Source organism: Anopheles marshallii, chromosome 3 (assembly GCF_943734725.1).
Source record: "Anopheles marshallii chromosome 3, idAnoMarsDA_429_01, whole genome shotgun sequence".
Lineage (NCBI taxonomy): Eukaryota > Metazoa > Arthropoda > Insecta > Diptera > Culicidae > Anopheles > Anopheles marshallii.
In genome coordinates, this window is record NC_071327.1 from 67,151,021 (window position 1) to 67,211,947 (window position 60,927).

The 60,927-nt window shown below is 44.0% G+C and overlaps 5 protein-coding genes across 6 annotated transcripts; 1 reads left to right on the plus strand and 4 right to left on the minus strand.

The window, feature by feature from the left end:
• Nucleotides 1-2,384: 2,384 nt before the first annotated feature.
• Nucleotides 2,385-9,448, plus strand: LOC128710803 (uncharacterized). The gene is made up of 9 exons (XM_053805656.1): nucleotides 2,385-2,673; nucleotides 2,788-3,090; nucleotides 5,271-5,363; nucleotides 6,107-6,154; nucleotides 6,243-6,352; nucleotides 6,428-6,562; nucleotides 6,663-7,398; nucleotides 7,472-7,676; nucleotides 7,762-9,448. Exons 1-9 carry the CDS (start codon nucleotides 2,385-2,387, stop codon nucleotides 9,446-9,448), a joined length of 3,606 nt encoding a protein of 1,201 aa, XP_053661631.1.
• A 9,375-nt stretch (nucleotides 9,449-18,823) lies between these two features.
• On the minus strand, nucleotides 18,824-21,285 carry LOC128714220 (vacuolar protein sorting-associated protein 51 homolog). Its single transcript, XM_053809096.1, has 3 exons — nucleotides 21,205-21,285; nucleotides 19,013-21,126; nucleotides 18,824-18,932 (listed from the first exon to the last, which is right to left on the minus strand). The coding sequence occupies exons 1-3, from the start codon at nucleotides 21,283-21,285 to the stop codon at nucleotides 18,824-18,826; spliced, it is 2,304 nt and encodes a 767-aa protein (XP_053665071.1).
• Nucleotides 21,286-21,842: 557 nt separating this feature from the next.
• Nucleotides 21,843-23,995, minus strand: LOC128713055 (vitamin K-dependent gamma-carboxylase). Its single transcript, XM_053807917.1, has 2 exons — nucleotides 23,421-23,995; nucleotides 21,843-23,352 (listed from the first exon to the last, which is right to left on the minus strand). The coding sequence occupies exons 1-2, from the start codon at nucleotides 23,993-23,995 to the stop codon at nucleotides 21,843-21,845; spliced, it is 2,085 nt and encodes a 694-aa protein (XP_053663892.1).
• Nucleotides 23,996-26,263: 2,268 nt separating this feature from the next.
• LOC128713056 (uncharacterized) lies at nucleotides 26,264-30,880 on the minus strand. Its single transcript, XM_053807919.1, has 4 exons — nucleotides 30,356-30,880; nucleotides 27,740-27,927; nucleotides 26,577-27,671; nucleotides 26,264-26,489 (listed from the first exon to the last, which is right to left on the minus strand). The coding sequence occupies exons 1-4, from the start codon at nucleotides 30,878-30,880 to the stop codon at nucleotides 26,264-26,266; spliced, it is 2,034 nt and encodes a 677-aa protein (XP_053663894.1).
• Nucleotides 30,881-35,154: 4,274 nt separating this feature from the next.
• LOC128715510 (uncharacterized) lies at nucleotides 35,155-52,049 on the minus strand. Of its 2 annotated transcripts, XM_053810417.1 has the most exons (12): nucleotides 51,834-52,049; nucleotides 51,639-51,766; nucleotides 44,302-44,554; nucleotides 43,788-44,225; nucleotides 43,455-43,721; nucleotides 41,878-42,000; nucleotides 41,009-41,011; nucleotides 40,175-40,482; nucleotides 38,435-40,102; nucleotides 35,790-38,153; nucleotides 35,456-35,715; nucleotides 35,155-35,396 (listed from the first exon to the last, which is right to left on the minus strand). In XM_053810417.1, exons 1-12 carry the CDS (start codon nucleotides 52,047-52,049, stop codon nucleotides 35,155-35,157), a joined length of 6,270 nt encoding a protein of 2,089 aa, XP_053666392.1. The 2 variants fall into 2 exon arrangements, with proteins under 2 accessions (XP_053666392.1, XP_053666391.1); XM_053810416.1 differs by lacking the exon at nucleotides 41,009-41,011.
• Between the last annotated feature and the right edge of the window lie 8,878 nt (nucleotides 52,050-60,927).

The window sequence follows — 60,927 nt, forward strand, 5'->3', positions numbered from 1 at the left end:
GAGGTGTTCTTTTTTGATTTTGATTTTGTACGGATCGGTCTGATGAATGTTTACCGATCGTCTCGCTGTCCATCATTTGCCTGTTCGGCTGCTGGTGTATTTGTGTTTGACTCTACGCGTATAATTTATCGGTTCCAGTTCGGTGCGACTCGTGTGTGGAATAAATAACGTCGTTCCAGCTTCTTTGCTGACGGGAATTACGCTATTATACCATCGCACATTTGCCATTGAGGAGGCCTCCCTCCCGCCGGGAATGATATGTGCTTGTGGTTTTTTTTTCCTTTGCTGGTTATGATTTTAATAACAATTGTTTGTTTGCTGTCGTTAGCTAACTAAATAATGACTGGAACAAGCTATGATTTTGTAGCAAAATAAAAAAGAAAAAAAAAAACACTTATATTTACAGTTACACTCAACAATGAATCATTTTTTTCGTTTGCCAAACAATGAAATGGTAATGAGTGTACCTTAACTAAACATTATAATATGTACCAAGAAAGGTTAAGTTAAATATTTAATAAATATAATTGTTTTTTTTTAAGGCCAACAACACCGCACTGCATTTGTTATTTTTGGCAGTGTGCATTTAGTCATAAATAATTGCCAATATATTTTTTTTAATTTTATATTTTTAGAATGATTAATTTACCATTGATGGCTTCAAGAGTAATAAATTATAAGTAAAATATTGTGTTGCTTGAAACTTACACTAAAATCGTCTTGTTATACTTTTCTCTTCTTTCAGAACATGCATCGTTTGGGTTGTGTGCAAACACCACTACACTACGGCAACACTGTCACGAACGTAAGTGAACGGTTTCCAAAGTGCAGCGGCAGTAACGCCGGTAGTGCCATCATCCTCAACAGCAGTTACTACGAGGCGGCCACTACCAATCCCACGGCAACGGCCCACAGTGACGATGATGCATCGCTAGAAGCGAAAGTGTAAGCTTTCCTCGTGAACAACTATGTGTGCCTTATCTCATTGCGAAACGCAACGCTAACTACAAAGCCGACGAGTCTCGTCAGTAGCGGGATCCGGAACCCAGCACAAGCGCGCGCACCAGCTTCTGTACGATATACAGGGCCACCAACACCAGCATCATCAACCCTCTATTCCCTTCCCTGAAACATACAACACAATTCCCCCGAAGCTACTCGTGCATTTTGGAGCGGCAACTACAAAACCAATAGAGAAAAGAAATAGAGCGCATGATAGAACTGCGAAGCTGAACATACTGAATATAGTAAAGTATAGAAATACGACCACACGTACAAATTGGAGAAGGGAGCAAGGTTTGGGCAAGGGAAGACGCCAAAAGCAAAGTGGAAGGCAGAAACAATCAACCCACAGTCAATCAATCGGATACGCAAAGGAGGAGGATCAGGATCACTTGAAAACAAGCTTCCTGGAAGGATACGACAAAACAAGCCGCTTCTTTACCTATGCTATACTCTCTTTGCATCACCGACGTCCTTATCGGGTTTCCCCACTAAGCGAACTGGATTTATATACAGATTTACATTTGTAGTTTTATACTTTAATCAAACTCCTTGCTGTCGACGCTCTCGAGTCCCAGTATATCCCTTCATGCGCTAAAACATGGAGGTCTGAAAGCAGCGAATCAATCAATTAAACACTCACCCCCCCCGTCAATGGTTGGCAAACCTTCCGTGACTCTGTGGTCGTTGCAAATACAACGAATTTCCGGTTGCTGTAAGCAAAAAAAAAAGCCCTCAAGTTTGAGACATCAAGCAACCGCACGGTACAACGGCTCCATCAGTCAGCATCATAACGAGTGTTGTGGCCTACGGCAGTGAAAGGATCAGAATTTAACCATACAAAAAGATACGTCCGGTTGAAGAGGGTGTTGCAGTAAACGACAAACAAAAACAGTAATATAAAACATAACATTAACCCGTAGTACAACAAGCACTTGTCGTAGACAGGTGTGATTAGTTTGTAAAGTAAACACACATGCAGATATCCACAACGCCATACGTTAAAGGGGATCGAATCCTCGCAGGAAACTACCGAGTTGAAGAAGAGCAAGAAAAAAACAAACCCATTCCTGTGTTCGGTACGAACGGGGGTTTGGCTTCCGGTTGTAGGGAGCAGTCAGAAAGGAAGGAAGGAAGAAGGTATCAGTAAGTCCTGCGCTTTGTGTGTAGCCCACCAGCTCAGACGTTTCGTGTTTCGCTTACCCAGCGAGGTTAGACATCGCGCATGAAAAGTGTGAACGGTGCTGGTGCTGCACGCATCACCATCGTCGTAGTCGCCGGTCATAGTAACGGCAGCGCCGGTAGCGGCAGAAGGAAAACCGTGTGAACAACACTGTTTGAGGGTGCATTAAAGCCACTCGCTACTATAAACGTCGTTAGTAATGGAGGAAGCGCAAACACAGGCCCAATCGCAGGGGGAACAGCAGCAGAAGGAAGCACCGCCATCGCAGCAGCAGCAAGGCTTCGGTGCATACATCGCACTGGAGGATAATAACGCTCCGCTGACGCTCGTAGACGAACTAGCCTTTGACAAGGATGACATCGTGCACGTGTGGATTCCGACGGTGACCAAACCGCCCACCAGTACCGTCGCCGAAGGTGAGGGCGGCCCTCGAGTCGCCTGGTACAAGGCCACCAATGCTCGCACCAAGCAGACGGGTTACGTGCAGTGTAAGTAGATGATCATTCTTTACAGCAAAAAAAAAAGAATGTTTGAAAGTACGAAACAAAAAAAAAAACACTATTCAAGCTCAAAATTGATAATGTTTTGATGTTTCTTTTTAGTGAGCAAACTTTCGCCGCTGGAAAACATCGACCCTGTTCTGTATAGCGCCGGTGCCGGACGGCAGTACCTGAGTAGCGTTTCCACCGGCGCCTGCGTATCGATTGGTTGCGCCTGCGTTGCTGGTGGTTTGCCGCAACAACAACAGCAGCAGCAGCAACAGTCACAACAGACCGCGATCTCTGACGCCTTTGGCGGAATGCGGCTGGGCAGTGGCCCCACTCAGGGTACCGATGCAACAACGGCCAATGCGGAAGAGCTCTATGTCAAGTGCGTTACACCGGGTACGGTGCTGAAAGATCCGGGTAAGCTATCGATAATTAGACAGATGAAATTGTCGTATGTCCTGAAGTTCTGCTTCATTTTGAAAACGCGTCCTTGCAATTTTGGAGTGGGTTTTGTGTCAAAGAATTTATCCATAGCAAATGTTTATGATATCGAATTAAGCTCTATTGTAGGATTTTTTTATTGGTTCAATTCACGTTAAAATATTTACTATATATCTAACATAGAAACAGTATTTGCTCAAAATTGATGCTGTGTTTTAAGTTTATTGTTTAAACCCCAAACAATATACGCACAATTCACACGTTTCATAGTGCATTTGAATATCATCCCTCTCATCATCATTATTATCAATTCATCTAATACCTTTCTGCACACACATCACCATCTTTTACGTTAATTGTTGAGAGTTACACCAAAGACACTACGTATGATTCGTCGTGCTAGTAGCTAAATTACTGTTTGACTTAAAGTGTTGTTTCCATGTAGTGCAGAGCGAGGAGTCTTTCGACTCAAAAATAGGCTGTGTCCTGTATTTCATCAATTTTTCGCCCAACATTGTGTTCGTCTAACTTGTTTTTTGTATGTGTTAAGCTAATATTTTGGCAGTTACATATGCTTTCTTTGGTGGGTTTTCTCGGTTTCTTAAATTTTGTTACACTTGCGTTCAAAGCAGCAGCATGTGTATATTAGTTGTTTTATATTGTTTTCTTTTCAATGAAGGAATTCTCGTTGAATTCCTTTCAACTATTACAAAAGGTCGTATATAAGGGGAAGTTTTCATACGGCAACACAAACGGAAGTATGTTGCGCATATTCCTCAGTTTATAAGAGCATGTTAGCCACAGATCAGTTGAGCACGATGTGTCAGTGCTCGCGAACTTTCGATTCTATTTACATACTTTTTTGTTTGTTGTTTTGGTTGTTAAGCTATTAGTCAATCCTATAAGAAAATTGCAAAAGTTTTTCAGTTGGTAGCCGTTTGATAATTTCTTCAAAGCTACCTGCTGCTCTGTCCGCAAATGCTACGTTCAAGACCAACAGAAATGTCTATTAAGATGAGATTATTTATGATATTTTGTTTAAATTTATATACCAAGTATGCAAGATGTGTTGAATCATGTGCAATGCTACTACTACTACTCCAAACAGAATCGCACCACCTATATTTAACGTTTAATCCCTCTTAATTTAACGTAATAATCCCTCCTCACTGCAGAAGAAAGAGAGAGAGAGAGATAGAGAGAAAAAGCCTTTTATTGTAGCGACCATTTAAAAAGTGATGACGCGGATGTAATTGCGTGTGAAAATGTGTACTAAATGGAGCTATTAGCTTGTTACATTTTTAGTAAGCAGCATCACCTTTCAATTCAGTATATAAAAAAGTAAATGTTATTCATATTCACTATAGTCCCACCTAGCGCATTGTTCGTAAAATTTATAATTCAGCCTTGTAGTAACATTTTGTGCTGTTGTAATGAAATGAATATTTTAGATGCCGAAATACTTTTTAGATCAATAAATGTAAGATTTACCCTCGTAATTTGCCGATTAAGCGGGCGTGCTTTATAAAAGACACGAGGCCTTAAAATGATATCGATTGTTGAAAGCACACATGGTTAATTAAAGCTTAATTTTACAATAGAACCTTTCTAACAATGCTATTCTTGTAAACTTTTAAATCAAAAAAAGCATCCTCATATTTTGATGCTGGTGGGAAAAAATTGTGACATAAAACACAACATAAAAGGGGGAACGAAAACATTCGCCACAGTTGTTGCTTTTCTTCGTGAACCTACCAATATAATTGTCAATTGCTTTTGTGAAGAAACTTTGTTTCTTGACCATAGTATTAGCGTGTGAATAAGAATATGTAAGAATTAAATTTATCCCAAAAACTCGTGCCGTCTTCTCGATACAAAGCTGATTTATACTTTTTCTCTTTTTATCTCTCATTCTCTTCTCTCTTTTCTATCTCTCTTTCTCTTTCTTTTTCTCTTTTCTCTAAACAAAACACCCACCATATTACCTTATTGCCGCTTTCCTGTAATTCATTTTGTTTTTTCTTTGTTTTTGTTGTATGTTTTATGTTTTTTATTGTTGTTGTTAATTACCACTCCTTCCGACATACGTGTACGAATTATTTCCATTCAAAAACTCCATAAAACATTACTTACACTAACTTGTGAACGTTTCGTAGCACTAAAAGATGAAATGGCTAGTAGAACCAGTAATAACAGGGCTCACGCGACCGAGTTTGTTTATTTCGTAACACCCATTATATGTTTGTTTTGTAAGTATAACGAAAATAAGAGATAACACCAAAATTCTATCAAACTAAACCAACCAACGAATCAACAAACATTCCGTAGCTAAGAGTTGTCAGACGAATGAATGAAAGAATGAATGAGAGAAATGTAGAGCGCATGAATTACTGACTGCACCCGACTCTCCTACTCGTATGTTTGCGTATGTAATTCCTTGGGATGAATGTGGATGATAGTGATGAACACCGAGATAGTGCAGATATTAAATTGCAAATTAATTATTTACCTGTTTTGCATTGTTTTTGCTAGCATTTACTTCGGAAACAAGTTAATGTTTGCTCATGTTTGGTTGATTACTTTTGTTTATACTTTTTTGAACAAAATTTTTCTGTACGTAAATCAAACGCGTACTCGTAGCTGGTGGTTTGGCTGGTGATTAGTGCGTTTTAGTGCAAGATGGAGGCGATAAAAGAGAAGAAAACGAGATTGAACTAACTCTATTGTTTGTTTGTTTGTTTGTTTGTTTTCCTTTTCTTTATTCTCTTCCTTTTTCTCGTTCTCTTTATCTCCTACTGATTCCCCTGTCTTATCTGTATTCCCCAAAACCAATCCTTGCTCTCTTGCTTCATTATCATTCCGTTTCCCCAATACTTTCGCGGCATCCTTCTGTATGAACATCCATTTCCTTTTCCCTCCTATCCCCCTTGTCTATGGCTTCCACTGTTTCACGCGGCTCTCCTGGTGGCATCTGACGTCATCGAATGCTCAGGCCAGGACTACATCTGGGGACTTGGAAGGCAAGGTGGACAGTGTAGAAGTAAGTATACCAATAGAATTGGTTTTTGTTTGTCCAATGTTTACTTACGCGGTTTCAATCTCACCTTATCTTCTGTCGTTCGCAATAGACTGTTCAGCGTGTTTCCACGTCAATTGTCTACCGATGGCCTTGTATAGGCCGTGCCAAAGAAATTCGGAAATGTACCAGAACATACCGAGTACTTTCAGAACGGAAAAGGTAAGCGATTGCAGCAGCACGTACAATCGGCTGGGAATCGAATCCATTAACACGACTGTGATGTCCTATTTTCAGTCAATTAACGAATGGACAACGGAAAATGTGCTGGAATGGATGACCGCTGTTAATATGTATGACCATGTGGAGGTATTCAAAACGAAAGCTATAAAAGGCTGTGATTTACCGAATTTGGATCGTGATAAGCTTGAAGTAAGTTGATGCACGAGTCATTTGTCAGCTGATTTTGGTAAAATATCTGCGGAAATGTACAATCATGATTATTGTTAATGTTGTACGCCTTATTTTTCAGCAAATGGGTATTAAGAATGATTTCCATCAGAATAGTATCCTGACGACGATCAGACAACTTCTGACGAGTGCAGACATGTCTGCAACGGCAGAACTGCCGACATTGCCAGCTTCGGCACACAGTACAGTAAACCTTTCGGCCGGTTCCGATCAACAGCATAACGGACATAAGCTGATGAACGGTTCATTTTCGAAACAGCAAAAATGTGATATGTGCAAGAACTACCTGTTAGGACTGGTCCATCAGGGGCTGTTCTGCACTCAGTGCCGTTTGGTTGTACACCGGCAGTGCTCGGTGATGGGCCTGAAGCCATGCACTGCTCCAGATCGTGGCGCACAGCAGCAACAGGCACAACAGCTTCCTTCCACGTACGGCGGGTACATGCTTGGCGGGGCATTCCGGCAGGAGCACCAGCACATATTTGGCAAGAGTCTCTGTTTGCTGTTCGACGTCCAGCAGCAACCTACACCTCAAATCGTGGGAGATCTGTGTACCAGCCTGGAAAAGAAGGCCATGATGGACAAAGGACTTGACCTGTACGTTGTATACCGTACTACACCGGTCCGGTACGACGAGGTGAACAAGCTGCGCGACGCACTCAACGAGAATCTGCTCAATATTGATCTGAACGGTTACACACCGGAATGCGTTGCGACGGTGCTGAAGAAATTTTTCCACGAGCTACCCGATCCGCTCATACCGGTTACATTGTATCAGTCGTTTATTGATGCTTCAAGTATGTGGTAAAATGTCGTTCATAGAAAGCATCACCCTGTACTGATCGTACTTTTACTCCCATTTCCGCACAGTGCTCGATGACCAGCAAGCTGTGGAGCGTATGAAAGCGATTATACAAGACATGGCACCACATCACAACAAGACGTTGCACTACTTCATGCGGCATCTGATCCGAATCTGTCGGTTGCAGTTTATGCGCGGAAACAAGCAGCAGCCAACGATGCTGCTGCAAAATTGGTGCCATATTTTGATGCGTCCAGCGTGGGAGAGGATTGTGTAAGTAAAGCGTGTTTTACTAGCAGCATTAAACAAGAGGTTTGTTTGCTCCTTTGGCTAATAACGAAAATTCCCTTTCAAACAGGCACTTTGTGAGTAACATAAAGAACCATTTGCGGGTATTGGAAATTCTTATGTACAAACTGGACTGGAACGAGGCGTTGCCCGAGTTTCTTTCCATACCGGCCGTTCCACCGAGAAAGACTTCCCGAACGGGTGGTAGCGGTGGAACTGGATCAACGAAAAAATCCATCTTGGCATCACCAGAAGGTGGATCGGTTGGGGCGCCGTTAATTGAAAGCGATTACAGCACCACCGCAACGTTGGGACGGACCGTGCCTCAGCAACCGGGAGTAGGAGGTGCTGGTGGAGGTGGCGGAATGCTGCTCACCGGTGGTGCTCCGCTGGTAACCGATGCGGATATACCCCAGGAGCTGCGTGATGCAGAATGGTACTGGGGTAAGATTTCGCGCGATGTTGCCAAGGAAAAGATGATGGATGCACAGGATGGATCGTTCCTGGTGCGTGACGCGATCAATGATGCGGGCGAATATACGCTCGTGCTGAAGAAGGACGGTACGGATCGTCCGATAAAGATTTACCACAAAAACGGCAAGTATGGTTTCACGCAGGAGTGCACGTTCGAAAGTCTGGTCGGCATGATCAACGAGTTTCGCACGACCACGCTGAAGGAGTATAACACCATCCTCGACATTAGCCTGCTGTATCCGATATCGCGGTTTGAGGACGAAAGTCTCTACCCGACCGCTGGAGATATTCATCAGCTCGCGCAAAACTTCTACGAAACGGTACAAAGATTAACCGATTTGCAGAACATGCGTGAATCGACGCTGGAAGCTTTCAATCAGGCGCAGTCACACCTCGAACTTCGCCGCCAAGCTCAGGAAGCGTTCATCGAGGCGGATAAACTGTTCAACGATCAGTTGCTGACACAGGCACGCTACGAAACGGAGGCACAACCGCACGAAAAGCGCAGCCTGGCACAGAACCGAACGTTGATCGAAAATCGGTTGGAGGAGCTGCGCAAGTGCAAAAAGAATCTGGATGAAGATATGGAGCGGGAACGGGAGCGTATGCGTGAGTTGCAGCGCGAGGCCATGAAGCTAAAGCCGGAAATTTTGAACCTAAGCAAACAGAAGGATCAATATCTGGAGGCGCTCAAGCGTCAGTCCATCACGGACGCGCAAATCAAGCAGATCCTCAAGGACGGCTACCTTTCGTCGACGAATCCGGACTCCACCCAGGACCTGCCGCACCTGGACGAAACAACCTGGTTACGGGAACGCTACACTCGGCAGGATGCGGAGAAAAAATTGGCCAACAAACCGACCGGAACGTTCCTAATTCGGGCACGCAATGCCGGTCACTATGCGCTGTCAATTGCGTGTGACGGTCGGGTGAATCATTGCATCATTCACCAAACGGAGCGAGGGTATGGTTTCGCGGAACCCTACTTCATTTACGATTCGCTCAAATCGCTCGTGGTGCACTACGCGACCAACTCACTGGAGGAGCACAACGATCTGTTGCAGACAACGCTGAAGTATCCGGCGTTTGCACCGAACCTACCGAGTGGCAGTGGAAGCGGAAGCGGTGGAAGTGGTGGCAGCGGCAGCGGTGGAAGCGGTCAAACAGGTGGAGGTTCCTCATCATCCTCTTCCCGGCAACAAGCACCTGTTGGTAGTGGAGCTGGTGGTGGAGCTAGTAGTGGAGGATCGACTTGGCCGGGGATGACTTCTTTTGCTGCGTAAAGCACAGTCAAGACACATCATAAATAAGCACACTATTGGCGTTCTATGTGTGGCGAGATCTACATCGAAACACCAACTCTTCTGCCATCTGTCGAAGGTGTGGGGCGAACTCTTCGCAATGCATCGGGAGTTTTTTTTTTTAACTCGTACGTATTGTTTTGTGTTTATTCTCGGGTACCGTTTGGCGAAACGCAACTCTGTTTTAATGCGTTTTGGCTTGAAATTTCATCCATTATTTGAGTACAACTATCCTTATGTGCATTTGCACCGCATGAGGTTGTCCCGATCACTGAACTCCAACTTTGCTATAATTTTCAGTTCAGTGTACGCTCCCATCGGTCAACTACCAATAAGGTGAACAGTGTTTTCTTTTCTCGCTGTTCAGTAATTAAAAACAAAGCAAATGCGCTTGCTAACGAGGAAACTCAGCTAGGTTTGTTCTTGCCATGCACGTGCACCGAGGAATGCAAGGCAGCGTGTTTCTTCTCGTTGTCAGTTCGGGTATCTTTTATGTTACATTTTTTAACTCGTTTTTTCGATAAGGTATGTGATCCAAAAAACAGGCTACCAACTATTGAATAATGCTTTCGGTAGCTTTTTTATGTTTTTTTTTTTTTAAATCTTTCACAAATACGTATACACACGCGCGCTGTTCGTTTTGTTCACTATACGGTAGCGCGTAGGTAGTGAGTTGAGATTAGAGAGCGAACAATCCAATTTTTATGTCATATTACAACACTATTATTAGCACCCCATCACTCGCAAATTCTGCACTTTGTTCGAAATAACAAATTTAGTTTTTTTTTCTTCTAAACCTACACTGTGCATAAGTGATGTAGGTAAAGTTGAACTGGTTCGTCATTGTCAAACCAATCGAGAATATGCGGGGAAACTTGCATCGTGATGTAAGTATTCTTTACTGCATAATAACTGCATAATCTGGGAAGTTGGGTGAAATACTCCTTTATCTTTCACTTATTGTTGATCTCTTCCAGATTTATTCACCACATTTTCAGAATCGGTGTGCAATAGAATCTAGAAAAATGATGTTCTTTTGCTGAGTTTTTAACACATTTTCGAAGTAATTACTATACGGAAATCGTTGTTAAAATGAGAATTATAGTTCACTTAACTTAGTTTATCAATTACAAAATTGGTATCGATTGATCATAAAGTAAATCAATGTTCTTTTCCTTTCGCAGAAGGAACATTTCCTTCTTTTCTGAGAAGGGATGTTTCCGCGCTCATCCTTTGAAGATGTTCGTAGGTAGTTTCAAACGATAGGAAATCTGTCATGATTCCTCATTAAAATTTCTGTCGAAAATGGTCGGCAGACCATACGTAACTCATATGAGATTGAAAATTGTACTCAGCTTCAGCAGCAAGTTCGCATTCTTATCAAGTCAATACTATCCATATTATTGACATGTGCAATTGTTTTCGAGCGACTTAAAAAGAGACTAATTTTAAACGGATCGCATTTGTGTGTGAAGAAACGTACCACATACGGCTCATTTCTTCACACACATTCGATATTCGTTTGTGTTCGTTTCACCATGTTGTGGCCGATGAACGTACGTTCATGGAGTTTTATTTTCATGGGGTTGCGTTAATAGGTTGTTAGTGAAGCAGAAAAGAAGTATAACTATTGCTCTTACTTGATTAGAATCGAATCAGGATCGCCAATGTCCTTAAGAAGGATACGAATTGGCGCGTAAGCGTTTGTAAGCTTTTTATCGCTTGAAGGGTATTAATTTTATGTTTACTTGTATCATTTGTACGTGCGCGATACGTACCGCGAGTAGTCTTGCACCGACAATGGATTATTGTTAGCTGGGGTGGGATAAAACGATATTTTAGCATATTCCTCTGTCATATGAAGCAAAGCGAATGGGGAAGGAAATAAAGTTTCGCAAGTGAGTGTGTTGGCCTTTTACGTGCATCGTATAATATAAACTCCATGAGTTAGTTGATCGGTTGAGTTTGGAAAGATTGCAAAATGAAATGAGCGCGAATGGACAACAGGAAACACGCAGAAGACCAGTAACCAGTTAAACTATGGTCCGATAGAAACACGGGTGATAAAAAAAAATCGCGGACGCGAAGAGGGAATAAAAACGGTAGATGCTAAGATAGGACGCAAGCTCAGTGTTGTAGTGAAGAAAAGCGTTGGGGTGATAAAACGAGCCAGCCGTATATAGTGTAACAGTATAAAGGCAGCAAAGCAGAGCAGATTTGCAATCGGTTCTATGTGCGTGTGGTGTAAGTTTTGCGCATACAAGAACCAACCGTGCATAACCTCTACACGGCAATATTCGTGAAATAACGGCTTCTAAAACATCGACGTAATGGTTGCAGATTACGTGCTCGTTCGTTTGTATATGGTAATTTGTAAGATCACTACATTATCCTAATTTTACTATGATCATCTCGCTCTCGGATGGTAAACCATATGCGCTAGGCAGGGATGTGATGGTACTAGTTTTATGTTTTCTTTTTGTGCATTTTGATCGTTGTTGTGCAGACGTTGGAGAGATGCAAGCAGCACATGAGAAGAAATGTGATGATGATGGCGGTTGTGTTTAGTTTGTTTCGTTCCTGCAAACACGAAAATGTGCGCGCAGGTGCCCTTCAAACCTTGGAAGACAGATCTGCATTAGCGCGAACAGGGTCGAGCGTTCGATGGGCCAGGAAACAAAAGCAGCATGTACGGTTTAAAGAACGCGGCCAAATAATTTACACTGGCTCTGCATGTGCACACTCTCGACGAGGAAAACCGAGTCTCTGGCAGATCATAAAAAATCTGTGGAATATTTGTATAGTGTTTGAATGTGCGGGGCAAAATCAGCGGGTGAAGTAGTACACGAGTGTGTTGTACGATGGGATAAGATATAGTGGGAGTGAATGTCTGAGACAAAGAATGAACGGATGTTTTAAAGTTTGTCTGAATGTTTAGGAATCAAACAAATATTGCGTAACTGTGTTAAACTATAATGTAAGCGTTCATTAAGGATAGATATATACATACATATATATACATAGATATATATTATATATACAAGTCCTGGCCGTTCTTTCTGAAAAAATTGAAATAAAATATATATAGAGCTATGTGTACGTATGTGTATACATAGATGCACACATGCCGTGCGCTGTACATGCTGCTGCGCGTGTATGTATAGATAGATATATAGACGGTACACTAAAAACTAAAATTGTGCACCGGTGACGAAGAAGAACAATTTTGTGCAACAACAACAACAAATCCTTACAGACAGACCAACAACAAAACAAAGTAAAAACGCAAAACAAACAAATGCTATCAGGACTATCTGTAGCGCAACGTGTGGCATGTGCTGTAAGCTAACGCAAAAAGGAACAAATTATGTGTGTGTGTACACTTTAACATATACAAACAGCAGAAATATATAGTGTACCTAGTGTGACTAGGCTCGGGTTTGTGGAATGTTGTTGTGTAGGGTTACGAAAATCAAAATCAAACAAATTTATTGTAAACCTCCGTTTCTTCCTTCACCCTTCTAATCCGTCGGCGATGAAGCGAACATGGACAAAGACGCGCCTAATATAATCGATTTGTAATTTCCCATGTACGAATGCAAAAAAATATGGTATTTCTATCAACCTTATCTTCTGTTGGATGATCATTCACTTAAAAAAAAAAAAACTCAAAATTTTAGAGGATTATTTGCGGCTATAACCAGTGTAGCTAGATGTTCGATTATGACACCAAACATAAAACGATAGACCCCATGCTAGGCGCGATACTACTTTTTTTTAACCTTTTGTTAGATTGTTGTGCGATTACTATTTCATTAACGTTTCACTGAAAGAATTATGGCAAACAAACAAACAAAGCAAAGCCCCAAGCTTACATATATATATATACATTATAAAACATTGTTGTGCATGTGTGTTGTGTAGGTTGAAAACAAATTGGAATAATTAAAGCATACAAACAAACGAAACACATAATTAATCCTAATGTGGGGGAGTAGAACGGAGTAAATGATAGAAGTTGGACAAACGCAGCGCTAATGATACAAATGCAAGCAAATAGAGCAAACACATATAATAATAACTTGCAGCGAATGCTAACACTCTTAACGTACACCGCATACAGCAGTAGTTATAGCAAGCAACAACACGCTAGTTTTTTATGTTCGTTCGAGCGTTTCAGTGCTCCAAATGTGCGCCGTGTCTCTGTCTCAGCTTGTTCAAAAAGGTACAAAACAACCCGCAAAAAAAAATGGATAGAAGCAAATGAAAGTAACTCCTAGCGGTAGGGTGTAAACCGGGCAAACACAAACAAATATCGCGGGCACGGATTGATTGATGTTTAGAAGTGTCGCGCTCAGTGATAAACAAAACGATATACAAACTCGTGCAGGAATATAGTCCAACGTAACAATTCTTCTCTTACTACACGGGGCCGGGTGGTTCTATACATATGCGAGATATGAAGCTGTGCATTGTTCGTCTAGTCGTTAGCATTGGAAACCAATCATCCCACTTCCATTATCGAGCACACCAGCACGTAACCGCGGCCACCTTCCCATACAAAAGAAAACATAACACACCGCGCATTAGCTATTATCACATGCAATCAATTAAGCGCTAGCACCGAATACGAAATGCCTGTTCCTCCTGTGTGTCATGATGTGTCTGTAGTGTGTTCGTTCCTCCGGTAGGCTTAAATCGGTGATTTTTTTTAAATGAAAAACGTACAAAAAACTATACACGACGGATCAGCAAGCTACAAAGCACGAAATAATAAAGCACATCCATTTGCGAACGGCGAAGGAGGCGCAAAACGCTCGGCCGAAAGTGCGTCATTTCGTAGTAGTAACGATCCTTTTAAACGTGGTGTTGTATTGCGTACCAGAAGCGCCATGCTGAAGTGACATGTTCGCACTGTAGTTAACGTTTAACATAGCGTGTATAACGTTATATGATGCGCTGACGAGGCACAATGGGCAGCAGTTAATGTAGCGCGTACCCTACTAGCTAGCTTATGTCGCACTTTTACTTCCTTGTAATGCATCACCATCACACCCGTTTATGCAAACTGCGCGTGTGTTCCCTTACGCATAGAGAATAGTAATGGGGCGGGGATGCAAAGGAAAATAGCAAGCACAACATTAAACATAACTCAAACCCAATAGGCCAAACGATCGTCCCTTTCCCCTTAAAACAAAACAAAGAAAAACACACTAGAAGAATGTTTTTAAAGTTCACACGAGGGCAGTGCAAATGTGTGCAAAAGCGAAAGTAGCACAGAAAAAAAAGTCGAAAGGAAAACAAAGAAAACAAACGGAAATGGAAAAGGAAATTGTGTAAGGAAAGTAAGAGAGAAGCAAGCAAAACGAGAGATAAAAATATAACTAAAAACAAAATCCAATCGGTCAATGTGAAAGCGTAGCATGTGAAACATGTACAAATTTACTATTAATAATATTAACATTAACAATACCTATGGTAACGAAGTAATAATAATAATAATAATAATTAAACTAAACGTAGCTACACAGCAGTAATAAACCAGATAACAATAACAAAAGTAAAAGCAAACGTGGTGATCTTACATAGGCAGGACCCGATACAAAACAAAACGGAAAATGTATGTGATGAAGCGATAACGAAAGGAAGTAAAGTTAAAAACGATCTACTATAAAGGAATGGGACGCGTGCGTGTTTGAATAGTTGTGTAAAGCGTAACGCCAGCGGCGTGTGGAACTCCAACAACTCCCCACAGTGATGATCGTGATGGAATTTGGAAAAAAGGATGGTACACGAGTGTGTGATCGGTGAATGTGCAAACTTTTCCGTGTACGCAAAACCAAAGGCTATAGGAACGTGTTTCTTTCCGGATACGATCGATGAGAGGAATGTACGATGATAAACAGCAAAAGGAAAATAAAACTGACACAGTTAGTTAGAAATGTTTGCAAAACAAAAGGATAATGTCCAATTCATGTACCAACCAAGAATTGATCAGACAATGAATCACCGTTGGGGGGAAAAAAGAAACAGGAGAGGATACACAAAGCGCGAATGCACACGGCCAGGGGCAGGTCAGCTCTCTGGTGCCCCATCTCGTACATGCGTCCAATGTTTAGTGTTTAGCGCAAAGTGTGCATATATCGGTTCTAGTGGATACAATCTATTTTATAGCAGCGTGTGCGAAAGGGACACAAAGAAGGCTGGGTGATGTCAGAGCGAGGAGAGTGAGAGATTGTGGGAAAAAGTTGTGTTAACTTTCCTGTTTGTCAAATACCTCTATAAATGCGCATTTTGTTGGTTCTCAGCTCCAGTATGTAAGGTTTTTGCTGCTTATATTCTTCTGTTCCGCAGCAGGAACCGTAGGACGGTTCTGCTGGCATATATTAGTACAACATAAATACACACAACACTACACAGGTCGGACACAGACACACGTCGTACCCATTACTCGTAATTTAAGTTTGCGTTAACGATAAGTTTAAGCGAGTGTGTACGGAGCGGTAAAGACGAAGGATGGACGAAACCATTAATGGTGGGGATTTGTGGGATAAGTACAACAACCCAGGACATTTAAGGACGAAGTGAGAAAAAAAACGAAAGCATAACACATCTATTTGTAGTGTTTAACGTTTGTAGGTTAGCGCTAGGCACACATCATCTACCGCCAAGAATTGTTAGTTTACAAAGTACGACAACGCTATATACATGTTGTTTTTACAAACATACACAACAACAAAGCGCAATTTGATAGTATGTGATCTTTTCGGGGACAGAAAGATATGCGGCTCCATTCCAACGCTCACTCATGAGAAGAGGGGGTTTATTGGGTGTGAGCAGGTGTGTACTACTGTAAAACTTGTCATGTCTTGTCTGTATATTTTGTGCCGAACTATGGCTACTTTGACTCTGATTAACATCTTACGCTACAGATGTGTTGTGAGCTCTTTTGACAGGTTGTGTTTGTTGTGCAACACACATCAATTGTAAAAGCCATTTCAAATTTTTGCGTAGTTGTTTCGTGTACTTTTTGTGCCAAAAGGCACTACACTTCGCCACCACAATTGGCGCATAGGATGCTCGCAGGGTGGATGCGATCGAAACGGTTAGGTGCGGGTTTTTAAAAAGGGGGAATGTCCTTTTTGTTTCTTGATAAAGAGAACGATAAGGGAAAAATCTTGTCAAACTCATAACACACACACACACTCAGATATACTCACACACCATACACATTTGCACTCGAACTACAAAAAAAACCCCACACACACACACAGAGAATGTCGAACGTGGAAACATCTGTCGAATTTAATCGTTAGAATGCATATATGCACAAATTGTCTCCCACATACGCGCATTTCGAAATCTTTTCCGAGTGCAATCATTGTTTGAATTGTACGGGCGTGTTTTTTTTTGTTGTTTTGGCTGTGTGGGACGACAGGGTAATACTGTTTAGAGTGTAATGGAATTTCCCTTTTCCTTGAGGGTTGATTTCCTGTTTCCTAGTGGTCGGAAAACACCACTGCAACACATGTTGAGATGGAGTAAAATTTTTGTCCTTACTCTGCCTTTGAAATACTCTCCCTCTCGATTGTGGGTGGATGATTCGGTATATGACGCTGCAATGAATGCAATAAAAAGCATTAGTAAGTGCATGCTTTGGCGGAATTGTGAGTTAAGTGGACTAAACAAACAAACCCTCAGTTGGCTAATCCTTTCTATTTGCTTTGGTCCCCATTTCGAAGAGCGCGAACAAATCATTTAAACTCGCGCCCAATGCATCCAACACCGCGTGTGATACACGGCAATCGCGAATGATTGCTGTGATAAGTGAGAGAAACGAAGAGTTTGAAACTGCTGATGAGAGAGACACACGTGGGTAGTGAAGACGTACCGACACTGATAGAGTGAACCGAAAAGTAATCAAAACGTAACGTGAAACCAATTCCTTCCGGATGCGCCAAATGAGACCGCCAAAGTGCGGAAACAAAACTACAAAACAACTCCCCCACGGAACACACACTGGCCAGACACAGGCGGGTCAAAGCAAAGCTGTAAGGAATGGGAAAGGAGGAAAGATAGTACCACAACCACATGCTAACAACAACAAAAAAGAAAGTAAAAACACATAACAAAATACTAAACCACGGAGGAACGGCAGGTGGAAGTTGACAAAATTTGTGGATAGTGTAGTGTATAGAAACAAAAGCATACAAAACGTAAATATATGATTATACTCATATGCGCTAGAGACACGGACGGATATACGGACACGTACACACATCAGAGCCCGTACGGAAGGCAGTTTGAATGAGAAGAGTTGTGAAATTACAAAAAAGGAGCCGTGTGTGTGTGTGTGTGGTTTTTTAACAAGAAAAAAAAACGAAAACATTTGTTAAACCCAAATCAGTGCGTGCATACACTACGCACGCATAAGTGGACGAAGAACGAAGGTAAAGAAAGATGAAAGTGCAGAAAGGTACAAGCTAGAATACAAACAAAACAACGCTACCACAACACAGCGAGAGAAGGCTTTATGTCGATAATATACATAGCATTGATGGTGGCACAAGGAAAGGTGTGCCCACCCCCGCGTGAGTAGAACCCCCTCGGAATGGACGCAAGCATGCATGTGTGTAAAATACGAAAACTGTGCAGATAGAAGCAAGAAAAGCTAAACAACAACAAAAAAATGGGTAAAACTCGGAAAGTAAAATCGGCAAAGAACACGAGGAGAGCGGAGGAGAGAAGCAAAGGTAAAACAACAAATTAAACAACAAATTAAAGATTAATGTGATTGTACTGTACATACATTTGTATTATATAAAGCGAATAAGAGAATGTGGAATAAGAAAATCCAGCAAAATTAATATGTGGCGGACGTTGTTCTGTTGTAGAAGGGGTTTTTGTTGCGATATCCGAAATGAATTTGGTTCTCAGGAACACGGTGCAAGCGTACCAGATGCTGTGTTGCTTGACCGCTTCTTTTGTGTGATGAGTTTGTTCGATCAGTACAGTATTTCTTTTTTGATTAAAATTGGGACAAATTCGCGTTTAAAACATGACTCTACGATAAGCCTCTTTTTTAAAACTCCTAAAATACCTATAATCGTGTAGTATCAGCGGATCTTTCTATATTCCGAACTGTCACACAGACGATCACATCACACAAAAAAGGGTGTCTTGCAGACGCACATTCATGATTTAGAGGCAAAATTTGATCATGACGACTATAGTTCCTAAATTACTCCTTTATTTTACACCCACAAAACAGCCATAAAACAATAACATTAGACGAGTAAGTTGGAATGAATTGGTTACAGTAAAGCTTCCCCTTCAACACGCGTGCAGTTGCGGAGATTAGTTTCGTTCGCAGATAATTTCCACCGCGTTCGGCTCCATTAGAATGGGTTCCAGACATCGCACCACAGCCGAGCCAAGAATTTCATCCAGCAGCACATGTATTAAGCTGAAATGGATTTCGAAAAGAGGTAATTGTACACAACGTTACGCTACCCAAACAGCTTTTCTCCAGTGTATGGTACTAACTTCTCATCACTGACGAAGCGCCACAGATTCATCTGCAGATAGTGCGCGTCGACCTGTATCTGCTGGAGACCGTACCGGCTGAACGTACGCAACCGTACACACTCGAGCAGCGTCTTGAGACAGATCTTTATGATGCCGGTAATGATGGACACCTTGGAGAATTGGACCGGTGCGAAGATTTCGATCTTCTCCGAGAACAATCGATGCATGTTCGACACGAAGCTGCTGTCCAGCTGGGCCTGGGGCGTGTACGTCGACCAGGTCGAACGGAACTGGGACTGCTTTGAGGCGGCAATACTGAAGTGGGTCTTCCGGCTGGAATCACTGCTGGCGGTGGTACGCGAACCACCGTGCGGTGCCACACTGCTATCGTACAGCTCGCCGAGCACGAGCTCGATGGCCGATATCTCCTCCACGACGCGCTTCATAACGGCCCGGACGGAGCGTGGCTCCAGGCAGTTGAGCCAGTCGCGCGTTTCGACGCTTTTGCGCAGCATCTGCGATAGATGGAGCCCCTGCAGACGGACGTACGAGTCGAGCAGCAGCTGGGCGGAATCGCGCATTTCGGTGCAGAGTTCCGATTCGTGGACGAGCGACACGCTGCGCTCGGCATCCAGGTTGTACAGTTCGTCCACCAGCGAGGTAAGCGAGTGTACACCGGCCCGATCCATCTCGAGGCATACTTTCGATAGTACCAGCAGTAGGGTCGGTGGTGCGGTCGAGTTTACATTCCCGTACCCGTTGACCGTGGTGCAAAAGTGGCGCAGAAAGGCAACGAGCAGATTTTCCCGGATGCCTTCAATGCACTGCACGCCCTTTGGGTCGCCTTTTAGATTAAATGACCACTCCGGTTGCAGGAAGATGAGCAGATCCTGCATAAGTCCCTTCACCTTCTCGATCGTGGAGATGTAAAGGTTTGAGATTAGCTCCCGAAGCCCGGCAGAGCCAGGAGTTGTCGTACCGCCCGCACCACTGCCTTGTCCACCGACACCTCCCGCCTGGATGGATGAAGCGGTCGACGAGCCGCTCGGGGTGTTTGTGTTGGCCGAAACCAATGCCAACCGTACCGAGCTGAGGCTGTCCGCAAAATGATCTTTTAGCGAGCGCATATGCGTCTGGCAGAGTTGCTGTGCCGCGTTGACGATAATATCGATGCCCGATTTGCTCATGTCCAACGATCGGCACAGCGTTCGCATCGCGGTCATTCGTCGATGAAGCCGATCTAGCCCACGGAGAATGATCTGTGAGTCACCGTGTCCTATTTCCAGCTCTGCACGATCCTGTACCAACGCCAGATACTCGTCCACGTTGCGGTTCACGAAGGCATTCAGATCCACGCGCGCTGCCTGCTCGAAATCGTCCGCTTCCTGCTCGAGATGTTTCGTGAGGAACATATCGTTGTACGAACTGATCACCAGCGTCAGGTCCTTCAGAAACCCCTCGATTCCTAGATCAATAAACTCGATCATGTCGCGATCAGTTTGATCCTGCAGAACGACGATCTGTTCGTGCAGTCTCTTCGAGGCACACTCGAGCATTTCTTTGGCGAGCGTCGAGGGACGTTCGCCGAGCTGAAGCAACAGCTCACCAATCTCCGTGAGCGATTGAGCCGATTTGCCCGTCTGCCGGAACTCTCCCTTCAAACGATCCTTCAGCTCGTCCAGTATCTTAATGCAATCCTCCTGTATGCCCTGAAAGGAAGGCTGTTGCCCGTACTGGTGCAATACTTTCTGTGCGTGCGAATACTCCTGCACCGCCTGCTGGTAGTTCTCTTCCTCGATTAACGTTTTCAGTTTCGCTGGCAGTGAGGACAGAAACTGGAGCTTCTTCAGCAGCTGATGCTTGCCGGACAGGCGCGTTAGCTGGGAGCGCGTTTCCTGCAGCGTATCCGTAATCCGCTCACTAAACTCGGTGATCGAGGCCATGTTCGCCATCAGCAGATTCATTTCCGTTTCCATCGATTTAAAGTCGGTTTTCATCTTGCGGATGGTATCGGTGGCGGAGATGAATTTGTTGTAGTTTTCGTACACGAGCGTCTGCATATCGCTGTGAAGCGTTTGCGTTTGGCGTACGATTCCTGCCTCGGTGTCCATAATTTGCTTGAGGGAACATTCCTGTGAGGGGAAGGCAGAACAAAGCAACCAGGTGAGTTATGGAACATACGGAACGACGAGTGACCAAAGAACTTGAACCTTCAGCAGTTTCTGCAGGTATCGATCCGCATCGAAGGACGAACCATCCATATCGTATGGATTTCCCGTCTTGTCTCCCATAATGCGAGCGAGGTTTTTAAAATTTCCAAACCCGTACCATCAACTATTATGAAAACAACTTTAATGAAAAAAGAAACTGATGGGGAAAATGACGTACGTGGACAACTGTCAAACACTGCTTGTTTACATTCCAGAGGAAAACATTCCCAAAGAACAATTCGATGTTATTTCGAGTGAACTTTTGCATCCCCATGGAGCAATTCGATGAGATGAATTAGATTGGAAAATGAACAAACGTTCATCCCAACCCGCACTACGCCACACACTCGCACTCAACGCATGCTGCTCCAACACACAATCGGGCCGAGATTCAAATATTTACTAACACGAATAACTGTTTGAAGGGAGAATTGCTGTGTCAATTCCCACCTAAAAGTGCTTTGGGGCGAATGAGTTAGTGAAATCTTTTTCTTTTTAGATTCGTAAACACATCGAACGGGTTGTTACAATTACAAATTAGATGTTTATTGGTGCTTAAGCATACTATGAACCAACTGCAAAACAAAATCACATCGTTATCTCGTCCAATTTACACACAACACACAATGTTTTGTTCGCTAACCATCAGCAACGAGTTCCTTCAGGCGTCTTGGCATCGGTACACCGTACAGTTCATACAGGGCCGAATTTCCCACATGCTGCAGAAAGCGAACAAAGTTCTCCCAGCGATGCAGCAACTCGTCACCGAGCGGTAGCATAGCGGGGTGCGATTTCGCATCCGGCCCATTCCGAATGGTCTCCAGCTCCTTGGTACGGTTGACGTACGTGTACATGTAGCAGGATGGTTCCTCGCCGATCGTTTCAACCGCATGGAAGGTACCCGCTGGAAGTGAAGCACTCTGTCCCGTATGGAGGATGACCGAACTTGCTGGCGCGTCCTGATCCGGGGACGTCCCGTAGCGGACGCTACCCTGCAGTACGGTCAGTGACACGTTGTACAAATCATCTCCCACGTAGTTGCGCAGCGTTAGGCCGGGAAAGTCGGCAATGAACAGTACGTCCGAGTGATTGCTCCAGCCAAGAACTTCATCCGTTTTGCGCCGTATCAGCGTATCGCGCAGTGCGCTAAACTGATGCAGCAAGGGTAGTACCCACTGGACCGGCTCGAACGGTGACCACGGTGCCTGCAGTATGTCCACATTGGGGTCGAATATACGCTGCTGAAATCGTCCGTTCATGCTGCACCAAATGTCGAAATGGATGGAAACGTTTGGGTGTGGTGGTACACCCGGCCGGGTGGTCCACAGCTTTGGCGCTTCCTGCTGAACGTTTCGTTCGATGCAGCGTGCGAATTGGACGGCCATATCGGCATGTTTCGTCCAGCGGTCGTTATCGGTAAAAGCGAACGGCTCGACGTAATGAACCCGGTCCGGGTTCTGACGATCCACTACCCGTATGCCGATCATGATCGTGTCCCAGGCGTGTACCATCATATCCCACGAGTAACCGTACAAACCGTTCGTCCAATTGTTGTACCCCTTGGTGAGGAAATGTGAATAGGGTAGAAAGAGCTGCAGTGAGCAGTACGCCAACATCGCCACCATTGTCCACTGTCGGCGGCGACGGTTGGGTGTGGGGTTTCCCTCCCTGCGGAACGTGTGTTCATCCGTAGGTTCATTTTTGAATGTTGTTTGCGCACCGTCCGCAAGCAGAGTTCTTCGCGGCCAGCTAAAACTGTAGTATAGTGGCAGCTGGGACAGACACACCCAGGGAAACATACCGATGTGGAAGAGCCGGGAGTTCATCAGATGAAATGCACTCGCGAACAGGGTGGCCAGCTTGCGCGTGGGACCGTAAACCAGGAAAAACACCACCGTCGTATCGAAGATGCATCCGAACCAGTGGACAATGAGCAGATCGGTAAGGTGCGGTCCGAGCAGTGCACGGAATGGGTAGAACACCCAGTGATAGCTGAGATTGGTCATGGCATAGCCGGATAACCATTCGCGGCAAAGCTTCTTCAAGCCGGCCACAAAGTAAAGCACAAAGAACTGAAACTTGAGGATGAAGTAGTTCCAGAAGGGAACCGTTTGCGCTCCGGGTGGATTGTGCCATGCATCAAACGACCTGCAATAAAAAGCACAACAATGGTTAACTGGGGCAGACTCGCTTGGTGGCCTGCGCTCGCCGCTTACCAGCATCGATTCGCATCGGTGAACAGGAAGATCGTTCCGAGCAACCCGTACAGATAGCTGTGATTGTTCCAGGCGCTTTTATCCAGCAGGAAAACATACCAATACGTGCCGGTGAAGATGGCCGCGGATGTCCGGAACCGGTAGCCAACCGCAATGCCTGCCGCACCGAGCCACATCAATCCGTAAATGATGCCCATTTTCGGCAGCGCCGGTGTTGGTTCCATCGCGTGGATAAGCGGGAACCGGCAGTCGCGCGGTTCGCCCCAGCGAAGATCCAAATCGCCACCGCCGCGTTCCTCGGGGATGTCGATTAGCATGGCCAGTCCGAACAGGGCCCGTGCAATGCCCAGGGCGGCACCATCCACACGGCGGTACATGCATCGGTGTACGAACGTGTCGAAGGATGCAAAGCAGCGGACGTCATGTCCGGTAGCGTGGCGAAGGAATGCACCAAACCCGTAGCAAGCGCTGTCCGCTTTATCATCCTCCCCGGAGTGGGTGGTTTTTGGGAAATTTTGGGCGGTTTCAGGGAGTACTTCATTTGCAGAAACAGTCTGCCGTTCCGTTGTTATCATTGGGAGAAGGAATTGGTGACTTGTTTTGGTTTTTGTCGCTAGTAGCGTCTACATCTCACCGTGCGCCTAACCAAAAGTAAAGAAGAGTTAGTAAAGGCAATAACAAATCGTACCTTATACTTACTTTAAGATTGTTTTAGTTAGAAACCACCGCTCTTTAGTTTAAAAGTCACATGCCCAAATGAGGACAACAAAGCGTACCAGCCGCTCCTTTTATACTGTGCTCGGTGCTTAACAGCATCCGTTATGGATGCTGGAAGACATGCGCAATGAGAGCTTCTGTCTAACACAATCCTTTTCCGGTGATAAACAATAGTTAACGTGTATAAATAAAAGATGTGAAGCAAAAACGCGTGTTTTGAAAACAATTTTGAACTTATTTCATTTGTATGGAAAAGTTGTCCATGTGTTTTTTTAGATGTTTTACTTATTAGAGCCTTATGTTTAAGAAAATTAATATTTGTTCTTTTTCATATTTATTTACTTCTTTAATTTTGCTATTTTTTTATATTAGACTGTTTACTAATTTGCATATGTTTTTTTTTTATGTTCTTGCTTGCTGTTGCTTATACTTTCTTCTTCAAGTTAGTTACTTCTTTTAGAATTTCTACGTTTGATTTATGTATTAGAGTATTCATTTTTGTTACTTTCTGCATTCATTTACATCCTTAACGTATAATTTTACTGTTTTCATTTTATGTCTTCTACTTATTTCACTTGTGATATTCATACTTCATTATTGCTACTTTTTGTATTCATTTTCTTCATTAATTTATCTATTTTGCTCTTTTGTTTAGATTTTCTACTTATTTACCTTATGTTTAAGAAACTTTTTTTTTCGTCATATTACCTTTTAGTTCACTTTAATATTTAATTTCCTAAATTTGCTCTACTTTCCTTTCATCCTACATCTTTTCCGTCCACCAAACACCGAAGTCAATCAAAGGTCATGAATTGAAACGTTATCACACCATACCACGGAAGATAGATGCTGTAACTTCCTTCTCCAAACAACCATCAAGCAGCATTTGCCGGCCAGCCGTACGTCAGGTAATTGATTTTTATTACCTTCCATGTTTGCTCTCTGCTCACCTGTTGCACGCCGGACACCGGGGTCTGTAGGAAGTAACATACATTTCCATCGTCTAATAAGCTTCGCCTACGGTTGGCCAATGTATATTGCACAAACAGTAACAAACCTTTTTTCCGCTGATGATACCCGGGCTGATTGGTTCGATAATAATACCATACAGCGGTTATTGTCCTGTTTTTGCCGTCCACTCCCATGTCCAACGCAGGAAAAACACAAGCGGAAAACTGTGACCTGTCTCCGATGTGTGATGGTGGGTAATCTTGGAATCCGGCTCCATCCCGGTTAGCGCAGTTTCGGAAGAGCACTCGCGGCGCAACCATTATTACGTCCGCTTGGAATTGAATAACTCGTGTCCGTGAATGCATCGAGAGCGACCGCGTGGAGGGAGAGATGCGTCATCGTCAGGCGCACAGCGAAACGAGAAGCGTAAAGCGGTGCGGCACCGTTGGCCCGGCTAGGGATGAGGTCGATGAAAGTAAACAACCCGATGTGTGTCCACCTCCGCAGGTGAGTTTCGGATGGTGTGTGTGTATGTCTGGCCTCACCAATGACAGCGGGAATCCCGAAATGGAGTGGTTTAACTTTTCGTTGCGAAAGTGTCGATTGGTTACAGGTATGCAAAGCCGAAATTTTGGCAATAAAGTTAGTGTAGCTTTAGCGAGCAGTCGACAGTTCGAATCCCTCTTTAATTAAATTTATTGTTTCAACAGGTTTTTAGAGTCGTTAACTATTTCTCTTCTCATTAAGTTTGTGCGATATTCATGATTGAAGTATCGGATCGAGTTAAATAAGGTTTAAAAACGCACCGTTAATCGATTGCATAAACACGTGTGCGAACTACACCTCTCCCGCCTGCCTTGTCGGTGTTTAATCTCGACCGGCTCGTGTGATAACAAAGTAGGCAACTTTCCCACAAGTTGCCAAGCACCGCAACACTTTCCCACACAGCAGGCGCCACATTAGTTACACTAGATTTGGGCAACACTCTCTCTAAAAGCGGCGTCGGTACAAGATTTCCGGGCATATGTACACAAAATGTGCCACGAATATATCGAACTGGTGTGCCGCACAATAAATAACAGGGCGTTTGGAAGATCCAACCGCGATTGGCACATCATCGTCGTGGTATGTTCATGATTCTCCTCGCTGAACGGTTCCGCTCGTTTTGCAGCTCTCTATCCGTATTGTTGCTGCTGCTGATGCTGTGGGCCCTGCTCACCGTTACTGAAGAACCGGAAAAATCCACCCCGATGGTTGTTCAGGTAGTACAGGATCTGCATTTCATCCTTCGGACACTTGGGATAGTAGGCATCGCAGCTGTTTGCTCCGATCCCGTAACCCAGCAGCGCTGCCCGGGAAAACTTTAACCATGGCGAGCTGTCCGGCACGGCACTGAGAATGCTGGAAGAAGAGGGGGTTGAAGTGCAGAAATAGAAATCCTCAATGGCCGCCCCGTGGCCACAAGCGTTTGGTGAGTACACTACTTACGTGGACAGTAGACCCCTGTTCACATAGCTGCTGAATCCCTGCCCACTGGAACTCCGCGACATCATGCAGACCAACTTCGGCACGCACTGTAGTTCATCGTTTTCGGATATGTTGTCCAGCGCCTGGCGTAGCTGCCCTCCGACACCACCAAACCCGCCGGCAGATGCTTGAGGGCTGGAAAAAGCACCGCCCGGACGAGTTCCGGGCGCAGTGAGCGATCCGAACGTGCCCGGTGCAAAGTTGAAGATGCTCTGTAGCACGCCGAGAATACTTTGCGCGTTGGGCGGTTGGCCTAAACCGGAAGCTCCCGGCAGCTGTTGTTGCGGATGCGGGGGATAGTACGCTTGCTGGTAGGGATTGGTGTACGAGGCATCTGAAGCGTACGTTCCGGGGTATTGGTATTGGTAGGGATTATAAGAGCCAGTTCCCGCCCCGGACACTGTCTGCTGTTGGGTGTTGTAGTAATTACTTCCAGGGAATTGCGTTCCGATGCTAAACGGATACTGTGGTCTCTGTAGCTCAGGGTAGTTTAATATAGCGGGATCATACTGTTCACCTTGCGGACGAGCTCCATTCGATGTCAGATAGTTGCCTTGCAACGGTGGAGTATATCGCTGGGGTTCTCCGTAGCCACCGTAGGAAGAAAGCTGACCCTGTTCCGTACCATCACCCGCGTTGTAGATCTTATCATTCGCTACGTAGTTGTACTTGTTCTTCTTTCGTTTTGGTTTCTGGCGGTTGCCTACTGGAGGTAGTGGTGGAGGTGGCGTTATTGTGTCTCCTCCACTGCCCGCAAACTGTATCGAGGCACCGACCGTATAGAACTGGTCACTGTCCCGGTCGCGTTGTGGAAATGATGAAGCAGCAGGTGACGAATCCACGCTAGTTACGGATCCCGTTCCGAAGAAGTTATTCTTCACGCCACCATTAAATGGCGCCGCGTCGGGAGCATCGCCGAAGCGGACTCGTCCGGAACGTTTCACCTGTGGGGCGTTGTGTGTGTACAACGGGGTAAACTGGGCACCGGAAGGAGGATCTCTCGCGCCCGTCGAAGGCTCCCGGAACACGAACTGATCCACACCGTCCGTGGTGAATCTGATCGGAAATATTACGTTACAGTCACAATCCGACGGCCGAATATATCCCGCCCGCCTCTTACTTACCCCGTGTCCTTCCGGTAGCTGATAGCACACGTACGATCGGTTACGATCAGCAGCAGCAAACACGACACCAACGGTACCGAAAACCGCATCCTACCACCGACTGCCCTGAGCACACTAACCCACATTCGTGCTGCACGTTCGTGACCGGATACCGACCGCATGTTGACTTCACCGTTCCCGAGCAGCGACTGCGACACCGACGGAGTCAGATTCCGGTCGCGAATGTGGTAATAGTGGCGGCCTTTGCACGCTCCGGTTCTCCCCACCCGGCCGTCAGGACGGCGATGACTTCACCGCCGAACAACGACGACGACCCACGCGGAGGTCCACACATATGGCGCATTTCACTTTTCACTTTTGCAACCCAATCGAAGGTGGTCGTGATTTTCGGTGGTACCGAAGCAAGCTCTTCAAGACGCGCCGGATTGCTTTGTTGGTGGGAGAGAGATCCCACCTTTACACGTGCGCCCACAAACCACAAACCGACGGCAAAAGGTTTGTTTTTGTTATGTGCGCTTTGGGCACCGTTTTCGGCTTTCTCGTACTTGTTGGGGAAAGGGTTGGATTAGCTTCATTTATGCAATACCCTTTGCTGGTCGTACTGAAAGAGCGGGGAGATTTTTTTTTTGTAGCAAGAGATCCTCTCCAGAAGAGTGAGAGAGTTGATAAGTTGTTGATATTAAATATTTGATTTCTAGCTATTTAAATTATTATAAAGATAGGCAGCTTCTTACTCTGTACTTCTTCTTTACCAGCACAACAACCTCAAGATGTCCATTTTTGGCTTTCTTTGACTTCATTTATCCGTGGATGGAGCGTCATTCCTGCGTACGGTTGATTAGTCCGGATGGGATTTTGGACCGGTCCTGTCGTGTGGAGACTGGCGCCACTACCAATACACCACCGGGTTGCCTCAATGTACTATGTACTAATTGTTCTTTATTTGAGTCTGAGCTCCTGGTAGTAATTCCTCTTCCTGTGCTTTTATTTTAGTACATTAAGTGCTCTAGATGTGTCATTCACGTGACATGTCCTGAGTACTAACATTTCTCAAGAATAGCCCTGTGTACATCTTCAAGCGTGTTGAATACTGCTTATTCTTGATTCTCCTTCTTATTTGCTTTATCGGCAACTTCAAGAAGTCTACCATTTTTGGCCCTTTCCTTGACTTTATTTACCCGTATCTGGATAATCAGCCCTGCGTCCAGGGAATCTGGAAGTTGGTCTATAAAGTCTGGTCCCTTCCTTGACTTTAGTTACCCGTATCTGGATAATCAGCCCTGCGTCCAGGTACTCTGGATGCTTCTTATACTATATTCTTCGACATTTTGAAGATCTAGTGTGAAACTGTCATAAGCTGTGATAGTCTTCAAGATGTTTGCTTCTCTCATTCCCATCGCTGTTCCACCAAACCGACGTTTTGCAGTTGCGGCGTGAAGAGAGAGAGAGACTTGCAGCACGGTCAGCTGTTCGAGTAGTGAAAGTGGAAAAAAAGTGGCCTAACCTATCATGCAGCAAAGGGACACTGCAAACTGCATTGCACGTGATCGGAAGCTAAACAGCCCGCGAGATGTTGCGGATCATAAGGAAGCACGGTACGGTAACGTTGTGCATAGGGGGTTTAACGATTATTGGGTTGTCTCGTTGATCGATGATACCATCATTAAGCAATTTACCTTTTTTTTTTCACTGAGCCCCAGACACGGAAGTTGTCTTACATCGGCAGAATGGAAATTTGCTTGGGAAATACACACAGCAAAACAGCGAGAGAGTATTGGGAGGCTGTTGTTGCTTGACATATCGGAGGACACTGCAATACCGAAACAAACCACTAACAGTTCACACAAGAAAGTAGGCATTGGCAAGTACCAAATTCACTTCTTCTTTGGAAAAAAAAAGTGTTGACTCACCTTTCTACAACACCGGGCAATGTTTTACTTTCTTCTTGCGCGTTACACTTATCCACAGTACTGCGCGCGCATTGATCTTGCGGTTCGATGCGCTTTCGTTTTCTTTTCAATGCCACTTCGGAAACGAAATTGGCCGCTCGAGAGTCGCTTCCATCTTAAAGCATTCGGAAACGCATCCATTACCTCGCATATTAGAAATGCTCCCGCATCTTTAACCAACTTGTCGCTCTATGAATATGCATCCATAGCCTGCCGGTTGGGATGCTGCGGTGCGTAACGATACCGGTGATTAAAGGTGGTGATGCAAAATGAGGAGAAAAAATAGAGATGTGCTTAAATAAATCTCAATCACACGCGTAGGTGAACATCAACAGCGCCCGCACTTGTTTACAACGGGGCAGGCGTCATTTTTTTATCATTTGGAAACCAGGTGAAACTCGGCACATAAGTGTTCCACGGTTCGCTGGACGAACTTTTGAAGCGAATGTTTGACAGATTCGCACTACCGACCCCAAAAGATCCCCCTCCCAGGTAATTTGCTCCGATTTGGCAGCGAGTTCGAAAAGTAGCTCCTCACCCACTTTCCGACGCAATTGAACTTGAAATAGAGAGTGAACTTTGTGGTAGAATTAATGAGACGTTCCAGCTGCTATTCAAGCTTCCTTTATTGTTGGCTTTACAGCATTAATGACATCTATTTTGTAACCTGAATGTCCAGGAACATCTTTGCGAATGCATCGTATTCTAGCCGACCATCCTTGATCGTCATCCGCGAGAATATTTCATCCACTTCCGCGTCCGTTAGCCGTTGCTCACCCTTCGTGACGAGCCAAACGCGCAACTCCTCGGCACTCACTGTGCCAACGTTGTCTATATCCATACATTGGAAGGCGTTTTGGATCGTCTCCGGCGTATCGATGTCTCGCAGCTTTTGCGCGAACAATGTGAGGAGTAGCGTTTGATTGAGCGGGACACCGCAAGCATCACGCAGCATCTCATCCAGTTGCTCTTCCGTCGGGGTGGTACCGTTGCACAGGGTCAGCATAGTGCGTATATCTTCCCTGCCTATTTCGCCCGTGTTGTTCGTGTCGATGAGACGAAAAAATTCACGCAGCTCGGCTGTTTGATGATGTTGCAAATCGTTCAGTAGATGCACGGACGAGGCACGTCTTACCGGTTTTCTTGTTCGGTGGCTTTTGGACCGATTCGGTGGCTTTTGGTATGACTCCATAACTGCACCTGACTGACTAAAGGAACTGACTGACGGACTAAATCAACTCGGACGCTGTTCTGTTGCAAAGCCTACTGTGGAGTTGCCAATGCAACTAGCAAGTACAACAAGCAAGAACTTTATTCCAATGCCTACTTGATAGTTTGCCAGTGTTGGACATCCAACAGACCAAACAGATGTTGTGTCTATTGAATCTTTGGAGAAGCATCATTGAAATCAATATTCAATGAAGATTCTTTTCGAATTCTGGTTTAACCCTCAAAAGTGTCATAAATTCTTTTAGATTTATAATTCTTCGGAGATTCTTGAATTATAAAAAATCAATTGACGTTCGAATGCTTGAACGTACTTGAGTTATTTGGAATTGGAATGAAACCTTGATGATACATTAATGACATTTTGAGCAATCGTGGAATTTTAGAGCAACAAGAACTGTATTAGGATTCATAAAATCTCTCTGAAGTTATGAATCGTCAGAATAGAGGTTCTGAGTCATTCAGTTCAAAGATTCATCCAGATTCTATAAGGATTCATGGAATCCTCATAGATTCGAGGAATCTTTGTGCACGAATAACTTTATAAGAATTCATAAAATCTCTCTAATCTTCAGCACAGTGATTCAGTGATTCTGTGTCATTCAGTTCAAAGATTCGTCCAGATTCATGAATCGGAATCCGATTCACCCAACACACTAAGTCAAGTACTTCTGCTTTTGCTTCTTTTTCAAGTTCTACATTTATTGAACAGGGTTGTAAGATACGTTACAGCGTTTCGTGTATATATTTTGTTTATAATGTGTAAAGTTTGTTTTTTTTTCTTTTTGCAAATGGAACATACATGCCATAAGTTTGCTTTATAAGTTTGCGTGTCTTTGTTTTGCCAACCAGTATCCAAGCGTCACAGTTTAGAACAATTTAACAACGGTATATGCTTTTTGCTTCTGAATGATTTAAGCTTATTTAGATATCATCGATATTTTGCGTGCTTGGAAGCATCAGTTTTTGAAGAACTAACGAACGAATGCAAGGTTTTGTAAACTGTTACCGCGTTACAGTTTTTATTTTTGCTACATTTTCAAATAAATGTTCGCCATTGTACCTCAAATGATACGCCATATTGCAATCGAAACAGTCTACAAGGAGCTTTCTCGCGGAGTCGAAAATCATTCAATGTTTGCTGCGTGGCGAATTGTTGTACACACCTTTGCAGCTGTAAATATTGATAAGCGATACCAGAACTGTATAAGCGTTTAATACGTTTAGCATTCGTGGGTGTGTTTGTATATCATAAGCGCAGCTGATGCTGCATTCTTCGCGCTATCGCAACAAAGACTAACAACGATGTAAATTGTATAATATGTATATATATAAGGTATAACGCCATGCGCTTCTGCACAATGCATTCTTTGCGTTGTGATTGTTCCTTTTTTCCTTTTTTTAATCATTTCACTTCACGCATATTGAAATTTGTTATCATGTGTTGCTTCATGGATGGTTTTGTTTTCTTTTCAACTATGTTATGTTCATGTTTGACTTTTTCTTCATTTGTTTCAAATGTTCCATATTTTTATAACTTTTCCTGTCTTCTTGAATGGCTTGTTAATGTTTATTTATAACGCCAGTTTACATCTCTATTGAAGTCGCATGTCATGAATGATAAAATACATCTGAGTTGTGTTTCTTCCCGGTTCGTAAAAACGAACTGTTGGAACTATTAGTTTTGTGGTTGTTGTTGCCATTTAAGATGCTTTTATGGTATTAATATGTTTTTGTTTAATTGATGTATGCAGCATTTTGTTGTAAATAGACACATCGGTTAATTGGGGTTTCGCGCTGTGGTGATAGTTGTCTTTCGCGTAAACATGAAAGATTAAGAACATTTACATCAGTATGCTCGTTTGGCATGGCAACGTTTAGTAATGCACGGAACATTTCATTTCTTCATAGTTGGTTATATAGTTTAAATAATTTTTTTTGTTATTTTTTCCTTTATTTTCCCCGTTTTTAGACCCTTCCCCAATCGCTTAGCCATATATTCAATCTTATACTTTTCCACACTAATTATTGTCATAACACGTCCACATATGGTACCGACTGATAACCCTTTTTGGGAATTGGATTTCCTGCTCGTAACTCTCATGTGTTTCTTCACGCTTTACTCGCCTGCGGGGTTCCTTTTTTCCTTTACCGAAGAGTGAATGCATTGGTCAAAAGTAAGTCTCGCAGTACGAGCAATGCGTGAAGAAACGATCAAACATTAACTGGAAGATTTGCATTCCTTTATGATTGGATAACTTGTGCTGGGTGCAACACGTTCGTAACGTTCTTGATGCGTTCGGTGAAACGAAACGCCTGAATAAAGATCATCATAATTCATACGGACGTTCAATGTTTGTGTCTCTGTATAACGTGTCTAATTGACTTCAAAAAGGCCGGATATATATGTGTCCCGGCCTTGCCGGTTGTTGTTGCATAACATTACGGTAAAGTGCAATCATTTTTCACGAATTCCGTACAACGAATGGGTACCTGGAACGCACAAATTGATATAGTTTTAAATTCTTCCGATACACACCACGCGCAGGTATAGAGAGTTTGAGGTAAGTTTTGCGTTGTTGGTTGTGTTCAAGATTTCTTTTCCCCTCGGGCAATGGGTGTGGGTGTGATAAAAATGTATATGGGTGTGGCTGCGACCACACGTGATCGCGTTCAAAATCAAAAAATCGGGGGAAATCATAAGAAACATAGAAATATATTTTCTAGACTAGCCATTCTTCCTAGAAAAGAGTTTCGTTTCGAGTTTTTAGAAACATAAAATATTTCGTCCAAAACAAATAACAACAAATGGCATTACAATTCTCTAACATTCTGATACTATTTTAACGCGCCCTAAGCGAACTTATAACACAGATCTCGGATGGTACAATGAAAGAGGATATACGGCACTCGTTTTTATCTCAGCGTGTTAAAAAAAAGCTTAGCTTATTCATTTCATCGCTGTCCCGACTCTGTTCCGACAGTCGCACTTACAGATAAAGGTAAAACAAAAGAAATCTGATGATTGTTCTAAACTAAAAGTGGACACAAAGCGTTCCTTCCCATTAATACAATAACATTTTGCACGCACCAAGCACTGAGTCACCTATCTCGTGAGCGCATCAACGCCCGCCTTGGACAGGATATCATGTGCAGAAGGGTGCACAGAGTGCGATCTGTATCTAGCGCGTGCTTCATAATGACGCCTATATTAGTGCCTATGCGCACCGAAGAATTTAAAAAAATAATAAATTAATTCCATCGTCTTCTTCCTTATTACCACAGAGACATACAACACATGCCGCCTTCATCGCATCTGCCACTGTGGACCCGTCGTATTGCCTAAACCTAAACAAAAACACTAAGATCAAGCATCTCACCATTTTATGGTTAGCAAGGGTTTTGACATGGGTGGATTCGATTTCATTCTACGATTATGTTTTTCTCGCTTTCGCCTGTTTTTGTTTTTTACTTTTTAACTATTCAATTATATGGTATTCTTCTTTGACGCGAAACGCAAACTATTCCTTAAAATGCACTTTTTATTGCCGGTGGCATTAACGAGAAGGAGCGGTGACGAACGAACTAATGACTGGATAGGAAGCAACCTGTATGTAGTGATACAAAAAAAACAGTAAAATGCATGATTTGCAAAGCAATTGCACAGTGTTGCAATTCTTTCGCTACACTGTGTGTATATAATGCACAGGAATGACGAAAACAGAATGCGAGACTAATGTCTCACTTTCGTTTTATAATAATTTCTTCGAGAATGTGCGTCTAGTTCGTCGTCACCGCCACTGTTCTTGCTTAAAACTGTTTGCAATTGTTGTTCTTGCTGTTTACTGTCCCTCTATCTTTCAAAGGACGCTATAATAAAAGATACCTGGTACCTTACAATCATTAACATATAAGTTGTTCTTTTGTTGCCATTACTATTACAGACCATTGTGCGCAGTATCATACTTGTATCAGAAAAAAATATTTGAACGTGCCCTGTGGCCTTCAATATACCGTAAAGAACAGAAGTGAGGGCCAACGGAGCTTGGCGTAGCCTACAGCAGAGCAAGTAAGAAATAATGTTACTCGTCATATCTCTGTTGCCGAGTCACAAAAATGACCTTCCAGGGGTAGAAGGAGTTCCTCTTCCTTACAGTGTTCAAATCGCTTTTCCTGTTTGCGCTGTTGGTTCATCGCACGTGCCTGTTTGAATCGAAGCGCGCGTTCCCATTGTTACGTTTAGGCATTGACAGCGATCGGTGATCGGGTGGTATCGATGACACCGCCCGGACCGGGAAGGGCGCTCGGTTTGCCCATTAGATAAGTGTCGATCTGTCTGGCCGCTTGACGTCCCTCTGTGATGGCCCACACTACGAGCGATTGACCTCTGCGACAGTCACCGGCAGCGAAAACCTTCGGATTGGCTGTACCGTACATTCCAACGCTGGTTTTAATATTACCCCGTCCGTCCAGTTCCAGATCTAGAATTAAAATCGAAATTAGCTTCTTATCCCTGGCCTGAACGGTAAATCTCACGTACTCATCTCGGTAGGTGCTTGTTTTTCCGGGCCCAAGAAACCCATGGCGAGCAGGATCAAATCGGCGGGATAGTATTTCTCCGATCCAGGCACCTCCTTCATGCTCCACTGGCCGGTGGGCGTTTTCGTCCACTCGACCTGAACCGTATTGACGCCCTTGATGTTTCCATTACCGTCGCTGACAAACTCCTTCGTTGTGGTAGAATACTGGCGAGGATCCTTGCCCCATTTTACACGCACCTCTTCGTGACCATAGTCGACACTATAAGGAACATTAAGACAATGTTTAGACGATTGATAACTTCACCATTTTCCCAAAACCTCCGCAATACCTACCGGAAAATACGAGGCCATTGCGGCCATGGGTTGTCCTGGGCACGTTTCTCCGACGGAATGGGTAAGATCTCAAACGTGGTGATCGATTTAGCACCCTGGCGCAACGAGGTTGCAATACAATCGCAGCCGGTGTCACCGCCACCGATAACGATCACATCCTTGCCCTCGGCCGATATCCAATCCGGTCGAGCACCGTTCAACTTCTTCTGGCTCGCCTCCAGAAACTCCATCGCAAAGTGAATACCCTTCAGTTCACGGTTCGGCAGGTTCAAATCACGTGGCCATGTAGCACCGGTCGTGAACAGCACTGCATCGTACTCCTGCTCCAGCTGCGAACCCATCACATCACGCCCGATGTGCACGTTGCAGCGGAACTCAATACCTTCCGCCACCATCAGATCAAGGCGACGCTGTACGACGTCCTTCGATAGCTTCATCGTGGGAATGCCGTACTGCAGCAGGCCACCGGGACGATCGTTGCGCTCGAACACCGTCACCTGATGTCCGGCCTTGTTAAGCTGCTGTGCGGCTGCCAACCCTGCAGGTCCCGAACCAACAACCGCTACACGTTTGCCGGTGCGCACCTGCGGTACTTGCGGCGTAATCCAACCCTGCTCGAACGCGTGGTCAATGATCGCACACTCGATGTTCTTAATCGTGACGGCCGGTTCGGAGATACCGAGCACACACGCGCCCTCACACGGTGCCGGACAGACACGGCCCGTAAACTCGGGGAAATTGTTCGTCTGCAGCAGTTGATTAATAGCCTCGCGCCAGTTGCCATTGAACACAAGATCGTTCCATTTGGGAATGATGTTTCCCAGCGGGCAACCGTGCGAGTTCGACTGACAGAATGGTACGCCGCACTCCATGCAACGGGCAGCCTGCACCTTCAGGTTTGTGCGAACGTGCGGGAAATTGAACACCTCCTTCCAGTCCTGCTGGCGTTCGGCTGCGTTACGGTAGACGGAAGTTTCACGCTTGTACTTGATGAAACCGCGCGTCTTGTCCAGTACCTGGTCCAGTTTCTTCTTTGCCAGCTGTCCATCTTGGATCGATTCCTCAATATCCTTCACCTGCGGTTCCTTCGGGTGTCCGTTTGCCGTGATCGCCTTGGTGGCCGTTTTCTCCTTCAAAGCATTCAGCGCCTTCTGATACTCGTACGGAAATACTTTCACAAACTGTTGGCAAGGTTCGGGCCACTTTGACAGCAGCTCCTTCGCCACCTCGGAACCGGTCTCGTTAACGAATTCCTGCAGTAAATCCTTCACCGTTTGACGATCCTCATCCAGGTCGAGTCCAAGCAATTCCACCATGCCCGGATTCACCTTCGAACGGAAGGTACCATCCACGTCGAGTACGTACGCAATTCCACCCGACATACCGGCAGCAAAGTTACGTCCCGTCAGCCCAAGAATGACCACCATACCGCCCGTCATGTACTCGCAACCGTGATCGCCGACACCCTCCACAACGGCCGTTACACCCGAGTTGCGCACACAGAATCGTTCGGCCGCAATGCCACGGAAGAAGGCACGACCCGAGGTCGCACCGTACAGGCACACGTTGCCCACGATCACGTTCAGGTGCGATTCGAAGGTAGTGCCCACTGGTGGGCGAATCACGATCGTGCCTCCGGAAAGGCTTTTACCAACATAATCATTGGCATCGCCCTGCAAGGTCATCTTGACACCCTTCACCAGGAACGCACCGAAGCTTTGACCGGCCGATCCGGTCAGGTTGATGTTGATCGAACGTCCGTCCGGTAGACCTGCATCGCCATAACGTCGTGCGATCTCATAGCTAAGGGTACTGGAGAACGCACGCTCCTCGTTGTTAATCTTCATTTCGAGGGTCTTGTGCGTCTCGCTGCCCTCAATGACACCCATTGTGCGATTAATCAGCTCGTTATCGGCACGCTTCTCCAGCACAAAGTCCTGCCGCAAAGAGCCACCCACGATGTTTGTACCCGGACGCAAGTCGAGCGCACTCTTCAGCAACATCTGCAGATCGAGAAGGGATGCCTTGTGCGATACGGTTTCGCGCACCTTCAACAGATCCGTACGGCCGATCAGCTCTTGGAAACGGCGCAAACCTAGGTTCGCCATGATTTCGCGAATTTCCTCCGCAAGCATGAAGAAGTAATTGATCACGTGCTCCGGCTTGCCAGCAAACTTGGCCCGCAACACGGGATCTTGCGTCGCAATGCCGACCGGGCATGTGTTCAAATGACACTTGCGCATCATCGTACATCCCATCACGATCAAAGGTGCAGTACTGAAGCCAAACTCGTCGGCACCGAGCAATGCTGCCACAACGACATCGAAGCCGGTACGTAACTGTCCATCAGCTTGAACCACAACTCTGAAAAAGACGATTTAAAGGGGAATATTAGGAATATTATCAATACATTTTTTACAATTTATGGATTCCTTTCAAGTTGATATGGACTATGAATAGGTAGATGTGAAACTCTTCCATATTTCTTGCGCTTTTGCAAGGCGAAATCAATTCTGTGGAACGAATTGCCATATGAAAAAGTGGACAGAATTCCACAACTACCTTAAGACATTTCAGTCGGAGAAAAGACTCGAGCAATGGTTCCAACTTTACCACTAGAACTCCAACTAATGCTTCTACCTTACCTTGAACGAAGATCATTAAGCACAAGCACCTGATGTGTTTCGGCAATTCCCAACTCCCACGGTAATCCAGCCGATTTGATACCGGTCCAGCTGCTAGCACCGGTACCACCGTCATGGCCAGAGATGACGATATGTTCCGCTTTGCCCTTCGCCACGCCGGAAGCGACCACACCAACACCCACCTCCGACACGAGCTTCACACTAATGCGTGCCTTGGGATTAGCACACTTCAGGTCGTAGATCAGCTCGGCCAAATCCTCAATTGAGTAGATGTCGTGATGCGGTGGTGGTGAAATCAAACCCACGCCCGGCACCGAATGGCGCGTGTCTGCAATATCCTGCGACACCTTGTATCCGGGCAACTCACCGCCCTCTCCCGGCTTCGCTCCCTGCGCCATCTTAATCTGCAGATCGTCAGCATTGGCAACATATGCGGCCGTTACACCGAACCGACCCGATGCGACTTGCTTGATGGCCGATCGGCGGTTATGTTGCGGATCCTGGTTCATATAGCGGTCAGCATTCTCACCACCTTCACCGGTGTTGCTCTTGCCGCCAATACGATTCATCGAGATAGCCAGTGTAGCATGAGCCTCCAGCGAGATACTACCAAAACTCATCGCACCCGTGGCGAACCGTTTAACAATCTCGCTCGCTGGTTCGACTTCCGAGAGTTCAACGCGCGGACGGCCCTTCGCAAACTCTAGCTGACCGCGTAACGTGCACAGCTGCACACTGCGCATAGTCGTATCGCGGAAGGTAGCGTACGCACCCTTGCTCTCATTGACCGCTGCTTCCTGGAGCGCGGCGATCGCACCCGGCTCATTGATGTGACCTTCGCCGCCAGCACGCCAGTGGAACTGGCCGGGATTGCGTAGTATCTTTGCGTCGGTATGGTTCGTACCGTGCACCAGCTCATGCCGCTCAAGGCCTTCGCGTGCCAGCACCTCCAACGTTACACCGCCAATGCGCGACTGCGTACCACGGAAACACAGATCAATCACATCCGCACCCATACCGACGGCTTCGAAGATCTGCGCACCTTTGTAAGACTGTAGCGTCGAGATACCCATTTTGGCCATCACCTTCAGAATGCCGGTCTCGACGGCCGTTGCATACGCACGATAGATCGCATCATCCGTCAGTGCCGGATCTAGCACACATTCATCGCGCAGCGCACCTACCATCTCGAACACCAGATAGGGACAGATTGCGTCGGCACCGTAGCCGAGCAGTACGCAGACATGGTGGACTTCGCGTGCCTCTGCCGTCTCCACGATCAGGCCCACCTTCATGCGCTGGCGCGTCTCGATGAGATGATGATGGACCGCACCGAGGGCGAGCAGGGACGAGATCGGTGCCCGTACGGCACTCGCGTTACGATCCGACAGCACCAGCAGCTGGTAACTGTTCTGCGCAGCCGTGTACGCCTCGGTACAGATGCGTCGCAACCCGTTTATGTAACCCGGTGGACCCTCGTTCGCTGGGAATGTAATATCGAGAACCTTAGTTTTCCATCCGCGATGCTGGTTCCGTTTCAGAACTTCAGCATCCGGTATGCTTAGGATCGGATTATCCAACCAGATGCGATGTACCTGCGAGGGTGAGGCCACCAGTAGGTTTGCCTCCGGCCCGACCGGGCACTGTAGCGACATGATGATTTTTTCACTGAAAAAGATTCACAACGAGAAATAGTTGTCAATACTACCGTGCAGTGCAACAGCGGGCATGTCAACTCACCGGAATGGATCGATTGGTGGGTTAGTAACCTGTGCGAACAGTTGCTTGAAGTATTCGTACGGCAATGGTTGGAACGCCGACAGGCAGGCAAGTGGTGCATCGTTACCCATCGAACCCAACGCTTCCTTCTTGTTTTTGATCATCGGCAGCAACAGCATATGAATAGTCTCCGTCGTGTAACCATACAGCTGCAGACGTGGATCCAGAATTCCCTTCTTTTCCACCAGTTGACTGTCACCATTGGTATTCGTATCGGCTGCACCGTTCGTTTTTGCCGCTGATTCGCGCCGAATCTCATCCATTGTGATCTGAAAGAAGTGATTTGCATAACATTAAACAATCACGCTCGAACTGGAGTAGGTGCAAATATAATACAACAAAAGCATCACACTAAACACAGCAGGAATTAGAAAACCTGGAAAAAGGTAGTATTTAAAAACAGAAGGTTTAATAAATAGAACACACATATTTACACATAGGTTTACATTACTAAATCATGAGTTTCACAAACAAACAATTGCTACGGAACTTTCAAAAATACACAACTTATGAATTAGAAAAGTAATAAACCACATGATCAACGAGAGATATTCGCAAAAAATAACGTAGCAAACGTTTATCTAGAAGCTGTTATTCTCTACCACACTGAAGAAGCGATGAATGAGCTCGGTTTAACCCGAACGTAAGCATACGGCAGCAACCAAATCCAAAATGTAAAAGAGAACAAAAAAGCCCATTTTATAAAGCATGAAAGCATGAAATTAAGTTGCACGCAGAGAGGCACACTCAATAATCACGAAGGGCTATTACTGTGATTGTTCGTAATCCACTTACCATCTGCAGTGTGGTCATGATGATGTTGAAAACGTGACGATTGTTTTAATTGTTTATAGTTGTGTAGAGTATTTGCATTCGAATGTTGTTGCATTCAATAGTAAAACGACAGATTGGTAGGGTTGTGATAAGTGATCGGTATTGTTAACATAAACCAAACCAAGTATCCCGCATAAATGATTAACGATGACATGAATTTATACGTGTGAATCAATTGGGAGAAGGTTTTATAATAAAGTACAACAACAAAATCAACAACCAAAAGGGGATCGTTATGTAAACACGAGACAAACAAGACAGGAGATTGAGTACACAAATAAATCACCAATTACAGTCGATTGATAATAAAGGTGGGCAAGTAGTTTGTTTGTTTTTTTTTTTCGAGGAATGAAGAATAAATTGTAAGTCCCCGAATGGACAGCGAATGAAGAAGAGAGCGAGAGAGAGGGAGAAAAAGAGAAAAGAAAATAAGTTTTACAGATTAGTAAAAGTTGATCGAATTGTTTCCATGAGGATGGTTATGTACACTAATCGTAGGATTCAAGAAGGTTCTCGACAAAACAAAACAACCCAAATATCCTTAGCATAAATGACACAATGTTAGTTGATGCTAATTACGACGCTAATGTTCCAGAGCTATGCATTAATGCTAGGATAGTAAATGAACAAATGGAAAGAATTAAGGAATGAAATAAGAAATAGCAATTCAACTATGGATGTATAGGGTGTCTCCGGACTCCGTCCTGGTTTCAATCGATATAAAACATTTTTGCTTCCTGCAGCCATCATCTATCGAAAATTTCACCTCACGAACTGCACTGAAAGTACACAAATCCCCGGAAGAAAAGATTAATCGCATGTTTGCCTACCTGTTGCTTCAGCCATTCGCTATGCGGGCGAGACTTGGCAATTTCCGATTTCAGCTCGATGTCCTGAATGAGCGCCTTCTGCTCGGTGTCCACCAGCAGCATACGACCCGGCTTCAGGCGGCTCTGTATATTAGACGATGAACGCGCATTCACAAGGATTCACACACATCCAAATATTCGACCATTCAACAACATTTCGTCCGAATTTACACCACCACGTGTTGTGGAATCATTTGTTCGAAAGTGTTGCAATTGTTAAGGTTATTAAATTATTTTACGTGAAATTACGTGAAATCCAGGCAAATGTGTGTTTAGCGTTACATTTTCCGAACCGTTTGTACGTCAGTCGCCCGTCCGTGGAGATCATCGATGTGCGCCAATATTGCACGTGGAATTGAGGCAGTAAGTAGGAGATAGAGAGAGTCGTATGCGATGCGATTTTACAGGGAAAAGAATAGGGAAACATTGGTATGATTAGAACAGTTTGTTGACTTGTTTAAAAAAAAGAAAACGGAAGCATCAGTGTGCATATCGAAACGTAAACGGAAGCAGAATATTGCCTTTTTGGTTTTTTGCATGATGATGATCCTGACACTAGTGTTTTTGGTTTCGAATGAATGGCTGGCTTAGACGAGTGTATTAGGGACACGCGCGCAATCGCTTTTTTTTGAACGATGATTTTTTACTTTTTTGTTCCTATAGCGCTAGTATGTGTTTTGTGCGTGTGTGTGTATGCGATTGTATGCGCGCAACAGACGGCACACGAATGATGAAGGAAGGAAACGCGATCGTGACGATCTCGGACGAAACTTGGTTAACTTGAATAATAAGAAGAAGAGAAAAAACATACAAGACTAGAAATGAAAATGCCTTAAGAGCTAACGGGTGAGAAGCATTACCGCTCACTTGTCCCGGGACATTCCCAACGACTAAACGGGACTGGGAAGACTTGGAATCCACCGGTACCACCAGGGAACAGAGACGAGCGCGCGAGCCCAGCCACACATACATCCACCCCGATTTTTTCTATCCACACACACAGAAGTATTTACGCACATTCGCAGTATTATTTCCCTCCCAGTTTTGGGCTGTCTTTGGAAAATACTTTGTCTTTCAGTGGCTCTGAGCGTATTACGGCGTCCAAACTTTTGGACGCCAGTGTCGATGCATAATTTCATAATGTCTCTTTTCTGAAGGCCAATTATCACTTCTTGCGTCAGGGCGCCATTCTTGTCGGGTGCCATTTTGCTTCGCACGTATTGCTCAACGCTGAGAAAACGATGATGAAGACAGACAAACAATCGATGTGAAAATGATTTTCGATGGCGTCAAACTATCCTGGGTCAGTTGATGCACGGTCCACCGTTGATATGAATTGTCCGACCCCTCTCATCATCAATCGGGTGTTCCTCAGGGAAGCGTCACTTGACGTGGTAATGGTACGATTGGTTTGGCGTGTGTGTGGAGATGGTGGTGGTGGTGATGATGGTGGAGGCTTTATTCGATTTGTATTTATGAGAGCATGTTTTAAACGAATCTACAAAAAGAAAAACCGCATAAGTACACAATGATTCTACCTTTAGCGTAACGTCTTTGGGATCTACGTCGTAAACGCCGACTTCCGATGCCATGATGAGCAGGTTGTCGCGGGTAACGTAGAAGCGGGACGGGCGTAACCCGTTACGGTCGAGAATGGCACCGATGTAGCGGCCATCGGTGAATGAAATCAGTGCCGGACCGTCCCACGGTTCCATCACACAAGCGGACCAATGATAGAAGTCACGCTTTTCCTGCGACATGGTACGATCGTTCTGCCACGCTTCTGGCACCATCGTCATGACAGCCTGTAAACGGAAAAACAGAACATATAAATTCATTGTCCTTTTTTTGACGCGTTGATGTTAACTTACTTCCGGAAGCGATCGATTTCCAACTTGTGTTAAAAATTCAAGAACGCAGTCACATGAACCGGAGTCGGACAGGTTCGGCTCGACCACCGGATAGAGCTTCTTGAGCTCGTCACCGTACTGCTCGCTCTTCATAACACCTTCACGTGCCTTCATAAGGTTCACATTACCGCGGAGCGTATTGATTTCACCATTGTGTGCCAGCACACGCAACGGATGAGCCCGCTCCCAGGATGGGAAAGTGTTGGTGCTGAAGCGCGTGTGCACCAGCGCCAGATAGGTGAGAAAATCGGGATTTTTCAAATCCAGATAGTACTCCCACAGCTGGTCCGACGTGAACAGACCTTTGTAAACGATCGTTTTCGGCGAAAGTGAGCAAATGTAGAACCGGCGGCCAGGACGCTGCAGTTCGTGCGTGGCACGTTTGCGCAAAATAAATACCTACAGTAATACAAAGAAAAAAAAAACAATTAGTACATTGTGTTTCAATCAAAGGATGTTAATCAGCTTTACATACATGTCGCTTAAAGGTTTCCTCGTCGACGTCGGCGGTAACGAACACCTGCCGGGATAAGGGTTCACTTTTGCGTGCCACTGCGCCGACTGCTTCGTGGTTTGTGGGAACATTGCGCCAGGAGATCACCTGTAAACCGAGGCTTTCAGCCAGGGAGTTAAACTCCTTTTCTGCCTCCTCGTGCGAAATCTTATCCAGATAGAAGATACCCGTTGCGTAACGGCCAAAAGCGGGAAGTTCAATGCCTTGAGAAGCCCTGCGCAATGAAAAAGAAAAATTGATATAGCATTAGATTCATCACACTACTGGAATTGTTGGAGAAATATTTAAGTCATTCTGCCTTCTTTATGATAACAGACACACCATGAAGAATCAATGAAATCAATCAAAAACAATGCGCGCTACTGACGTCATCTACTCTTCCGCGGCGAATAGGCGTTCTGGAACGAGTGCACTCTCTCTCTATGCAGCTTGCATCATAGTTATCAACTTGCGCGGTTGAAGTTGTTATTGATCTGTTGTATTTACAAAACCACCACATGAGAGACTGAACTAATGCCCAACAATTGACGCAAATGACTACCCTCTTTCTCATTTTAGTTCAAATGGTAATAATGTACAGCTCCATCCTATACCTCACACGTTCCGAACACGTTCAACATCTACATGAAATTAGCTTAAATGAACTGTTACACACCCACCCTTCCATTGCAAATGAATGTAAGCTCTGACGTATCACGGTAATATTTTGCATTTTTTTCTACCTTTTGTGTTCCCGAACACGTAATCACCTAATGTACGCTGATGCGATACCTATAAAATGTTCCAAAACTTCATCTTTATGGTTACACGTGTAATATCATGGTAGTGTGGAATTTCATGAAATGAATTTACATTCAGGACTATTTCGAGAACGATTCCGGTGCTCCGGACACTTGCGAAAGACGAATCAAAATCAAAGCTCAAAATGAAACCAATATTCCTGACTGGTCCGAAGTCGAGTCCAGATCCGGTCCAGCACCGAAGTCAGCTGTGAACCATTCCGGAATCGAATCTGAAGTCCCAGACAATTCCCGAGTCGATTCCGATACTCTTGACTAAATCAAAGTTAAAATCGATGCCCGAGATTGCTCCAGAGCTGGAACTCGGTGCTCTGGACCATTTCGAAGTAGAATCCGGGGACAAATCTGGAGTAGAATCCAGAGTTTTGAAATCCGTTCCTAATCACCCTCGTAAGTCGAGGTGTGCGATTTAAAATCCGTGGATAACTGTTTTGAGTAAATCTGGAGTAGCCATTGGCATTTTTGAATCATATGACTCCAGCAGTAGAAGAATTCTACCCATCATTAGAGCAGATTATAAAATCGCACAGGATACCATGTCGAAAGGGCACCTTTTTCTAGATGGAGATTTCCACTTGAAAGAACGTTTCCGACAACTAAAAACTTCCTGATATACGGTCCCGTCCTTCTGCACGTGTGACTTAATTCACTAACGGCCAGAAATCACCGGAACCCCTGTTTTCTATGAATCAACTGAGCCGATCTTCGACCGAAATGCAGCTGATACTGGTAATCTTACACGCATTGCCCGTGAGGATGTGTTGAAATTTATCAAAATAATTAGCCAACAATAAAATCGCTTGTATGGAGCTGACGCGGGTCATGCAGCACCAGTTCGAGGCGGTTAAAGCCAAGCGGCATTTCATTCAGCTCAGTCCCCCGTTTGTTCTCTTATCATAATCGCCGCTTACGACACAGCTGCGTTGGATGCTTTTTTTGTTGTTATACTCTCTCTCTTTCCCCAAGAAACCCCCCGTACGTCTACTTTCTTGCACGACTTTGATGCGTGAACTTGAAATCTCTTGAAACAAGATCCTGGAGCCTGGGGAGATTTGTTGCTCCATTCTTCACCTCTTGATTGGAGTATGAATCACTTGACATACATCTTTGATGCCTCGAAATGTTACTCAAGAGCGGATCTTACTTTTTGGAACTCAAACCAACTAAGCTCACTAAGGACAAAGATCACAAGCAAGTAGCGCACAGGGATTGATTCATTCTCTCGTGATCGTTTCGTTATCGAGTGCAGTGATCATTATCACCATTATCTGTCGGTACAGTAGAGTCGCACTGTACGACACACGTAGATTGCCTTCGCTACCGATTGTCTAGGCAGACGACATTGAAATGACCTTGTCCTTGCTAGCCCATGAACTATATGCACGGGCATGACCGATCGGCGGTACCAAGTACCTTTGATGGAGAAAACTATAATGAAAACTCGCGTATGCGCGTACCAATCCGCCAAAATAAACGAGGCCGATATACGACTCTTGTTGGCTATCGGGTATGCTAATGGATGACTGACGGAGGAGCGCGTTGTTTCAAGCAATTGACACCTTGCGATAATGTAACAGAGCGTCTGGAGTGAATTCTCGACCAACACGAGATATGTTGCCAATTAACGATCGCTTGTGAAGTTGCGTGCGTCATATAATTATGCATGCCGAGTCGGTAGAATGCCTTTCGTAAACAAATAGCCTGCTATTTTAAACCTTCACTAAAAGTATGGCACAAAACTCATTATTTACACAATACCTCTTTAGTAAAAAAACTGAGTAGTGATTTATAGCGCGTGCGTGTTGGCATTATTACTGTGCCGAGTATTATATAAATGCTGTACATCCTAACGCGAACCAAAGTGCAGTTGAAAAACAAGACTAACGACCGGCATAATGTCGTCAGCATCCCATAATGTGTTGTAGTTTTTTTTTGTTCCTTCTGTTGCAATATTGTGAAAGAGTTTGTTGTCCGAAATCGTTGTTCCAAAAATTAAATATTGTGACAGAAGATTCGACACCGTCAACGATGACATCCTTGACGATGGACGAATCTGCGTAGAAGTGCTAAAAAACATGGACGAAACAATTATGAAGACTCTTCTTGAGGCAAACAAAGTTTTTCTTTCAGTATACGAACGAGTTATACTTTGTCCACATTTTGTTGTATTGCTTCAAGCACACCCACCGGCACAGAATGGCTCGGTGCAATGTTGATACGCCATTACACAATTTGTTCATTTTTTGTTTTTTTTTTCTTAATAAACAGAAAATGGCGAGAAAAAGAACAGAAAACTTAAAAAAATTAAGCTTAAGCTATCTTCATTTGCATTCTTGATACACTTTCATTCCTTCCCTTCGAATGGCCCCAAGTCAAGAGATCTTTCGCCCCGACGACGATAAGAAATTAGCCCGACTGGCAGCAGCAATAGAGATTCGGTTTTGAGCGACACACCGGGTAATAACAATAAAGAAAAAACTGCGACATCGGGAAGACGTAAATGCGCGATCACGCGCTACGTGCGTGATTCTGATTGCCGTACTCTGCCGCGCTCCGGCGGTTGCTGCCCGTGCATTCATAAAACCGGTGTGTGGGCCTTTCGTTCATGAGGTTGGGGTGTTTTCGTCCAATGTGTGTGCCAGAACAAACTCTAGACCACGCTCTTTGGGGACGCGTTCGAATTGTGTGTTTTTGTTTTGCTTTATTTGTATATACATTTCACACAATTCTAAAAGCGTGACGTTCTTAGCTACTTGTAGGAGTGCTTTATCCAAAGGGTAGATGTGGTATCCCTTGGGGAATTATTAGTTGAAAAGGGGAGTAAAAATATGTATATTCTCTTAACCTTTCCTTCTTTACTTTACTTTACTTTATTTAACATTCTTTCTTTATTTAATTGGTTTTAATGAACAAGTTTAAAGTTAATTCTATGTTTTTAGCAAACATTTTAAAAAACTTGATCCAAGGAATAAATATACTTAATTTATTAAAACCTTCCTGACAAGCTACAAAACTATCATGCCAATATAAATCACATGTGTTGTTTGTCCGGCTTGCACTTTAAATTCGTGAGCTTTTCAAAGAACGTACTGCTTAAGTCTACTAGAATCTTAATCTAAAGAACAATTCACATTAGCCCGGAGACATTTCCTTCTTCGCACGGAGAAAGGGCAGACTGTAGACCTTCCAATACATCGAATCGTCAAATACAGCCACTAAAAATGTTGGCCATTTTGAAAGAAAAAAAAAACTTTATTTTCAACATAATCTTTTTCAAACTCATCGAAACTTCTGGTATGTTTTTGTAAAAAATCTCGTGTGAGGCGCGTGAAATCGTGTAGGACGAAAACGTGTGAAAAGTTAAATAAATAATGCACAAACACAGCCTCAAACCGTGTTATTTTAGAACATGGAGCAGGGGAGCGTGATCGTGCAGTGGGTAGTAATTATTTGTTCAAAACACACCATGCAAAAGTTGAAAATAACAACATAACAGATGAAATCCGCTAGGAATGATGAAAAATAACTCCACACGGCAGCAAAAAAAAAACGATGGAAACACACAACACCCACCCTTAGACACTAGATCACAAATCCCACTTTTCACTCTCCTTCTGCCAGGATCTCAATCTCCTATAGCATGGTTCCGCACACTTGTCGCGGGAGGGAAAAAGGTAATTATAGTTAAAAATATTTAGTCTTTAACCGTGCGGCGTCAGCTGAACGTGATCGTCTTGTGTCTGCAGAAACGTGTACCACACGACCACCGCGCGTGTGGTTGTTGTGTTTTGTGTTCAAGGCACATTTAATACACCATCTTAGAACAGCTTGAACATCTGCTGATTTCAGTATTATTCGTTGATTTACCTTCCAAACAGCAACAGCGAACTGCGCTGCGAGACATAGAGAGGAAAAACCACCAGGAACGCATGTTGGCTCAAGCTTCTATTTCCGACTGTGCGCTGCCAATTGTGCAGACATGGGCATCTTGGCACGTGCTCTAAGGGGGAGCAAAGTGCAATTACAAACATTTCGATCTAATTAATGGCAAGATTTGGCCGTAACAAGTGGTTTCCATGTTGGCGGTGATCTATGATAGAAAGATCACGAACTGGTCTAAATGGTAGATGGTTAAGCACAAAAGCGAAATTTGACATTTAGCCTAATGTCTATTGCGAACTTAGCTGTTTACTTATCGTCGGCAATGGTTTCTGTGCCGAATGATGCAATATTGCGTCAAATAAGTTAATATTTTCGTTCTGAAAGATTTCATGTGAGATACGATCTCGTGCCCATTTCTATTAGGTTGTTTTCTAGCGTCTGGACGGTTTGCTTGATAGACAAACATGCAAGGAAAACAACAAACAGAAGCTTGTCCAAACCGAGACAAATCTATCACGTTCTTATCAATCAATCAGTTTCGCGTTTTTGTTTGGCCACTTAAATGGTACCGACATCGAGCTGTAGAAGAAGACACTCTTCTTAGCTACAATCTGTCAAACTCCGTCAAGGAGGGGGGGCTTATCATTTGTCTGACTGTCCAGTCCAATTATGACTGAGATGAATGTCAATGTCGAAACTAAATGCCACGAACATAATGGAATGCAACTCAAAGTCTAACAGTGTTCGGTTAGAAATGATTCTAAACATTTATTGTTCAACGCGTTATTTTAACAATTTCCTATCCCTTTGGCAAAACACGTTCTTTCTAATGAGAAAATAAATTACCTCAAGCGGCACGTGTTATTTATTTTCAGTTTTGATGTTAAAAACCGATTTGTGCACGTTTTAAAAATAGGTTTTTTTTGTGGTAAACACGATGATCTTTGTTTTTGCCGTTACGAAAGCAAATCCTTGAACCCTGGGCTTGGTGCGAACAATTTAAGTTTAGCGACATTATTTATCTACCCACCGAGCATGAGAATAACGTGTGGGCAAGAGGAATTGGGATGAGAATAAAATGAAATAATTTGACTAGCGACAAGAAATAGCTTTCAACGTAAAGCATATCAACAACAATTTACCATTAGTTTCGATGTGTTTTAGTATATTTTTAAAAATAAAACAAAAATACAGATCATCCTTTGAGCTTGCAATATCCATCAATGTCGCACAAATATGAAAAATTCGCTTCAACCCCGGGGATGAAAAGTGAACATGCGTTACTTATCTACTTCGGAATGGATCGATAAACTTCCACACATCCTTTAGGATTCAGAAGAGCGACAAAAATAAGCCACATGTAACAGGCCAGACCATATCACTAGATAGGCCACGAGCGATCATAATCAGCAAAATTATTGGGAACCTTCGATAACGTCAAGGGTCTACGATAATGCCGGTGTCATATTAACATTTAATCGAATTAAATGCTATCGAATGACCGACGGCCATGTAAGCAGCGTAAAGCGAATGTAGGCGAGAATAGAGAGGATGCTGCTGTACGCAGCACCAAATGAGATGAAAAGAGTGTGAGGGCAAACACCATTGATTAAATGCGAATCATGGATAAAATTAATTGCATCACAAAGTTGATGGTGGTTTTGCCACTAAATACTCGGCGCAATGCCATTAGAAGGCGAACGGCATCGAATTAGTTGAATGCGGCTTCACTATCGGGTGTTTACCGTCGGCGATTGTAGTGGAGTTGTCACCAATGATGAATAAATTAAAGGTTATTAATGCATTTCCAGCCTATTTTAGTCAAGAGATGTTTGGAATTTACATACTTATAGCACCTATAAATCAATATTATTAGTCTGTATATTATCAAAATCTATATCTTTTTTTTTAATTTAGTGCAACTATAACAACGACAAATAAAAAGAACAGGTCTTGTTTGGATATGTTGTTCCTATTTGACAAAGTGATTCACAACTCACATTCCACCATTGTAACATAAAACAAAAACCGGTATTATATTCCTCTTCCATTGCGGCATTCTGTCTACAAAAAACCGTTGTAATTGGAGTAAGAATTCACTGGGCCACTGTCCAAGAAACATTCAGGGTTGTTGTTGAACTTAATTAACGCACCATGTAATGATTTAATTATCCTGCCCAAGGACAATTGCACCCTTTGCGAGCAGACAAGACACATTCTGCACAAGGTGTTTTCAGTGTTGAGCCTCCCCTCCTACCGCACAGCAAACTTTAATTCCTCCAAGAGAGGACAAAATTCCATGTCTAGCTTTATAAAAACAGCACACAAGGTAATAAAAATTCCTCCCTAAAGTGGCATCGCGTTCTAAAATCCCGCTCAAACCGGTACGGATGGAACGTGACTGGGTCATTGCGCAAGCGGCAAATAAATTCCGCATCAAACTTGCGTAACCCTGGCTGGGATCACTCAGGAATTTAACAGAGTGCAACCACAAACGACGCAATAAGCCGCGTCGGATGTCGATACGAAGACGCTAGCTACCGTTGGCGGCACTGCATGTCAAGAACGGAGGTGAAGTGTGCGCGTGTGGCGCCATCAATTAACGAAAATACTTACAGCTCCTTGGCATACAGCTGATGCGGAATCGAGGTGCAAACACCTGCACCGTCGCCGGTATCGTTATCACAGGCGCACGCACCCCGATGGTTCATGCGTATGGCAAGGGTTTGAGCATCGCGTAAAATCTGAAAAAAACGAAGGCGAAGGTTAGATTGGTTCGAAGCTCGAAAAGGCTATTAACTGCTCACCCACCTTATGGTTCGGTTTTCCTTCGATCGACACGATGAAACCAACGCCACAAGCTTCGTGCTCATTCTGTGGATCGTAAAGCCCTTGAGCGGCCGGAGACTCCCATGCCATCTGCATCTTGGGCAGCTCGTCGTTTTCGGTAGATCGTTGGGCCAGCTCCTCCGAGGCGGCGACATTCTTGATTACTTCATACGCACACTCATTGTTGGGTGGGGCCATTCTAAACGGCAAGTAAGATGAAAGATGTACGAATAGTGCTTTCAGCGAATATCTCCCTGCGGGACGTGTGTTGAAGCTCTTTTCTGATGAATATTTTATTCAATAACACACTAAAATCGCACAATATAACGCACTACAGTTCTCGATGCACTTACAAATAGCAATAAACTTCACTGGCACAAATTGTTTGAATGTTTTTAATGTTTCTTTCACAAGGTATTCTCAGTTACTCTTCTAACACTTACAAGACACGACACTAACAGCTCAACTAAAAGCTCAAATTGATGTACTACGTACAATATGTTACACTTGATCAACTGAGCTTCAAGCACACTGCGAAGTCTCTATCGAACAGAAACTATGTTCAAACACAGTAATGATGCTACTGCGAGACTATACTCTGTTGCACTAACTCACGGAAGACTGTGGATGTTTAATAGGATGATAGGAGCCCGAGATTAACGCGTTGTATGCTGAAAAAAGAAAATAAAAAAAATACTCATTAACAATCCAAATTTAACCTTACTCAAATATCGCTAGACATCAGTTAATGCATGATGTGATTCCTCTGGGTGACAATTTACTTGATACCACACACTTATAAGCATTTTTCAGCGATAATAAGCACAAAACGCTCGAAATTAATCATCACACCAAATATTGGCCCTGTCCGTAAGTGAAATTAATGGCTAATTAGCAGGATCATTAGCTCCGGTTGACCAATGGTTCAGAGCGTTAACTGGCACTGGCACCACAGCAGTCGAAGTTGATCCGATTAAGTGGCCAAGTGCGCCAAACGTACGAGGAAAAAGGTACTTTGCCCCAGATTTCATCATTTTTCTGTTCTCCGGATCGACCGGCAGGAGTCCTGTGTTCGAGTGGGTACTTGTGGGGAGGTTATCATCGGCACCGAGCGTAATTATTCCCTTCTTTCACGGGTCAGCTGTAACAGCGCCATCAGTGGCATTGGGAGAAGCACGTGCCGATAAGGATCCGAATGGCGCTCTTCTCGTGCAACGGTTGATCACGACTACAGGTTTACTCACAAAGGGCTAGCAGCGAACGAAGGCGGAACTTGACCGTGCCAATCTGTTGACGGAACACTGCTGATAAACTGCGGGACGCGGGAGTGAAAGCCGATTGAAATAAATGGTATAAACATACTGGATTCAGTATTTGATGTTGACCAAATCATCGCTTTATGATCAAAAATTACAACTTGTAAGAAAGTAGAGTAGATGGTGCCTTAATGGTGTTTTAACTTAAATATATTCGTTTTGTCTTCCTTACATAATGTAACCAGTAACATTTTTTTATATAAATTGTTTTCTTATCATTATAAGACAGTGCTACAGAGAATGTTGCTACTTCTTCCGGGGACTTATTTAAACAGCACTTAGACCTGCTCCCCAACACAAACCGACGGCAAAAGAAGAAAGTCTAAATAGTTGGCAATTATTTACATTTCTACTACGGCAGCTAGGCAAACACTACGATATAGCTTGCACGCGTTGACCATTAGCGGGCCACATACGAACCCAATAAACAAAACGCCATACGATACGTGGCGACACGCTTGGAAAACTGCATAACTGCACCCGGCGTTTGCCGTTAGGAAATGGATTCAACTCAAGTCCACTAACGGGATGCTCTAGCGTGCTGCTGAATAGTGTAAACTTTAGCAACGTCAGCTCTTATGTCCTAAAATAAGATCGTTTGTTCATCTATCTTTAACAATAATAATCTCTCCGTCTATAACTCAAACTACAAATTCTCGATCGTCTTCACTTTCCTCAACCATAATATCGTCACGATGCGACATATATCTACCGAATAAACCGTGTTTTGATGCATCGCCTCTCAACTGTAATGGAAAATTCCAAACATATTTTAAACATCCGCTTCCACTGCACAATGTCAACCTTCCCTTCCTGCACTGCTACGACGTCGCGTTGCACGTAGACTAACAAATGGCGTAATAAAAGTATTAAATTTATCGCAATGATATCATGTTTCGTGTTCCCTTCTGCCACCCAAGCATTATTCCCCCCCCCCCCCACCACGTAAGGGAAAATGCGATTAATAAATACAACCACACACTCTCTGATGATGGTTTACTTTTCTTTTTCTTCCACGCATTGGAATTGTATGTGCAGCACAATTTCAACCCTGACCCACTCATACACACATCCCCGAAATCAATTACCCCCCTTCAGGGACCAAACCAGTGGCAAGCATTTATGATAAGAAAATAACGCCGCAACATCTCGTGCTGATGTGTTCCGCGGTTACTCACGCGAATTCGACCAGAAATCACCGAGTTGCTCAAGATTCGATTACAACGACTATTTATTATTCTACAACACTCATTTACTCGTTCTTGAAGATCTTGTAAATATTGACTACATATCTGTTATTAAAAGTTTTATTTCCAGAAATTGATGTCAATACGTGGAGCTAAAATTGACACTTAATGCAGTTGCGGTGACACAATATTCGCTGTATGTTTTCTTCGTACGACTCCATATGGGACCAAAGTCCAGGGCATCCGAACCAAAAGCCGGCCGGTTCCGACATTGCTGCGCATTCGTCAACCATCGACGCAATTATTCACGCCGTTAAACTGTACAAAAACCTGCGATACATATCACGCACTGGAACAAAAAAGTCGTCAACAAAACTACGCTGCGAGAGAGGATGTGTTGCAGGCAAGCTGAACCAACGTTTGCGATGGATTCTCATTGGTTATAGGCGTGTACTTTACTGCACGCAACACCCTTCCGTCGTACGCAGAGTCTCGTGACGACTTAACTCAGCTTCGTTCGTACGTTCAGTTCGAATAATTCACCTCAAAATCTATTTCCGTCCGCGAAACCAACGCGCACATGTGCTCCCAATTCTCGCTTCCCCCATTTTGCTGGGAAGATCACTGCTGAAGGTCTTTCATTTAGCGTAGGTCTTGGAGAATGATTCTTCAATTTGGATTCGTAAAAAGGGAGTCGACGTGACGCAGGAAGTGCTTATAATGGGGGGGGGGGTTTTCAGACTACAGTTTCACCACACACCGGACATGATCCAATTTCAGTGCCACACACATCCGTTCACACTTACGTTGCAAAGAAGACAAACGGGGAACCAACGAAATACTTAAGCTTTGGCTCTTGTAGAACGAAAAACACCAGGAGAATAAACCGTAGTCCGTATAGAATCACACGTGTGCACTCGCGAACCGTGGCAGAAGAGCGAACACAACCGTCAAGTTCGAGCGTTGCCAGTGAACAATAAAGTCGAGTGCGTGCTGCATCTCGAGCAACTCCCAGGCGGTTCGCGCGAGAGCTGGGAATTCTATTATCGCGGTCGCTCGATCCGTTGGTGGCGCCGATAAGTTACTCGAGAGAATGAGAGAACGTTGTAGACCGGTTTGCTTATTGCAGGGTCACGACAGCGGCACCAGCCGCTGAGCAGCACGCTTCGTGCAGGTCGGTCAGTCGGTCGAACACACAGGCGGGGTGCGCCATGCGATCGTGCACAGCACGAGACTACACCCGAGGTTGATGTGCTCGGCCAGTCGATTGGATGTGCAGAACACATTGCAGATCGATTTCTTATCGAACTTTTCAATATCACGGAGCCAATTCGCACTTAATTCGTGTTGAACTTCATGAGACATCTTGATTTGGGCTTGATTTCTTGTGCAACTTGTAGCTGCAAGGGATACAAATGGGGAAAGAACTTGAGACTCAACTGTTCAATAACCTTCTTTGCAAAGCCATTGAACTTCCCAACAATGTAGAAATTCAGAATGAAGTTGGTCAATGGACGATCGACTAGAACTCGCACGCCTCTTAAATCATCTAAAGAAAAACCGGTCTAAACACCTGCGGCGAGGGAAAAGGAATAGCAGACAACGCGTCACAATTAGACCACGAGATGAAGTCGGAGATGAATGCTCTTTCCGTCGGAAAAGTAGTGGTAATACCGCATCCCCCACAGTTATCCTCTCATCCAACAACAATAATGGTGATTTAAGTTCTCTATTTTAAGCAATATCCACGCGTAACATTAACCACGACCACGTCAGTAGCCAGAAGGCCACTGCAATCGGTAGTCACCAACAGTTCATCCTCGTCTAGACAAGTTTCATTTCTGGCACGCTCAAAGCCGCGAAAGGAGTGAAAAGTGCCGGCCGGCCGGCATAGAAGCCGGTTCGACCAGTTCACCCGCTGTACGAGCGACACGTTTGCATTAGCGACATGAAACACTGCTGCAAAACGGTTTTCACTGATGCGTTTGTCACTTCGTCACGAGCGGAATATTGAATTGCAAGGGAAACGAAAAGCTATTCTGCATACATTAATTTTAGTTTCGCCCTTTACTAGCTTCTTTTCCGTGGTTCTGCGCATCATTGTAAATAAGAGCCAGATGAGAAATACAAGACACACTTTCTAGAGTAAAATTAATTAACAATAGCCTTAATTTGGGGAGCGATCGGGCTCGTAAAATATTATCACCTTTCAACTAGGTCAGATATGTTGTGATAAATTTCGCATGTGTCTGCCAATAGCTAACTTCGAAAACAACCGAAAACCCCACAAACGACCTGGATATTTAATAGCCATGTAAAAATATTCGGAAAAAATCAAATCTAAGTTTGATAGCTCACAAGAGTTAGCTGAAATCGAGTTTTACCACGTTCACTCTCATATCCTACTGTCGATCTAAATTATTTCTAACTGATGTAACTTGTTTTCTATCTACAATTGCGCATCCACAACCGTCACGCTTGATGGAATCGGGTTTAATCAACTGCCCCCAACTGCTGTCCCTTCCTTCCTGCAGCGAGGAATGTTGCTGCATCGCAAATTGTGTCGTTTCTCGACTTGATCGTCACACGGATGGTAAATTGAACTCGCGTACAACTCAATCACACACCAGCGACGTACAGCTCGCCGAGAATGTTGGATAGACGGGATGATATCTAAACGGCGTAGAGATTTGTTGGTACATCTATTATTTGCACAAACTTATGCAATTTTGCGTTCGGAAGCGCCCGGAATAAAACGACATCGAGAGTGCATTGGGTAGTGGCACGTTGCGTAGTATGATCGTCAATAGTGGCACATCCACAATGTGCAATGCGATTCCATGAACTGCGTAGATTATCAAGGTGGATGAGGAATCAAGTAATGAGTAAACAATTTGCTCAATTTGCGGCAGGAAGTTTTGTGAGTTACAATTCCACTAGCGAATAGCTGGAATAACCTACAAAGAGAAAAAATGGTCATTGACTTATTTCATATTTTATTAAAAAAAATAAAATAAACGTTGACATTCACTTGCCTAACCAAGGGATGAAACGAACACTGAAACATTAAATACTTGATGGCTCAGACCAGTCCACAGTCTAGCCAATTGCATATCTTCGTCCAATTAGGAGAAGTCGTAAATTTTATCTTCAACGGACTAAATTTCGGCCAATTTTCTTTACCACTTGCCATTCGTGACGGTATACAGGCAATAAAATTATCAAGTTCATCTCAATTCGGAGCTGCTTGCGACTGCGTTGGGATAATTGATTTGACATTGAAACGCTTCCCCGGGATTCGAACGTTATCGACATTTGCATAAACGTTACTTTGAGTTAATAAAACAGCAAGAACGAAAAGCGTTCCAGACATGCCAAGATTTCATGCAAACATGAATTTAGCTAAACATTAAACCTAGTTCCACCTGTCTGCCGGTTGGATCAATAAATTGCGCACCGTTGTGGTCGGTGTAGACGACGTCTGAATAATTTATAACGCACCCAGACTCAGACGAGACATGAAATCTCTATAACCGACGTAACAAACATAACACATAACACTGTTTGGTTTCTGAAGTTCGTTAACCTCTGGATTGGCACATGATTTCATTTGCACACTTGGCTTGGCCCTTTGCCAATCGATCGCATCACAAAAAGAAAGCAATGGAAAATGTCAACTAAATGACAGAAAATAATCGTCAAATCGTTTGAAATCGACATTTCCAAGAAAAATACTACCCATTGGCTAAGCGCGGATTAATCATTTTGAATTTAACAAAAGTAGCAATTCATTAATTCAAAACATGAATGTTTGGGTTTTAGTATTTCTATAGATTAAAACATAATGCAGCTTTTCATAATTGTACAAAAACTAATCATTCGTAGAACACCTGGAAGTTTTAGTGTAAACATTGGCATTTGGCCAGAAGCTACGACGGAATCTTGATTCCGTTCACGTTTTTGCAACGTGCACGCAAACTCTGCTCAAGATGCTGGCCTCAAAGGAGGACATCAAGGGGCCTACTATTGTCCTGTAGCCACTCACCGGCCTCACGTCAAGGTTAGTTCTCGGTCATGCTTTATACAATCAAAAAGCTTAGGAACTTGTCCACAGCCGTGGGCAAAGCAAACAGCAAAAACGGTTCGACCATGATCTTGTCTATGTCTTTTGCACTTTGATTTGAGGAATATACCAGTTTTTGCTCGTAATTTTGTTTATTGCTTTTCGCATGCAAAATATACTCCCCTTCCCCTACTGAACCTGCTCGTCGGGGTCAACAAACGCGCAGTTGGAAGGGATGATGAAGATTATGGGCGGTTAAAAGATTTATTGCATCTTGGCGGCGATCGTAAAGTATGCCTACGGAGCTGAGTCTGCGTGTATAATAAGCCGCCGAATGTTCTTTTCTTCATGACTGCCTTTCACAGGTTTTCTAGAATAAGACCACATTTTGATGTTTATGTCTAGTGCATGGTGTCACATAATAATTACTCACAGTACCTACAATTATCTTAAAGCTAAGAATTCAACAGAAAACAATAGGCAGTCTATGTGATGCTACAATAGCATTATTGGTTCATTCGGGAAATGGAAATTCAATAAGTTAGACGTATAACATCAAACAGCTTCAACGGGAATTCGCATTCAATATAAGTTTTGCAGTTATAGCTATACAAAGCTTTCATATCGCAAATGAGTTTTTGCCAAACGAATCCATAATAAAGACCAAGGTGATCCAGATAATCAGAAGTACCATGCGCGCGGTTGTTACGTGTTATTGTTGATCAATAGCAATCCTCGTCAATTAAGCCATCCTTAGGGCAGTAATATTGTTCCAAATCCTTGTTGATGTGAGTGAATGTCTCGAGTAATCTATCAATTAAAACAAATCACTTTCTCTACTTTATCGACCATAAGGAAGAGAAGACCGCCTCAGGGAAGAACAAATGCACTTCCAAATTCAATATGTATTTCAGGCATTTAATTATCCTGTCTTATCATTCACATTGAAGTCTTAGCCTATCTATATTACCTTTCTAAACATAATCATAGCCTTTTAGGATTTCGGTGGCCAACCCTAACATGAACTTGTTTGGAGGGAAAACAGACAAACTTACAACAATCTTTGGTAAATACAATTCAACAGCTGATTTCTAACCTAAAAAAAAGAAGGGTTTTATGTATCCTTCCGTGACCTTCTAGTGAGTAGTAACACAGTAAGCATTGCATTCGTTTACAGAGCAACACATTAAAATCGATGTTATAAATTTCATAACCCAAACCAAACTGCTCCTCTCTCGCATATTTGTGTCAGACAAGGTCAGGGAGAGAGAGAAAGAATAACACAAAACTACACATGAAAATCATACTTTTTTGCAAAATATAAGCATTGACAGTATCATCGATATTCCATAACCCTGCTGAAGATCCTACTTAAGATTTCCTGGAGTGCATCATATACTCACAGCTCAGAGGACAATCTTCGTCCCACTTTCCCATACGCTATAAAACCTTCTAGAACATTCCATAACTCTTGGAATTCGTTTGTCGGATCTCTCTTACGCGCTCAGTGACAAAGTTGCCTGGCGTTTCCCTTTAGCAAAATGCCCTTTTTTGCGTACGTTAACGTATGGCGGATGCACTTACACACGCACAAAACCAATAAACCCTTCAACTCTCATCCGCAACATCCCGCATACGTATAGCATTTCGAACATTTCGTCGCAACAACCCCTCTTATCCTAATTATCGATCGGTTTGCCTTCGCGGGAGTCTCTTCAAGGGCACAATCCCTGGGGTTGGGAGGAAAACTGCCGGCTGAAGCACACGTCCGCGAAACAACTTTCCATTTGCCCTTCCGCGACTCGTTCGCGATTGTCTCGCGGACAAGGAGCGTAATGGTACCAGACATTTCTCTGCTTCAACTCGCGAAAGAAGTAGAGAAATATCGATTCATTTGGGAACGAAAAAAAAACAACAACACTCCACAGACGTCACAGGAGCACGAACACAAAAACACTCGCCAATACGCACGCACTACCGATAGCGAAGCGGAAAATTGGTCTCGTGACTGGAAGAAAACCCCACTGATGGAAGATGAAAATTTGCGGGACTTCGGGCAGTTAGAATGCTTCATGTAATGCATTAATTTGTTATAATGCAAATAGAAACTATGTGACCGCTTTCTACACGTCTTGATGTCGAGAGAACTTCCTCGAGATTTTCCACACCGGAAAAAAAAACGTTAGCGCCACTCGTGTGCAGATTATGTAATTATAAACTTACGATATTGTTACACACAGCACTACATAGCACTACGAAAATCGGAATGGTTGGAGTAGGCCATTGAGGCAAACATGTGCCGACCATTTGCCACACAAAAACGTTGCACATAACGCCAACAATAAAGGTATCCTTTTTGCACTTCTCTATATTCGTCTTCGATCAAAGTATGCCGAGCCAGAAGAAAAGCGAGGTTATGGTTACAAACTATACGCACATTGCAGCTGATTCTTCTTCCAGAAGGACTGCGCTAGTAATTTCTTACCACTGGGCCGTTAAATGATATTTGG

Coding starts and splice junctions, on each gene's coding strand:
- LOC128710803 (XM_053805656.1), top strand. CDS start 2,385: ATGGAGGAAGCGCAAACACAGGCCCAATCGCAGGGGGAACAGCAGCAG. Junction 6,155..6,242: donor GCAAGGTGGACAGTGTAGAA/GTAAGTATACCA, acceptor CGTTCGCAATAG/ACTGTTCAGCGTGTTTCCAC. Junction 6,353..6,427: donor GTACTTTCAGAACGGAAAAG/GTAAGCGATTGC, acceptor TCCTATTTTCAG/TCAATTAACGAATGGACAAC.
- LOC128714220 (XM_053809096.1), bottom strand. CDS start 21,285: ATGGGAGACAAGACGGGAAATCCATACGATATGGATGGTTCGTCCTTC. Junction 21,127..21,204: donor ACCTGCAGAAACTGCTGAAG/GTTCAAGTTCTT, acceptor TTCCCCTCACAG/GAATGTTCCCTCAAGCAAAT. Junction 18,933..19,012: donor CGCTTCGTCAGTGATGAGAA/GTTAGTACCATA, acceptor AATCCATTTCAG/CTTAATACATGTGCTGCTGG.
- LOC128713056 (XM_053807919.1), bottom strand. CDS start 30,880: ATGGAGTCATACCAAAAGCCACCGAATCGGTCCAAAAGCCACCGAACA. Junction 27,928..30,355: donor AGATGTTCCTGGACATTCAG/GTTACAAAATAG, acceptor TCGGTGTCGCAG/TCGCTGCTCGGGAACGGTGA. Junction 26,490..26,576: donor AACAGGGGTCTACTGTCCAC/GTAAGTAGTGTA, acceptor CTCTTCTTCCAG/CATTCTCAGTGCCGTGCCGG.
- LOC128713055 (XM_053807917.1), bottom strand. CDS start 23,995: ATGATAACAACGGAACGGCAGACTGTTTCTGCAAATGAAGTACTCCCT. Junction 23,353..23,420: donor ACCGATGCGAATCGATGCTG/GTAAGCGGCGAG, acceptor TTTTTATTGCAG/GTCGTTTGATGCATGGCACA.
- LOC128715510 (XM_053810417.1), bottom strand. CDS start 52,049: ATGGCCCCACCCAACAATGAGTGTGCGTATGAAGTAATCAAGAATGTC. Junction 51,767..51,833: donor AAGGAAAACCGAACCATAAG/GTGGGTGAGCAG, acceptor CGTTTTTTTCAG/ATTTTACGCGATGCTCAAAC. Junction 35,397..35,455: donor ACAAGCACCTACCGAGATGA/GTACGTGAGATT, acceptor TTTTAATTCTAG/ATCTGGAACTGGACGGACGG.